The sequence below is a fragment of the Falco biarmicus genome, chromosome 8, assembly GCF_023638135.1.
Source record: "Falco biarmicus isolate bFalBia1 chromosome 8, bFalBia1.pri, whole genome shotgun sequence".
Classification (NCBI taxonomy): Eukaryota; Metazoa; Chordata; class Aves; order Falconiformes; family Falconidae; genus Falco; species Falco biarmicus.
In genome coordinates, this window is record NC_079295.1 from 65191737 (window position 1) to 65249614 (window position 57878).

General features: G+C 46.4%; 2 protein-coding genes across 7 annotated transcripts; both read right to left on the reverse strand.

Annotated features, from left to right (window-relative positions):
- Nucleotides 1-1465: 1465 nt before the first annotated feature.
- Nucleotides 1466-36346, reverse strand: TCERG1 (transcription elongation regulator 1). 6 transcript variants are annotated; one of them, XM_056348596.1, is made up of 22 exons: nt 36190-36302; nt 35555-35646; nt 34834-35059; nt 30884-31036; nt 30431-30680; nt 27514-27756; nt 23622-23684; nt 22062-22262; nt 20682-20797; nt 19451-19539; nt 18254-18414; nt 17348-17414; nt 16132-16267; nt 15072-15161; nt 14211-14329; nt 11997-12147; nt 7490-7654; nt 6522-6704; nt 5187-5366; nt 4177-4260; nt 3829-3929; nt 1466-2620 (listed from the first exon to the last, which is right to left on the reverse strand). In XM_056348596.1, the coding sequence occupies exons 3-22, from the start codon at nt 35056-35058 to the stop codon at nt 2419-2421; spliced, it is 2979 nt and encodes a 992-aa protein (XP_056204571.1). In that variant the 5' UTR covers nt 35059; nt 35555-35646; nt 36190-36302; the 3' UTR covers nt 1466-2418. The 6 variants fall into 6 exon arrangements, with proteins under 6 accessions (XP_056204571.1, XP_056204569.1, XP_056204567.1 ...); XM_056348594.1 differs by lacking the exon at nt 35555-35646 and having other exon boundaries at nt 19451-19536; nt 36190-36346; XM_056348592.1 differs by lacking the exon at nt 35555-35646 and having other exon boundaries at nt 36190-36346.
- Nucleotides 36347-52858: 16512 nt separating this feature from the next.
- On the reverse strand, nt 52859-54649 carry POU4F3 (POU class 4 homeobox 3). The gene is made up of 2 exons (XM_056349827.1): nt 54176-54649; nt 52859-53887 (listed from the first exon to the last, which is right to left on the reverse strand). The coding sequence occupies exons 1-2, from the start codon at nt 54293-54295 to the stop codon at nt 53003-53005; spliced, it is 1005 nt and encodes a 334-aa protein (XP_056205802.1). The 5' UTR covers nt 54296-54649; the 3' UTR covers nt 52859-53002.
- Nucleotides 54650-57878: the final 3229 nt, after the last annotated feature.

Consider the following 57878-nt stretch of genomic DNA (forward strand, 5'->3'; position numbering starts at 1 on the left):
TGCCAGAGAAGCACAGGAACCAACAGTGGCTTTTAAAACAAGTATGTTAAGAGCGCAAGATTAAGGAAAGGCAGCAAAAACAGCCAGGAAATTGAGAGTGACGACAATAGTGGTGACAAATTAACAGAGGCAGGGAAAATACAATATGGACTCCAAGCCAGCAGGGGATGATGGCCAGCGGCAGGTACTGGGCCAAGGCTGGGGCATGGCCAGGCAGCTCCATCAGCACCGGCCTGGCAAAGGGTCCTTGGGAGAAGCCGTGGCAGTTTGGCCTGAAAGGGGCAATGAGGGACCCCCGTGGCGGGGGGGTGGGCTGTGAAACCCCTCCCCACGCATGGCCCAGGACAGCCCAGTGAACCAATGATTTTTTATCCTGAATTGCTGTTACGCAGCAAACTGAGTTTTGTCCTTGGCTCACCTCGTACCATGTTCCCACACCAGTTCCTCGTGTCCCCCTCGTGCCCCTCATTCCTGTTCTTAGATGTGAACAAATACCTGTGAAACCTGTCTGCCTGAAGCAGGCAATCTGCTTAAGACATCCGACATTCAAATACAACATGAAGAATTTGGTAAAAATTAAAACCGCTGAGGGTCTAGACTTGCTAACCCAAGTTTATCAGCAGCAGCCACAGGATGGGATTTCTCGAGGTCTGACAGTGACTGCAGACCCGTGGGCAGCTCTGCCACCCCTGCACAGCAGAGGCAGGCAGGGTTCCCCTCAGCCCTGGCCAATCACCCCGCAGCCCCCCAGCTCCCACGGTGGGTGTACAGTAACTGTTGTTCTTTCCAGGCAGGAACTACACTTCCCGCAGGGTGTCACATTTTTGGCCTTAGGCAAGCTACAATCCTCCTTATCCCACTTAAGTACCCAGCAATGGCATTACCTGACACTGGTTTCCGACGGCTGGGGTACCGCCACGCTGATGGAGCGGGCAGGCATCGGGAGAAGACAAGGGATGCTTGCCCTGAACTTAGGGAGAAACGTTTCAAATGTCAGCAGCAAAAATCCCTCCCAAGCTGTCCAGATCTTTGTGAACAACCTTCTGTCTTGGTGCTCAGACTGCAAGTCCCAATGGCTGGCTACCAAAACAGCAATTGCTGGGAAACAATTTCTCATGGAAGAATCAATCTTTCCCCAGCCCCCAACTCAGAGGAAGAGATCCATGCCAAACACAGAAGAGAGAGAAGGAAATACTTTTGACACTGCCACTCCTACCATCTAATATTTAAGCAAAGGACTAAAGAATTAAACTAGAAAACCATTTTGCTTGGCACCCTATTGGATGTATGCCAACCTGAATGCTGCTGCTGAAGTTTAATGCAATATCGCGCAGTGCCACAGGTGCTGTTTTGCCAAACACAGCCAAGAATTTAGGCAGTATGACTTCAGTTGTTTGCTTTACTCATAAATTCACAAGTCCACCAAAATCCAACAAAAATTGGTATTAGGCCTGTACAATCCATATATAAAAAGGGTTGGTTTATTGTAGTTCAAATACATAAACTGAACAATCCCAACATTTCAAAATTAAACTTTAGAAACACAAGTTTAACATTCAAAACAGAAGTATAGTTTACAAGAATTGCCCAGAGGGGAAATCCACAGTCTAATCCAGAAGTATGTAAAGATCACTTTATCGTAAATAAAAATGTGTTTATACAACCGTCCTGTTCTGCTCCAGTAACCACTGTTATTTAGCAAGTGTTTCCAACTTCGAGTAAAAACTATCAGATAAATCTTCACTTGGGCAGAGCAACCTCATTTTGCTTCTAATTCATGGATAGGGTAAGGAACAAAGCAGACCTGTGAACAAATTTAATTTGGTCTCTTAGTTCTAATTCTCCTCTCTCAGTTCTAACTCTGGCTTTAATGGATTTAGTTCCATTCACAAGGGTGAAAGCAAGCAGAGGACTGGGACTTGTGTTTCCAGAACACTGTCTTCAGTAATCAATAATTTAAGCTATCGGACAGCATTTCACCTCCTCAGCCAGGGACCGCGGGTAACCATTAGGAAGCTGGTGGCACACACGTAGTACAAGTTCAAACCACAAGTGTGATCATCCTTCAGACTCACATGTATGACACTGCTGAGAAGAATGTCTCCAAATATCAGACATCCACACCTCATATACAGATACTGCATTGCTCTGAGATCTGAAGTTACCAAACACAGCCCACATGTTCGGATTTTTGTCAGTCATGTCCCAAAGAAATTCATAAATACCTTTAGCGTGGGTTTTTTTGTTGTTGGTTTTTCCCCCCCAGAGACCATTTTACGTTCACAAATGCTGCTTCTTCCTCTGCTCCTCAGATGGTTTTGCAATATATTCACGGTAATGTATATGTATAAACCTGACAGATGGCTCATGCAAGCTTTTTGATTTAACAGATACCCTTGGCTTAAGAGTATTTCATAACTATTTTGTTGTTCGTCTTGTAGGCTCTGAAGCTGTGGGTGGTGGGGGTGGGCCTCGACGGTCCAGGTCATCTACATAGGAGACTATGAGTTTGCGTCTCTCTTCTGGTACGCAGTCAAGTACCAGATACCGCTTGTCGTTTTGTAGTATCTTCTCTACGTCTTTCAGATGCTGATCTGACTCCTGGATCAACTTTTTGGATCTGAAAGCAAGCATAAGAATTACCACCCAACAGCTCTCCAGGACGCACAGAACACACCGGGAACTCACCCTGCTCCCAGCGGCGGCTGCTGTGACCTCAGAGGAGCTGCCCTCACCATAAGGAAACACCGGTGAGTCAACGGAAAGGCAAAGCAGGGAAAGGGTACAAAGAGCTGGGTATCTTCTTAGCTAGAAAGATGCTGCTTTAGGTCAGGACTAGGCACATCAACAGTACTCTATGCACAGGAAATAAAGGCTTGTTGCCTACATTTGTGCTACATTAATTAAGCACCACGAAAGACTTGTGTCTGGCTGTGGACATAGCCTAGTACAGCACTACACGAACTATACAAATGCTAAAACCTAGAGGGGACAAAAACCCAAAACCAGATCTGAAAGAAGCAAACACAGAATCTGGATGAAGAAGTCTCCATTACAGTTGAGCTTGACCGACTGTGCCCACAGCACCAGCTTAGAGCACTGCTACTCAGCTCGCTGGCAGCAGCCCCACCTGAACCCAGAAACCCAGCACACTACAGTGCTGACAGCAAAGGAACCATCTGGGTCGTTGGGTTCTGAAGACCTTAATTTCATTTTCTCTTTTTTAAGTGAACTCCCATTTCTGATAGGAAACATGTTTTGGTCCATACTCAAAGACTCTGTATCAGCCAACTGCTTTGTAAATCTATCCACCTGCAAGGCACACCCTTTCAATGAAATCCTCCCTCCCACAGAAACCAGGCAAATTATGATTTTTGTAAATAGAATTTCAATGGAGCAAATATTTCTTTCCTGTCTACTCCAAAGTCCTTAAACAGAGTCCTCATTCCAGTACTGATCCCTCCTGAGTGTAAACCAAGGACTAATACAAACATGAAAGATGGCTGTCGCCACAAAATAAATTTAATGCCTGACAGCTCAAAGTAGTATTCACAGAATACTATCGCAAAGCCAAAAAGAACCTCACACCTGTGCTAGTCTCATTTTCATTACTTGTTGGCCAGCAGCAGCAATGTCAAAACAAAGCAGAAAGAGGTCTCCAGCTGCTGCAGACTTTTCTTCTTTTTTTTGATAGGTTATGAAAGGTTATAAATGTGTAAAACTCAGACATCAACTTATGGTAGGAAAAACAAATACATCAGTTTGTTGCCATTAACATGGAAAAGCACAATAAAAAGAGGACTCCCTTGTTGACATTATGGTACACACCTGTATGTTATAAATTTGGTCTCTTTCAATAGTGTTCGGAAGTCAGCTTTGGCAGTAATGTATTTGTCTCTAATGTATTCCTCAAACTCCCTTTGTTTTTTCTGGAATAAAAAAGGTAAGCTTAAAACACTGAATGCAGATTAAGTATCTAACATACTGAACCTAAGCAACAATTACATGTTAATGACATTTTTCCTCATCTTTTACCTTTTTAATTTTAAAAAGATCTTATTCAAACAGTAATACCACTGTTCACATAAAGCGGAAACCATTTCAGCAGCTCCTACCTTCCCTTCTCTGTATCCTGCACTATACTCAAAGTTAGCCACAGTGATGCAAACCACTTACCCTGTCACTTGAAGAAAATTTAATGCACCTTGGATCTTCTTTAATGATTTTTTTCACTTCTTTCCATGTTGATGTTAAAGTTATCTTTCAAAAGAAGCAAAAATAGTTAAATTAAAAGAAAATTAGATTCTAAGAACACGGAATGTAAATATTACTACATCTGAAGCTTTTAACTATCTCCCAAGTCTGCTAACAAAGTTGTTGCTGTGTTTTTAAGTGTAGTATAGATAATCAAAACCCAACTATGTTTGTCTTTTTAATTAGTTGATTTTCTTTTCTTTATTATTTTGAGATGGCATTTTCAGATCAACATCCTCACAAATATAACTTACATCCCAAAGTCTTTTTCTGGTATCGTATATGAATATGTTGTTAAAAATTACCTGCAGAGAGCTTGCTTGAGAGTTACATGTCTGTCATCTTAGTCTAGCACACCGAAAGTCTGCCTAATATTCTGAGGACTTTTAACTAATGCATTAAAAAATGAGGTAAAATCTTTTGGGTTAAAAGAAAGCTGACTGAAATTGGCATGTAACTAAAAAAGAGCAAGACTCACTAAAACCCCACAATACACAAAGCAGATGATAGATTTCCAGAGTATTAAACAGAATACAAGTTCAGATTCAGTAGCACAAGATAAAGCAGAACATCAAAACAGATCAACTTGGTAAGATTATATACTGATATTCATTAAGACAAACACACTAGATATCTGAAAGAGCAAGATGCCATATTATAAAGAGCATCAAATAATTCAGTGTTGAAGAAAAGTAACATCCTGCAGGAGATAAAAAGATCACTGATTAGAAGTTTAAATGCAAATTAACTGTATGTTAAACTAAAATAACACTCAAGATAAACAGGTAAGGAAACTCAATGCACAAATTTTGTTATGAAGAAGAAAAGACAGCAGTGAAGCAAAGGGGCCCTGGAAATAAAAATAAACAAATCAGAATGTTTGATGGAAAACCAGAAAAAGACAAATCTCTTTGAATATATACAACTCTTACCGCTGAAGTTTCATCCAGAAGTTGCCTAAAGTGTTCCCTCTTCTTTTTGGTAAGTGCTTCAATGTGTTCATTAAAGAGCTTCTCCTTCTCTTCTCTTTCTAGCAAGGAGCCAGATTCCCATCGGTGATCTTTGCGTAGAGTCCTCCTGGTATCGGACCATGACACATCTGAAGAACGCACCTGAGCCAAAAGATGATTTTTTAAAATCATTTTTTCTACAGTTTACTGATACTTTTTATGTACTACTTAGTATTGGTTTTTTGGGTTTGGTTGTGGTTTATTTTGGTGAGGTTTTTTTAATAATTTTTCTTGTTTTAAGTTAAGGTTCAACTTGAAAAAAAAAACCAAAACAAACCACCAACCAAAACCCAAGCTGTTTTTAAGTTAAAAAGACTGTAGTAGCTTCCCCACAAATATTAAACAGGCAGTGGCAGAACGAATTACTTTGCATCAGTTCAAATGCAGATGGAGATACCCCACTGACTTGGTTGAGTACTTTCTCAAAAAGAAAAATCCAGTGCGCTCTTCTATGCATAACATACTATATTAACTGTGAGTGGTCTGGAAAGGCAGCCTCAGAGATAATTATTTCCAAAGAAACACTAGGAACTTTGCAGTGCTGTGCTTCTAGCCCAGAGAGCATCCTCAAGGAGCTGTGGCTTTCTTTACTAGCTATACCACCAGGCCAGAGTGATGAGCCATTTAAGTCCTGCCCTCTTATAAAGAATTCACTGCTGCAACGTGGAGCCGAGCACTAGTAACACATTTGTATTTCATATCTTACACCAGGGAGCAAGGGCATAGTACACACAGAAGTGAAAACTTATTTTGCTAATACTGTCCCCTTAATAGGACATTGGCCATACAGGAAACGCTCTCTCACCGATCAGCCTGACCAGCAGAACAAAGTAAACACACAACCTAAGCACAGAAACAGTAAGACAAAGTTGCTGCATTTGGAGCATGGAGAGACAACGCACAAATAAGGGGACTCTTCCTAATGCTCAACTTTATATAGTTTTCCAACAGATGTACCAAAATTTACAGTAGCATGACCGAAAATCTGCCATCGCCCATGAGACTCCAGAGACAGAGAGCAGGAATAATGCTATCCACTAACAACCTGGGCAAGACGCCTTAACATGAACCCCAAATGCAAAGCATTCTCTTCCCACCAATGCAGAACGCCCAGCAGCGAGGGGAGGGCAGTGGGGAGAAGACAACAGGATTCTATTGCTACATAAACTTAATCACATATGCCAAAAAGCTGTTACGTAGTACAACAATTGGAAGAAGAACGCACGGAGAAGCTGAGAAAGCCTGTCCATATCTCACCATGTCAGACAGAAGCGCTTTGAAGTTTTGTATAGCTTCTTCCCGTTTGTGCTGCTCACGTTCTCTATCAATTTCCTTGGTTTGCTCCGAACGAGCTTTCTGGACTTCCCTTTCCCGTTCACGCAAACTTGCCTCAATGCGAGCTTGTCTTTCCAGCTCCTTTTCTTTTTCAGAATCTAAGTTCTGAAATGTAAGAACAAATTTTTCTCAATAAAAACAATACAACACCTTTCATATTTTCATCAGACAGGTAAGTAAATTAAAGTGTTACCAAACTAAAGGCACCTTGGAACAGAATACTTCAAAAGTGATTTGAGATCTATGGATTAGAAAACAGGTTTTGCGTGGGGGAAAAGATGTTTGCTCACAACACTGATCACAGAACAACTATTCCTCACGAGCACATTGATTGTGTACACTGACAAACTCCAAATACAAGGGGGAGAGGGGGAGAGCAGTATCACTATTTGTTAGCCCAGTTTTACATTCTCAGATATTAATCACCTGGAAGAGAAAAGAATCCTGGATTAAGACAGAACCACCAGTGAAGGAACTATGTATAAGCCATCTATATCCCTGAAGGAAATTTTTATATCAGCTGAGCTTAACAGCAAAGGAAACTGCCCACCCTGGTAGGTAATCAATACGGCACCCATTTTCTGGACTTTTACAGCCATTTTTACAACCAACAGCTTCACAGGAGTCTCTGCCTTTCTTGCTCTGCTGGATAAATTCTCCCAAATACCATGTGTGTGTATGCACACGTATACCATGAACACCTGCAACAGCAGCACCACCAGAACTTGTAAGTTTCAAGCTGTCATTCTGGGGTACTTCTACAAATAACTACAGTATAGAATTCTCTTTAGTATTGAACTAAAGCATATATTCTAGTTAGTAACTTCACATGTTAACAGAATGTGACCAAAGAACATCCGAAGTTATACTTTTGCATGCACCGTGCATACCTTAGCTATTTTTTCTATGTACTGTTTGAAAAGATCTTCCCTCTGTGAAGAGCTATCCACTGCTTTGTAACGGGGGTCAGTCTCTACTTTGTCCTTCACTTTGCTCCAGCGAGACTGACTGTCCAGGTGGTGATTAGCCAGTAGTTCAAAGAAGTCCATTTTGATCTGTTTTACAGACAAAACCAGAAAGACAATACTTGAGAAAAATAGTCTGATACCCAACAGTTTGCTCTTACGAAAAAAGGAGTCAACTTACCTCCAACAGAGGGAAGCATATTAATATTACATACCATTACAATTTAGAGAAATCACTAAAACTCTGAATTTAGGCATAACCACATCTAAAATTCACTTCCCCTTGGGACAATTTTGCTAAAGCAGATAAATTAAGAACATCTGCTACATCTAAGACGAACTATATTATTTAGAAAATTATTCACCGATAGTTTTTATTAATTTACTCCAATTTAAGCTTATTTTTTGAGCTTTTATATATATATACATCAAAGTAACAAGTTACTGATTCTACATTATAGCATTTTGCATATCAATACTATAGAAGCTATGCAGTTTTAAACAAGGCTCTAGACAAATCAATGAATATTTATGGATTCATCCTGCAAGTGTACAATGAACAGAGGTAAATACTTGGATCTGCTGATAAAGAGCAATGTCTTAAGATGGATCTAACCAATAAAGAATTACCCATGTATGATAATTAAGTAAATTACGTTTAAGACTGATATGCACATTTATATAAAAGTTTAAGAAAATGTAGTCTACTTTGTCAATTGGAAATGACGTGTCAGCACTCTGTCCATAACAGCCATCACAAAGGGCTGGCAGAGGATCAATCATGTTAGTTTTTTTTATCTTGAGACAACTAGCAACATGCTTTCATCCAAACTCCCAGAACCAGCAGCTGCAAGAGCAACTACTATGCCTTTATCTTTTTTTTTTTTTTTTTTTTTCCTGGGGTAGACAATGTCCCTGTTCCTGCTGCACTTTAGGTCCTAGGTATTTCCTCCTTCATATTTCTACCACTTTACGCCTTAGAAGTCTGGTCTGGCATTTAAGCCTCCATTTCTCTGAAGCAGAGAGGCGAGGGCTGGTTCACCTCACTCGCCGAGTGCCAGGGAACGACCCCAGGGACTCCACAGGCAAGGCCAAGCATGCTGCCTTCGCAGCATCCCAAACCCTGCTGGTCTGCAAAACGAAAATCCCTCTTTATGGCACACTAATTCAAAACCCCCAAAACCTAGGAGAAGGGATGACCATTCATTTTTTGCTACTTCTCTCTCCTCTTCATCCCTTTAAAAAAAGAATACCACCAAAAGCAGTTTAGCTGCAAAACACGGAGGTTCATATGGGAAGCGAGCAGAGGGACAGGCGAACAAACTCTGGCTTGCCAGAGAACTGTCACACCCTGGTTCTCTGAAAATGTGGTTTGTTGCAGAATGCAAGAATGAAATGAAGATCAGAACCAACATTCTGCAGCCTTGCCCACCAATAATTTTAGTTCTTCACAATATTAACACATAAACATAAAATAGGCTTTTTTCTTTACTATCTCAGCGGAGATACTAATATAGCAAGCAAGCAGAGATTAGAAAACAACTGGTTAGTGCCAGTGGGAAGTTGCTCTAGATCTACAGCACTATCACTTTTTCTTAAAGTAGATGAATAAAATGCTAAGCAAACCGTTTATTCATTGTAATATTAAGAATGTTGTTTCAAAACATCTTAAAACATGCATGCAGTATCAAAAATATGAAGCTTTCTAAGCCATGGCATTAAAAATATTGGTTAAAAATTAAAAAATTCCCAGACATTACTACAGAAGTCTATAAAGTAAGGGTATTTCAAAATTTCTGCACAAATCATATATATTGTATGTATCTATTCCACAGGATGAAGCCTGCATACCCACAACACTGCTGGAAGCGCCGTGCTACCTGCTGCAACACCAAACCAGACCCAAGACCACCGCCACGATCTGCAGGAAGATGCTCCCGCCAGAGCCACCAGCAACACCCCGCCTGGTGCGCCTCCCTCCCCCTGGGCTCCTGCACTGCTGGAAGGAGGTGCCAGAGGGATCCACTGCTTCACCAGCAGCTGACCTAGCAGAAAACCAGGAGGGTACAGCCAATTCCCTCCTGAGAAAAACAAATGACATCTCCAAACCTTTAATGCTCTTAGAGCATGGGTTTAACTTCAGTCATCTGCAACACAAAGCACAAGTATTGCAATTTGGTTTTCAATTAAAAAAAAAAAATAAAAGGCAAAAAGGTCTCAAAAAATGGAGTCAAAAACATCTTACCAAGGAATAATGTTTTAAGACCGTAGCACTATGACACTGCAAGTTAGGTATAGCTATACGAAGTAACTAGCTCCACTGAGCAGACCATTAAGCAAGGAAACTGTTAAGAGGTCTTGATACAGGACAGATGAGACAGCCATCAGCACAGCGGGCTGCAGCATGTTTGCAGCTGAATATTTCATTAAGTCTATGTAAAACGGGACATCAGGCTCATCGGCTGGCATGGCTCATCTCAAGGACATGGAACAAGGTGGCGTCCTTGCAGCCTGGTCGACATTGCCAGCTCATAGTCCCTTCCCCGGTATCCTCAAACCCACGTGTACCTCCTCAGGTCTGTCATCTGAAGTATTAGCATTGTACTTACTAAGTAAAATTAGCCACGTGAATAAAAACAACCATCTGAGAAGCTGGCTACTCTTTCACCATCCGATAGGCCATAACTCAATGAAGCAAAATCAAAAACATTATATAATTTAACACCCTTACATTAAAGATTTCTGTAAAGTTGATCTTCCTTAAATAAAGATTTTTGGACTTTTAAAACAGACTGAGAAAGCTTCAGGTTAAATGCCTTAAATTTTCTTTTATGTTTTAAGCACTTTCAAAATCAAAGGAAAATAAGACTGAAAATATTTCAGGAGTATTTAGAAGTCTTTTTTTTTTTTTTTTTTTTTTTTTTTTTTTGGCAGTTAACACATTGCAGGTACAACTCTCATCACTTCACAAGGAAAAAAACTAAAAAAATGTAAAGTACCGGAACTGCGGGAGGCTAAAGTCACCACACAGAGATACCAATTCTTTCCTCACTAGGGAATCCCATAATATTTGCGTGTCAGTGATTGACAGCTGTCAGACTGAACTGATTGACAGGCCGCACAGCACATAACTGTAAAGTCTATCCACTTGTTATAAAACAGAATACATAAAATGGTTACAAAAGGCTTTTGGAGAAAAAACATTATTTCAAAAGCAAACAAACACAATCTCTCTTCTTCTAAATTTTCAACTTTAGATCATGCAACAACAAAGCAAATATTTACTTTTTTTAAAGTCTTTAACTACACTATTAAGCTGCAAGAATGCTTTAAAATTCCATATTCATAATCGAAATGCAGTATGTAAGTCTTAATTTTGAACTACATCAGTTCTTCTCTGAAATCACATTTATTGAAAATATCAGCAATAAGTCAACATTTGAAAAGAAATTGAATACAGAATCTAATTAGACCAGAGTACCTAGATTAAAAAAAATATGCAAAACTTTATTAATAACGAAATTGTCCTACATCCAACCTGTTATTCAGCATTTTTCTCTTCTTTATGCATTCTCAATAGGTGAAATTTGCAATAACTTAATACTACAAAATAAACATTGCAGACTTCAAAATGTCAAACATGATTAGGCTTTAGAGGTTATTTTCTCCATTCACACAACACACAGGGACATTTAAGTAAGTGGCTGCATATTTTGATGGCAATGTCTGACGCCACCTCCATAGCAGCCTGCTTCCCCAGCAGCGAAAGCCTGCTCCCTGCTATTGACAATACGGTCAAGTGACATTTGGAATTCATTAATCTTTAATAGCTGACCTTTAATTCTAATAAGCAGCAGTTTATACATAAGATGTATTTACTGAAAGATTAAAAAGTCACTAAAGTGCTAGCTTTTAGATGGAAAGAGAAGATAAGGAAGCTGTTTGAAATTTAAACCGAGTATCCTGCAGAGAATTTCAAATTCTTACTGCCTCCACTGGAGAACAGAGAGGTAGGTAGTAGCCAGATCTGGGGTTTCCAGCCAAACAGGACAAGAATCTTTTTCCTTTTAATGTTTCACGATAATATAACTTTAAAAGAAATATATAATAATCAGGCACTATTCCAGTTAAAAATATGTTACTTGCTTAGGTAAAGGAAAAAAATGTGTCATTATTTAAGTAAACTCAGCTTCACAAATACATTTAAAGTTCAATTCTACATACTCTAAAAGTCAGTGTACCTGCAAACTTAAAAACGATCAGTTCAGAAGGACCAAAGGGACACCTGTGAAGTGTCTGCAGTCTAAAACCTCTACGGAAAGAGAAGGACTGTGTCTCAGAGAAGGCTTGCTGGAAACCAAGCACTGGCTTTGTCCCACCTCACTCAGACTCGCACCATTCACACTGCTGGAACTAAAAAAAGTCACCTTACCTTCTCACCTCTGGTCTTCGAATCTTCTTTTTCCTTCTTTCTTGCCGCTGTGATAAACTCATTAAACAAGGCCTCTCGATCTTTCATCTTTTCAATTGCCTTGAATCTCGAGTCTTTAGCATGCTTGGCTGCAAATTCACTAAAAGTAGTTCTGCAACAAAATGGCAAGTGAACTCATTTGGCAGAGCTGTCTTTGCTGGGAAGCAGGTTCAGCAGAGAAATATTTCTTCTGCTAGAGTACATGCCAAAGCACAATTTAAAAAAAAGAAGACAACATCCTATGGTCTCGCTATAGAGATGCTTGATCAATGAACTATATAGAAAGGAGTCAGGTTTAGGCACACACGTGAAAGGTACTGTTAGAGATTACAGGGGTTGGTTGGTTGGTTTGTTTGAATACAGCTATCTGCAGAAAGTGCACGTGTAGGAAGAGAGCCTACAATGCAACCCAAGAAGAAATAAAAAAAACCCTCAGTTGTCTACAAAAATCTTCATGACTGGGTTAACAGTTCAGCCACCAGTCTGTCCAGGTTATTTCACAGCTGTGAAACTGAAGATTTTATGTGCATTCACTTGCAGCCAAACCATGCTAAGAGTTCACCAAGAAAATCACCTTTTGGTATGAGTCACAAAAGACACTGACTGAATCAATTTTTCCTTCTACAGTGAACACTGCATTGCCTCATCTTCAAACACAGAGCTGAAATATTTTAAGCACCATGGGCAGATGCAGCCACACTGGGCTTTCAAACCATTATCTCCATAGCATTTCCCTGACCGTTCTCTCACCTCCAGGGCCAGATTCCAATCTGTGCAGTAGATATAGTACTGCCACTTACCTCGAAAAAAACCACTACTGTGCTTTTTCCAAGCTCTGATGCAAATCTGGCCCCAAGAATACGTGAGACACTTATAATCATACGAATGTTTTCATCACAGCATGGAAATAATTAGACTTGGAAAATCCAGCCTACTGTTGCTGTAGGGTAAATTGAAACAAGAAGATAATTTGGTAGCTTATTCAAAAAGATTAGAAAGTGAATGTATGTACAGCTATATTGAAGAACAAGAGTTGTTTAAGTGAAGTGGAACACAAACTCTTGAGCATGTTGGACTGAGATGATAAAAAAAACAGTCTGGCACTCACAGAAGTACAGCAATATCTTTAGACAAACACTGAAACCAGAAGACAAAGGATAAGATTAAACAAGACAGTATTTCAGCTGGAACACTCTTTCCCACCCCAACCCATAATCAGACAAGAGTCAGTCCCAATATGTCACGCCAGAGATACCTTGGAAGCTGAGGACACCAAGGCTAACATAATAGTCCATGTTAGTCTCCAAATTGTATGTTAAAACTTATTACTGATGAACATTTTCTTAAAACATTTCCATGCCTCCATTCTTCCCAGCCTACTACTGTCGAAACTGTTACCCTTATAAAGTGAGCAGACAGGTGTTTTAAGTTATTAATCAGATTTGATGCAATTTAGAAGTTAACATAACACTGGCTTCCACCAGATTTCCAAAATGGGTCACTGAAAAAAAAATTAAGCTTAACAAATGAGTTGTTACTTCGCTGTAAAAGAATTAATGCCAGATAAGCCAAGAGATGCTGAAAGAGAATGATTTAGAGCTCATCTGGTGACATAAGCACGTTTCATGAACTCTGTGCGAGAAGCCTGTGAAACAAACAATTCTAGCAGTAGAGTCTGGAACGTTAGTACATTCGCTGTCCTCACCTCACTATTATCACTGCAGGTAGGTCTGACTGTGAGGGGTACATCATAATTTCTATATTACAGCAACCCAAACATTCTACCATATTACTATTAACATACTTTGTAACCAGAAAAACATCCTTTCAGCCCCTTCAAACCGAAGAAATCTCCCTAGTACCTCTCAGAGACTACTAATACTCTTGAGAAGAAACAGGGTTATTGAAGAAAACTTGCAGTGGATCATGAGGCTTTTCTCACAATCTGGACAGCATGCTGGAGACTTCTTCAAAATGCTTTAAAGTATGTAAATAGTTATAAATCACAAGCTCTATCATTTCATGGGTTAGGCGAATGCAAGCAGGCAAAAGAAGATTTCAACAATATCTGATGGTTCTTCTCTGCCCATTTTGAAAGAGGTTAATCTACCTAATACCACCCAACATAATTCATTCTAATACAGCTTATGATATGAACTAGAAAGAAGCTCCTACCTTGGATTAATCTTTGCTTCTTCCATCATTTTCTTGAAATCCTCCTTGGCTTGCATTATTTTGTTTTTCTTCTCCTTGCGCTCTTCTTCTGCTCGGGTTTTCACATACTGATCAAATACCTACAGAAACACCAGTCACCGACATAAAACACAAACCTGAAACCAATAAGCTCTAGGCAAGAGGGAGGAAAAATCCCATTTCTTTCCTTTTCTCCTATTTCCTTTCCTTTCCTTTCAGCAGAGAGCCAACACAAACAAGGCAGAAAGAAGGGTTAGGGACTCTTTGCATTTGAATATGCAAATTACTCCAACCTCTGAACGTATAGTGTACTGTATCATAACCTGAGACCTACGAAGAAGTTTCTTACACATTTGTGTTATGTTAAAATTTTTCTGGGTTGTATGCTTAGGACAGCAGACACCTCATGTAGTCTTCAAGTTTTCCATTTGCCTACATCCATCTGAAGAAAAGCTTCTGGAGGGAGAACTTGCTTAACAATAAATATGTGCTTTAGCCCACCCACCCCTTTTTTATTAAAAAATAGTTTATTCATTGTGCCAATATTTTGAAGAGATACTGATGATTATCATAGCTATGTTTAGGTTTTGTGAGCTAGGTAAGTAACAATTTCACTGTGTTAAAATATTAGATCTTCCAACCACAGGAAAAATAAAAACTAGAAACTCACTTCTTTTCTTGCTGGCTTCTTCCATTTCCGGACAAACCCTAATTATAACAAAAATCCCTTGCAACACTGATTAGTCTGGAAGGTCAGGAAGAACAAAAATAGCAGACTGAGGATTTAGATAAAGCCTGTAGTAGCTGTGTCTAGATGGGGAGTAAATCTGACTTCTCTTTTACCTGTTTCCTTTCTTTTGGGTTGAGAAGTAAGTAACGAGGATCAAAAACTATCTTGTGTAGCTCTTTCTCCCATGTTGAAAAAGCAGAGACCTTCAATTAAAAAAAAAAAAAGTCAGATTTTAACTAACAATTAAGTTTCCTCAAATATACAGAAGTTGTACAGTTTTGCTTGAAAACTACAGGACATCTGATGGAGAGGGGAACAAACTCATTCTGAAGCTTTCATCGCTAATAGATGATGGAGGCTGCCATAGCAAGTTTCAACACTAATTGGCTGTGAACATTAAATAGTAATACACATGTAATTATTACTATGTGTGACAATTAGGGTAAAAAAAAAAAGTACATCAGAAGAAAGCCTTGAGATTCTATGTTCTCATATCCCATGCCTGCTTTACACTTTTTCTAAGTGTTATGAGTGTAAACAGTTCTGCTACAAAAGAAACAGATTTAAACACATTTGAGCTCATCTTAAACAAGTTTAATTAAAACTACCCCATAAAATCCAGCTATTAAAACCAAATGAAAGCTGCACAGGCAGCTGGAACCACTTCCATTTTTTAAAGTTACTATATAAACTTACATTCTAATAGCCTAACTTATCCATCAAAACTGACTGGTATCAAGCAGAGTTCAAATTTTGTTAACTAAAAGCAAGAAGTCTCCCATTTAACGATAAGAGCATACAGGCTACAGTGGAATTTACTGCTTTTCTCATGTAGGAACATTTCCAAAAACATTAAGGATGTGTACAGTTTGTGTATCTTACTTATTTGCAATGGCAGCTTTCAATTAGGTAATTACTTAGAAAAAAGTAAAACCAAAAATCTGTCTTGATACTGTTTAATTTCAGTTACTTGGAAATCAAAATTTTGCTATAATTGTAATACTCTTTGAAATATGGAGTTGTGTGCCAAATGCATCCATTATTCAGAGGAAGGGTGAGATTGTTTTCCTTACATAAAGCACTGCAGGTTCTGAATTTGCTAAGAACTGAGGCCTCTGCCCAAAACCCTCCTTCCCTCCCCCTCCATCTCTCACACACACAGATTTCTCTGACCCCTCTTTCTAGAAGCATGTCCTTGAATTGCTTCATCCGAGCCTCCAGAGGGACAATGGCTCTCTCTCGAGCGGCTTTAATTTCAGCTTCCATAGCAGCCTCCTTCTCTGAATCAATGTCTTTGTTATCGTCTTTCCTGAAAAAATCAAACATACAGTATAACTTGAGAAGTAATGTGTTAACCCTGGAGGTTAGAAACTGAACTGCACCAGCACAAGATGGACATAACCCGTTACCTCAGAAGCGCAGGCTCAGAGGTCATGAAAGCCATTCTTTGAGGCTTGGCTATGAATGCTTTCATACTGAAAGAGCTCAAGAACCAAAATATTCTCAATAACTTCAGTGCCAAATGACTCCAGGAAGTTGGCACATTCTGATTGTATTTAGCAGTCTTGCCAGATGTGCAACAGATTTTCCGTTAACCGCACGAATCTTCTTATCTCCCACTCAAGACCATGAGGTCCGTGAGAAGGCTATGGCTAAGGGAGTTGTTCAAACTGAGCAACAGAAAGTGCCGTAAAGAGAGTGATACATTCATCCATCAAAGCATTTCTGGAAAAAAGTGTGCTGTTTGTTGATCTACGTTTACTAAGAGAGCAAAGACGCTTCATGCCAAACACACTCAAAGCTCTAACTGCTAACAACTTTATGATCATCCCTAAAAGTATGCAAAACCAAATAAAATGGTAAAACTACTTTTAGAACACTCTGTGTACATAACTTAATAGTGAAGTGACATGTATCGCTTCCAATAGGCAATACAGACCAAAAGATTTACGCAAAATTCTCAAACCTTTATAACAGAGTGAAAACAGTAATCACTATGAAAAGTATATATGGCTGCATTTTTTGCAACAAAATCTTGTGCACAGAAATCAACAAGCTAGATAAGCAAGCTACAGAAGCAAACTATTTAAGATAAACTGCACTCAAAATATTCCTTGGATTCACCAACTTACACCATTTATTTCCATTTCAAATGATTTCCAAAGGAGATGCTATTTCTGCTACACATGAATTTCAGCTACCTCAGAGAAATATCAAATACTTGAGCTACTAAAGTAAAATAGCAGAAAGCTGATGAGCGTGTTCAGCGATCCTATCAGTTACCGTTGGATACAGTAACTGTATTCTGCTGAATACGACAGGAATACACACTGCTCAGATGAAAAACTTTATCAACACAGACCACTTAGTATCAAAAACACAAACTTACTTGCGCTTTTTAATTTTAATAGGCTCATCTTCGTTTGCGTCCTCTGTAGATTCATGCTCTTCTCTAACTGTAACAGATTTCAATAATACTTCAGATTTTGTATTTATGCAAAGTGTCATTTACAAATGAAGCCTTGTGCAAAAACAGAGGACAACACATGCAGCAAGAATGTATTCTGACAAAGACAGACATACAGTTTTCAGTCACTTTCAGAATAACACTATCTGAATTTGGCAGCAGGACTAACAGACTTGTGGCCAACTTTGCATTTAAAATGGCAAACACTGACCTCTTATTCCCAGGGGAAATAAGGGAAAAAACCCTCAGGCTAAACAGTCTAATGAAGCACATTTGGACCTGCTGATTACGTACATGCACTTTGCTCTCCTCCAACTACCAAGCCATGTGTCATCCCAGGACTATTTACTAGAACTCATGCCAGAAACAAGTCTCATCTCAGCAGCTTCTTGAATGTTTCTCTGCTCTTGGCAGCTGTTTCCAAAACTGTATTCCAGTTGATGTTCTCTAAGTTAAATCCTCTTCTGTGAGAGCCCTTCATATATTATGATTAATTCTTTTCTGGCCCCTGAATTCCTCTTGCTTATAAAACAAACACAGTCCCTTTTTTTAAGTCAGTAAAAACGTGGAGTTTTTTCAGCCTGTTGGCATTTAGAGAAAAGTTAACCTTGTCAGTATCTACTTTCTTCAATGGACTATTTTCTCCCCAAAGGACTCTATAAACCTGCATTCCCACCAGCCTTCTTCAATTCCAAAGCTATATAAATTTTTCAGTATGTCCTTACATTTCTCTCATTTATTTCAAATATTGCTAGCTTTGGAAATCAACACAAAATAAGCAATAAATGATATACAGACTTCTCAAGAAGGCAGTACGATTGCTCTTACTAAGTTTTTTTCCTTCTTCCATTCCTTTTTTGTGAGGAGGTTCTTGAATAATTTTGTCCACATCAGCTCTTCCAATTAGGTCATCTGGTCGATCCCACATCGAAAGGCGAGTGGTAGGGTTATAGAAGAAAACACGCTCATCGCCGGTCCACACCACACACCTAGAAATCGAACAGTCAGACAGGGAGTCTCGTATGGCTGTTGGTTTCATTCATTCTGTTTCATTCAGTCTGTTACCACACTCAAAGACTGTTCACAAGCACAACGGTCACAGACAGACCCAGGTTACACTCACTGCACAACTACCAGACATTCCTACTGTCTGAACAGGACACTGAATTATTGCTGTTCTTTGCTAGCAGATCTGAAATGCAATTTTAGAAATGCTTTTTATCAGGAACTGCAGTATACTCAGTTCTCTAGAAAAATGTTTCAGACAGATGAATTTGATTTGGGGATAAAATGTACCTCATCGCTTCAATGCCCTGCAAAAGACGGCAAAAAGCAACCTAACGATCATGCCAGAATTGGATAAATGATGGGATGAAAGAATCACAGAGATAATTTGAAGGGAGGCAGTTTTAAACATCAAACATTAATAAAAAAGCATCAATGGCTGAATTGCAAAAATTAAGACAATATTCCTCCATCAGTAAGATTTCTACCTTGGTCATCCAAGCACACCAAGATGATTTACATACATTACAGCAAGAGTAACCTCATCATGACATTATACACACAGGCACCTGCTGAGTATCTATGCCAAGTGAAAAAAAAAAAAAAAAAAAAAAGGATTGTTTTGGCCAGCACCTATTAATTCCCCAAGGCAAAAGAAGTCCAAGACTATTTTTTTTTAAATTATTTTATTTTTTTGGCCAGTATTTCATACCAGATCAGAAGGAATCAGTGGCAGATGAAGGAAACTGGGATATGAAATCTATACTGGTAACGCACCTAACAGGACTGCAGTTAGTGTGTGGTACAAAGGCTACACACACACCACTGAACATCGTGAGCTGTGGGACAGCCTGAACAGTGTTGGCTGGAGAAATCCAACATTATTTGATCCAGAAGCATAGAAGAACAGCATCCTCACATACTATTACTGGTTTTAACTACCCAGTAACCTTCCTGGTGGCTTCAGGGACTGATGTTTCAGTCCCGCGGTAGCGGGCCATGGGGAAAACCATTACCTACCACGGGGTTCCTGGAATAGGAGTGGTTGCCACCGGCTTGGCCTTCTGAGCTGCTTTTTCTTCTTCAGTCATTTCTTCCTCTTTTGGCTCCTCAAGCGAGAAAACAAGTTACAGGATTCAGGCAATGACAGCTAGCTAATTATTTATTATGAACTAACTTACTTGTTTTAAACAAGCAAATATATTCTGAAACAATGCTAAGAAAGAGTTCGCAATTACACTTCATCCAAGCTTAAAACAGAAGCACTGGAATTTCAACAGTAACTGCTATTCAAAAATCTCAATTCAGAAAACCTCTTAAGTGTTTACTTAACTTTCGACTTCAACGCAACCTTATTTAAACACCTTCCGAGATCTGCATGAATCCTTGAGTCAAGGCCTGAATACAGGAACAAGGGTGTAGTTTCCCACAAAGAGATTTTGATTTATTCTTTAAAATTTACTTGAAAATGAGACACGTAGTACGGAACAGTCAAAAATCCACAATAACCTTTGTAGCAGAAATAAACAAAGTAGCAACTACCTCAAAAGCAAACGGGGTAGAGTGGTAATAAAAAACAGCAACTGAATTCTGGTTTTTTGCCTACTAAGCTATGTTGAAGTCCACAGAAATCAGTATAAAAGCTTTAATTTTTATTTAAACACCTTAGCACCTTCAAGAACTATGCTTTCTCAGCACGACAGAATGGCTTACAAGAAAAAAGTTAATTTTGTTTACTGCAATGTAAACACTACAGACGATTGCTAGGCCATGTGTTCCTACCAGACTAAACTGATCAGTTATAGCAGGTGGAGAATGTGTAACCTTTGTTTCAGAACTGTTCAAAATAAAGAAGTAAAGGAATAGAGAAAAAGCTATTCATTTAAAGATTTCAGACATTCAGGACAAGTTTCATTTTTCTGAACACCTTAAAATCAGCGAGAGAACATCATGTCTGCATAATTAGCCAACTTCTTTTCCGTGTTCTTAATTTCTTAACTCATAAAGTCTGTATTTTTCTTTTAAATGTCCTTTTTTCCTTATTGTAACAACAACAACAAAAAAAGACAATTACAAAAAAAAAAAAAGCTATGAGTCCAAAAGGAAGGCTTTCAAAGTCACCCCAGGAATTTAAGAACTCAAATTACTAACCATATCTCCTGTCAATATGCCTGGTCTACATATACATCCACACCTGTAGGATGTAGGATTCAAAATGGCAATACTGACTATTGGTTGCAAGGTCTTTTACCTCCTTTATAAGTTCTTTTATAGGTTCTTCTTTTGGCTCTTCTTCTTCTGTCTCCATTGGTAAAGGCTCCTCCGATGGTTCTTTAATTGGCTCTTTAATCTTCTCTTCCATTTTTTCTGAATAAAGTATTATTAAGAAACTGTTATAGAGCCACAACAAATTTTTATCAGTATTTTCCAAGCACAACCACCACCAATGTATTTTTAATGACCACCTTCTGTCCTTCTTGGGCTTTACATTGTCTGCTTATGACGACATCATTACCTTCTGTACCAAGATCCACTTGGGACTGGAAAACTAAATAGCATAAGGCAGCCCATCATTCTAAAAAGCTAACTAAAGTGTACCAACAGAAGCAGCTGAAACACCAATAAACATATCAACCAACAGCACAACACCAAAGAACACTTGCAGATTTGAAATCCTGTTGACAAAAAACCATGGAAATCAGAGAAAATTGATAAAGACTCATCTTAGGATTGCTCTGCACCCATTAAAAAAAATAAGTATCATCTTTACTCAGCAAAATTGGTATTTGCCGTCTTAGATGTTTTCACCTCAGTAAAAAGACCTACTATTTAAATGCAAATTATTAGAAAAATGGGTATTAAACTAGCTAACTGTGTAAGTGTTCTGAATGTACCTAAACAAAGATTTCTTGTAAATAAAGAGTTCAGCAGCCAATAAAACGAGGCTCTCACTGGATTTGTTTTCCTAAAACAAATTTATAAACTGCATAAAAGCCACAGGATTTTTGCCCCTTGCATCTTATTTATGATACAAGACTAATTTCCCTCCAATCACCCTTGAATATAATGTGAATTCAAATAAAGAGTCACGGAATATGACCAGAATAAAACCTAGGGATGTGGACAGGGGGAGGTAATTTATTTTTACTCATATTCCACATTTGTTTATATACTTGACTTTTAAAGATCTGAAATCTAGCATTTCAATGATGTTCATCCTTTCCTTGTTTATAGTTTTTAGAACAACTGAATTTTCCCCTCACTGTCCATCTTTCTGCAACTGGGACCTTCTCAAACATGTGAGTATGTAAAGTACATACGTTCTACTGGACTGATAACACACATTTACCCAAGCATGTCAGGATTCAGAAGCAACTCTAGAACCAAATACTCTCACAATACAAAGAAACTATAACTTTCAGACTTGAGACCAACTTGAAAGGATACTTATAATTAGGATTCCAAAATATTCTTAAAGGAGATAAGGGATTAGAAATATTCCCAAATGATTAGGGATTAAAAACATGCCCATTCACATTTTCAAACGCAATCATTAATGGTCTAAGCAGCATTGCGTAGTATACAGCTGTATTAAAAGAGAAGAAAAAAAAACCCAAAAAACCAAGAGTACCTTTTTCTTTCAGTTCCTGGGGTTTTTCCCATGTCGACTCCAAAGTCCTATTGTTATAATAGTAAGTCTTTCCATCTGCTGTTTTGTACTCTGTCCACTCAGAGACTGCTGTTGCTCCAGCCAATGTAGCAGGTGAAGCAGCAATAGCAACCTGAGGATGGATCATAGGTACAATGGGAGGGGCCATGCCTGGCAAGACACCTGCATAAAAAAGAAAAAAAGAAAAAAAAAAAAGAAAAAAAAAGAAAAAAGAAAGGAAGAAAGGAAAGAAAACAGTAAGTGACAATGAAGTACCCAAGAACCAATGCCTAGGGCTTTACTGACTTAGTTTACAAATAATCAACCTATATAAATAAATATAAAGATATTTTTCAAAATTAAATTGGAAAGCAACACCCTGTTACTATATTTCCTTCCCATGTTTTATAACCAATAATGCCCATATTAGCAGGCAGATTAGATAGCTTTTTGTTTTAATTAATGTGTAATTCTGCACAAATCAAGCACAAAGCTTGTTAGTTTTCAGACATTTGCTTTAATACTTTAAAATTAAGTGCTGTATTTATTAAAAAAGTATTTTAGATCTTTATAGAAAATAATTACTTTTTAAAAAAAAAAATCTGCTCCACTGTTTAATTATGCTGTCATTTTAAGACATATTCCTATTGCTCTTGAAAAAAAAAGACAACAGTGGCTTGAATTTGAGCCATGCAATATGGATTCTTGGCAAAGAATCTTAAGATTCTTGAGAAATCTTAAATCCTGACTTAATGGAAGTTAACATTAATTCACAGCCTTGGATAAAAACTGATGAGAATGAAGTAATTTGAGATTATGTGATGGTTTTGTTTAATACTGCAGACTGATTGGAAAAAAAAAAAACATTTTATTGACGTCCTAAAGCAAAATGGCAAGCAAATATCCAAAGATAAGAAAGCCAGAATGGTGTATTACTCTATTATTTCTCTACTTCCCAACAAAATGGATATACTGAACATATTTTGAATGACAAGTTCTAGAAAAACCAATTTAATAGGACCAGAACTAAAACATCGTAATTTTGAGCCTTTAACACTTCTGTGAAAAAGTCTATCTTATTCAAATAATGGAAAAGCACACATTATGCATTGCTGTAAAGTATTCTCAGTAAGTTAAATCCACAATGTGGAAAATGAAAATTTATACTAAGACGCACATACACGCACACCAACATGCGAGCACAATCATGTCACTATACATGTGGAAGTAGGAAAAACAAAAATCCACACACAAGAAACTAATAACTAAGAAGTATGGGCATGAAGAGATTCACAGTTATTACAGAACTCAATGATTACAGGAAACTGTACTGAATTTTTGTATAAAAGAAGCTAACACTAACAGTTATTTGGGAAAGTTATTTCCTGGCCAAATATGATATTTGCATTTATACTGTTTTGAAAATAAAGTATATATATTCATTCAATTGGGGAAGCAAATAAATAAATAAAAGATAAACAACAACATTCACTACCATGCCAACTTACAGACAAAACGAACTAAGATGGTTTTGAAAATTACCGGTCTTGGTGGTAGCGACTGTCTTTACATACGGGCAGCTGACTATTTGCATCATTGCTACACCTGTAAAATGGATAAGCAAGCATGTTGGAAAGCTGCCATTGTATGTCAGCTACCACTGGGAGTCTGGATGCTACAGATTTCCTGCTACAATTTAGAATGCCATTTCCAGCTGGCAAAGAGAAAGCCTCCCGGCAAGAAAATGTGAATTATTTTTCCTCCAACATTTTATGCCAGATCAAATATAAAACTAATTTTAAGCTGCAGCAACATTCTGCCTACATTAAACCAGCTGTTTAGCACATTAGTGGGATGTCATTAAAAAGAAAAAAGGTGTTTCAATGAAGACTCAGGGGTTTAAGTTCATTCAAGGGGGAACTGCTCTCCTTGTAGGGCAGTAACCACTGGAAAATACTGTTGATGGCGCTGTGTTCTACTGACAGCCTCTGCTCAGCCAGATCCATCGGGGAGCAGCAACAAAGTGAAACTAATGGTCCTTGCGATTTTCAGGCTGCTGCTGCATTTAGGAAGCAGCAGTAAGAGTTGAAGGACAGATTTAAACTAGTCAGACTAGCAAGGTGTGGCGGGGCAAAAGCCAAGTTCAACCCAGAGGGAAAGCTGAGGTTATGAGGGTCACTACAGAGAGGCTGGAGGTGGAAGAAGAGGGGGTGGAGGGGGAAGAAATAAAAGCAATGAAGCTGCAAACAGAGGTACACAAAGCTGCACTAGGGCAGTGGCAGCAAACATTTTCTTTATTTTTCATTATCAAGAAAGTCATGAGCTGAAAAATGCTCTAAAAGCAGCATGACTAGCTTTCAAAAAGGTAGCATCATGCACTGTTCTGCTCTCCAGCTCATTAAGAAATTATGTAGAAATGCCGCAGAGAAGAAAGCATCTCATCCTCTTCAATTAGATGCAAAATTCAGTAGGAAATTAGATAGGGGTATGGTGAAAATGTTTCCAAAAACTTTCATTTTAAGGTGTGGAAGGAAACTGTAGAAGTTCTTTCTACATTGGTCTGGTCTGGACACTCGGGAAACTGAAATACTTCAGACACTTCCTTAAATGGTTTCAATTCATCATCTGAAGTTGGAAATCCTCTGGCACAATGTGAAATTAAACCCCTGTGTTTATAACTGAAGTAATTTCTGGTTTTATTCATGAGGGATCTAGTATGGAAAGCATATAAAAATACTGCCAATTTATTTTAAAAATATTTGTGAGAACACAGAATTGTAATGTTTTTTAATGATAATTTCAATGAAAGAATCCAAAACTAGTTTTGTAAAAAAAAAAAGGTATGAATTGAGACACAAAAACATTGACTTGAACAGCATTGAACGAAGTGTTTGTCTAAATTTTTGGGGGTGGGAGGTTTACACTATGTACTTGAAAATTAATCCGAAAATTCGTTTTGTTAAGGAAGTTACAGCATGTCTTAAAACTGGGTCAGTATAAATAATGTCATCTGCGAGATCACTGAAATTAGAGATACTGCAGCGCAGATAAGACTTAGCAAATACCCAAGCCATTTCCTCTGTCAAGTTAATTCTCAAACACACAACCAACTTTTAACATATGAATTAAGAGAAAGCAGACTTACTTTTTAAGATCTGAGATTACAAGATACCACTAATCAACTCTTCCACTGTTCCGTCTTACTACAGTATAATACAGAGATTAACTTTGAAATCACACTTGACAATGGTATTGTTCAGCTCTCTCTCTAACTTGAAAGAAATCTGGCTGATACTATATCTAGTGCTGAAAGCCTCAAATATCTACACATTAAAACTTTGTAAGCCTTTTTTGACTTCACTTTATACTGCCATGAAGAAATTTTGACTTCTCTTTTGTTTCTTGTTACTACAAAAAATTTTAAAGTCTTCCCCTTCTTTTTTTTACAGTGTTTATAAACCACTACAACCAACTCAAGCCAGAACTGGCTGAAAGTAGTAGGCTGATTTTATTCTGTAATCAGGCAAAATGACAAGTCAGACTTGTTAGTGGAAGCACACACTTTACTGCTAGATATTCCTTCCTATGTATTATGGGTTCCACCCAAAAGGCTCATCTCACCATGGGAACAGAAGAGGCCAGATATAAGGCTTGCTAGCAGGAAAGTTCTAAAAAAAAATAATTTTCAAAAATAAGCTTAAGAAGATCGATGTTCTTGCTGTCTTTCCCTCTGTATTGCACTACTCACAAAACTTTTTGACTGAGAGCTTACAAAAAAAAACCAACCCAAGCACACACCCTAGTGTACCTGTTTTCACTGGCACTCTACTGCTTTGACCATTAACATTTACCTAACAGCTGACACTTGAGTAGAGGATTATACCCTTCAGAGGTACCTGGCAGTGTCAGAAATTGCAGCTAAGAACATTCAGCTGACCACCTTTAAGGCTTAACCCTTTCTATTGTTCTTTCAAACCTCACAAATATACAGACACCAGAATTCTCTCTCTACCCTTTACCCATATTTTTTCCAGTCTTGAATATTATGTTCAGAATAGTATCTGCTTCCTGTACTACACTGCAATTTCCTTTTCAAGCAAGTTAACAGATTAAAGTAGCTTCATCTCCTTATTTTAGAAGACTCTGCTAAAAGCATGAGGCAACTAAAAGTTGATCCTCTCTTCTAGTTAGCAGAACTAATAGTCATTTTAACTACTTTGATGGTTACACTCTGCATCAAAACTTCGAAAGGATTACTTTTTCATCCAATTTCTTCCTATTTGATGGAAGGTAAAGGCCTCCATATGTACTGGATCAATGCGTTAGAAGGACAGCAGGGAAGAAGACACCTCAGCTTGTACAGGAGTCAGAAACTCTTTGCTCAGAGCTGCCTCTTTGTAACTCTAAATCAGAAACTAACTTGTATCCAATACAACTGCAGTCTCAAACCTTCCTTTGCAACAGAGAATCATCAGCTCTTGGTATGTATTTATTGTTACTGCACAATGAAAAAACACTAATTACTTTTGTACTAGAACAGGAGTTCAGCCATACCCATGCGAACTGCAACATGGTATGTAAGCAAGGAGTAGCTTTAGCAACCTTTTAAGTGGAGCTATGCAGCAATTACAAACAGCAGTTGCGTCCAAAATTTTGTCAGCCTAAAATACTTCCTTAAGTAACTAAGTATTTTATAAAAACTTCAGAAAATATTATTTACCCAGGAAGCCCTGGGCTGCCATCTACTATTTCTTCTCAATGGCCTTTACATCTAAAGCCTACAAATACTACCCTAGCAGCCTGAATGCCTTCATTACAGTCCTCAGTTTAAACCTCAATATTTTGCATCACATTCAGCATCATACCTGATAGCTGCAAACCAAGAGAACTGGAAATACCTAACATCATTCAGGGTAAATGCATTCGAACGGTAATTTTTCCTGCTTATAAATATATTATTTTCTTATGTCTATAATCCACATCCTAACAAATATTTATGCACAAGACTAAAAAGCAAGTAGAAAAAATTTTTAGCAATACTGCAGTTTGCAAAATACAGTGCTACAATATTCTCATAGTCACAGATGGATTCTGTCTAAAAGTTCACTTTTTTTTAATAGGATTACAAGATAGACATGTGCCATGAGATTAAAAAGTGTTTACTGCAATTCTCATATTTTCCTGTTATCTAAAAGGAAAAGGTTTACATGTTTAAATGCAGCTGTTTTCTGATACATTATATCAAAGAACTAGAAGTCAAAAAATTTTATGTTCTTTGTTAATTAAAAAGTCTGTCTGCTAACCCTGAATTCTTTCAAAAATACTCTGAGTGGAGAGGATTCAGGCAAGTTCCGTACACAGTGGACACATGAGTGCAAACAAATTGACAACATGGACATGTAGCGGACAAGACAATTACAGTTTGCCAATTTACCTGGAAGTGGAATAGGCATGCCAGGAAGGGGGACACGAAATGGAGGTACCATTACTGGTGGAAAAGCAGGAATTGCTGCAGTTGGTTGAGGTACTGCATGAGGAACTGCAGGAGGCAATGTCTGTGGGACTGGCTGGGGTACAGTCTGCACAGGTGTAGCAGAAGGAGCAGAGGTTGAAACACTGACTGATGGTGTGGCAACTGAAACACCCGAACTCGGGGTCTGGTCTTGTGTGGTAGGTGCTGATAAAAAAAAACAAAGAACACCTTGTATCTTAGACACTACAATATATTTGCTGTAAACATACTGGCACTCTGTTTCCCAACAGACGTTATATAAGCAGATACGCTTAGATATAATCAGCAGGAAGACACTCTTGGACAAAAAAACCCTTTGCCTTCTCTGTAACATTAAATATTCACAAAGAAAGTCAATTTCATATGTTACTTTGTCCCATTCTTTAAGCCTAACAAGTCTCTATAGCAGTAGAAAGGGTGTATCAAAGGACAAATACAGCCCAAAATAAAATTCTACTCTGCATCCCTGTTCAGAGAAACAGAAAGGGAACATTACAGAGTTTCAAGTGGAAAAAGGCTGTTCTTACGGTAAATGAAACAGGTTCTGTTTTCTAACAATAATGCCAGCAGCACAACCATCTGTCTAAAACTACATTTACTAAGCTGTGATTCAAGAATAGAAAAATGTCAAATAAAAAAAATGTGTAAATAAGCAAGGTAAAGGAAAGTACTTGTTCAGAAGCTGCAAAAACTTTCTTGGTCTTCAGTGCCTCCCAGTGGGGAAATACACTACTAGCATTCAATTCCATAATCCTTGCAGCATGACAGAAATCAGCACTTAAGTGAAAATAGTGTTATATATTAAAGCACTAGCAAACAGAACTCGAGACACAACTGATTAAACTCATTGACCAGCCTTGCAAATTTACATTGTAAGATTTGGTGGAAAGGAGAAGGATCTGTTGTAAAAATGAGCTAATTAAAAAAACCCAAACAAACACCACACCAACTTATGACCATATTACATATGGGCATACTGTGCATTCAATATTTAGTGACTACCAGAAGCACTCCCAATAACATACCAGTATCAGTGTATCTAAATAAAGATTTTTGATCTGTTGTTAAGTGTTTCAGAAAGGGTAAAAGTTCTTACTGCTGCCTAAAATTTAGGGAAACAGAGCAGACAGTCAGCATGTAATTTGTTTTAAGACCTAAGTCAAATCAGTACCAGACAAAAATGAGACTCAGCCAGAAGTCCCAGGGGTTTTTTACAGGCCAAGTCTGAGAGTTACCAAATTGTTTTAAATGATAAAATTTTTATCACCGAGGCACAGACACCAACAGTAACAGTTCTTGAAAGCAAAGACAAAGTTTAGCAGGTAGAACAGGTAGAAGAGGAACAGATTCTCAGCATTTGATATTAGGATATTTAACTTCAGAGAAGATGCATAAAGTACTATTCCAAAAGTAGGATCAGTTCTTAAAAGGCCTGGCATTAGGCAAGAAGCTAACACTCACCTCCTACCTGATTCTTGTTACTCAGCAAAATGGTTAGAATAGACTATATTTCAACACAGCTGAACACAGTACTAGTTACCTTTCAAATTAAATAAAAGCCACAAAATGCTTTCAGCAATACAAATTATTTGCTACTCTAATGATCTGTCCTCCCTCTGGTGTTAACTGAAAGCATAATTTGAGGGTTACCTAAATCTGACTCCCTTTCATACACACATCTGAAGTTTGGGTTAAATGGTGAGTTAAGCTTGACTTGTCTCACCTGTTACAGGAAAAAGACGAAGTAATTCTAGAAGAAGCAACTACACACTACAGCTGGAGTTAGAACAGTGCAGCAATTCCTCATCTTCTGCACACTCTTTAGCCTGACTCAGCACACACATTTTTGCCAGCGCAGCTACAATGATCAAGACTGTCAAACAATAGGATTCCTGATCAGCATAAACGTTGTGCTTTCAGTAGCCCTGTGCGTAGACAGTAACTCTGACCAAACACTTCCTTAACGAGCACACCTTGCTGCCTTCATGCTAGCTGATCGTATTCATTGTTTGCTGCTGACACACTGATGTGCAAATAGGTCTACAGTGCATAACATACATCTCTATATAGATGCTCTGCACTGCAGGCACTTTATTAGCATATATATGGCAAAGTATGGTATAAATCATGCTATTTATATTATATGCAGATACTATGTTTAAACATGCATTATGTGCATGCTGCATAAATTCAGTCCCCTTTCCTCCTGAGGTTCCCTCAGTTGGAAAACCCTTAAAATCAAAGGCCCACCCACATCAATGGCAGTACTCTTCAGCCTACAATTCAAAGGTCACGAGTGAAAAATAATGGCTTCAAAGACTTCCTTTTTCCTCTTTTGTGCAACTCCAGCAAATGGGAACTTATAAGGCTTAGTCAGAATAACAACGCTCTATTAATACACCAGAAGAAGCTCTATTCTGCAATCAACCAATTCTCTGCAGCCCAGGAGTAGCACTCAAAAGATTGAGCCTCTTAGAGCAATAGATGCCATTTTGGAAACAAAGAGGAAATGGCTACAGCTGTGATTGCTACTCCAGATTAACTTTTCTTAAAAAATACTTTAAAAAACCATTTAGCTTTATCTATAGTCAAAAGGAAATGGATGCATAATAGCTTTGAGATGATGTGATAACAGCAGAAGAAAAATATACAAAGACCTTTCAGATTGGGGGGAAAAAAAATTGCATGCAAGGTTCTTCTGGATTAAATACTGCACTTTAAACTCATACTCCACTTTATGCTGAAACAGCTTCCTCCTGGATACCAAGTTTTTGCTGCAGTAATACCCCAATGCAGGAGCCCCACCACTGTAAAACTTGAGAAACCCTCAGTTACTCACTGGAAATTGTCTGTGAAACTGAAGTGGCTGTGGTTGTAGTAGAGGTTGTGGAGGACTGAGTACTTGAGGACGTGGAGGGAGATGCTGCAGATGCAGGACTACTGGTGGTTGGTGTGGAGGCACCTACTGCTTGGGCCTGGGCTTGGGCCTGTGCAGCCAGCATCGGTGTCAGCTCCGACTGCTGAATAACTTTGACCCCATCTGGCTTAGTCCACGCAGACTCACGTGTGCGCGCGTTATAGAAATAGACCTACAATTTAAGAATGTCAACATCAAACAACTGCATATCTGGAGGAGGAGCATTTATAAATGGTCCGGTTCCTCCTGTTTTAAAAAATAGGAAGAGAAGAGGCAAAAGCATAGGATTTTACCACACTGCCAGACTGGGTATGACAACATACTCATAACAGCAGTAAACACCCATTACTTTATTGTTTCTAGTAACCATCTTACCTTGCCATCTGGAGTTTTGTTTTCTACCCATATCTCTTCAGCTGGGGGCATTGCTGGTGTCCCAGGGGCAGTGACAGGCGGCATTCCTGGGGGGAACATCATACCAGGAGGCGGTGGCATGCTACCCATGGGAGGAGGCATAAATGGTGGTCTCTATAAAGGCATATAATAACGATGATGATGATTATAATAATGATAATTAATTTATAACAATTGTTATAAAAATTGTTATTAAAAATATTTTTAAATAACAATTTTCTATCAGAGTTTTCCTTTATTAGAGCACCAACAGGCAGTACAACTATAGTAAGATTAACTCTGTCTTGAGAGCTTTTTTAACAACCTAATGCTACCAGCTCAGAGAATGCGCTTCCTGACAAGCCACCACCTATGGCAGAACAGCTGCAGTAAGCATTTAGCTTCTGAGATGCTAACGTAAACACAAAGCGTCAAAAAAAGTGGCACAAAAGGAAGTGAGGTGAAAGAAAATTCCTCTCCTGAAAAGGAGAAAATTTCCCAGTGCAAGAAAGAATGGAAGACCCGTTCCTGAATAACTGCCACTCAGACAGGCCCAGCTGTGAATCAAATCTACTGCTAAACAGCTATACAGTGACCCTCCCAGTGAAGAAATATGAAAAAAAATTAAATTACAAGTAAGCTTCCGATTTGTTAGCATAGCAGAGCAGCAGATTTCACTACAATCCATTATACTTCTCAATTTCCCATTAACTCAAATTCTAAATAGTGCTAATTAAAAAAAATTATCAAATTAATTTTTGTTATCACATCATAAGAAATCCAGAACTGCCCTGCACATCACTGTAACCTGAAAGCCTGAATGCATGCTTTCTAATTCGAAATTCTTTTATTCTACATGTTTATCCAGTCTGCTCTGAAATTTCCTGTGCATAACAAGTACAGTGAATACTTCCCTGTAAAAAGAGTCAAGAAAACACACCAAGTTCTTTAACTTATTCTGCATACACCTACAGCTGACCTAATTATCTCCATCACTCCAGCTCTAACTGAACTTGTGATTCCAAAGATTTCCTCTTCACAAAGGCAATGCCAAGACAGCTCACTGGTAAAAGCCTTCAAGCTCTGTACTCATGACTGACAGGCCCGAGAGTGAAACGCACACATGCAGCCAGACCTGGGCTTTGCTGAAGCCAGGATGTGCACAGGAAATCCAGTGTCACAGCGACTGGGTGGCTTGGTATGACATGCCACAAACACAGACCCTGAGCTGCACCCCTGCACTGAGAACTGGAGCGCTACCCTTGGCAGTTTTCAGTGTGTGCCGTGTCCTTGGTTTCTGTCTGCTTTCGGCTTCTTTTAGAAGTTTCCCCAAGATCAGAATTTCTGATGTAAGAGTGGTATTTTAAACTGCTTTTAAAATTAATGTACCAACTCTGATTTTTGTTAAATACTATTATAAAGGAAGTCACGAGTATATGGACAGAATTCAAAACAAACAAAAAAGCCATTAAGGTAACTATAGCCTTTCTTTCCTTCCTTATTTCTTCTCCACAGCTCCTCCATCTGGCCACAAGGTGATCCTTCACTGCTCTACAACCTGTAAGAAGAATGCAGTATAGCTCACTTCCTGCCTGCTGTCTCTGCTTTCCCAAAAAAGAGGAGTTAGATGGTTCCAGGGCAGTCCTGGGAGCGAGGAGGGGATGCCAGCTGTACAGCCAGGGTAGCCAGATCGCCCTTCAGCTCCATTCCAAGCACACCCTCTCCCCTTGTTTCTACCACAGGATCTTTCAACATCCTATCTCCCCTTGCACCAGAAGCAGGGTGAGAAGCTAAAAACATTCGATGCAAAGCAGAGCACAGTGCTGATGTGGCATGAAAAATTCAGACATGCTTGGCACATGGATTCCATGTATGGCAACAAGTTGTACAAGACATGCTTGCTGCATGGCATGATAAAACAGGTATGATGTAAACAGCTGAGAGCTGAAGCCCATCCCACATATAAATAAAACACAAAAATCAAGGAGACAGCTAGGCTTGGGGCTTCAAATTAACTCAGGCTGATTCTTGAAACTACAGGAAGGAAGCAAGGTCCTGTTCTCCCCCCTCAGTCTGAGTTCTGCTGCACACCCCGACACTCTTCATTGCTTTCAAGGTAGTGCATGGGCACATGAACATTAACACCAAGAGGTAAAATGGGATCAAAAAGCACCAGAAGAAAGGTGCAGCAGGTGGAAATAGCCTTAAATAAACTTAAGCTGAGCATGAAAACATACCATAGAACAAGGCCCCTAGTACCGAATGACAGGAAGAGAAAAAGATGACATTCAGTGAGGTGAGTGGGGCTGTCCACATCCCTCAGATTTAGTTAGTCTTCAGTTCCACAGGACTGACGTTCAGCTGAGAACATTTCAATGAAATGAACAGCCACCTCACACCTCCCTGAACAGTTCAAGTTCTAACAACACACTTTATGTTTGAGAAGATAGAGAGAAAACTGGAAAAGATGCACCAGTTTCTTTTTGAACTCTTGTGCTCAGGACGACAATGGCCCACAAAATTAGGCTAGTTTGATGAAGTCAAATTTCAGATGAAACCCAGCCTAAGTTCTTCTTCCTGCTCTCACTGCTGCTTTGCTTCCTCTCCTGCCACTCTCTCCACTTCAAAGCTGTCTACAGAGCTATACAGTGAACCAATTTGCATTAAGAGCAACATGGAAAAAAGCTCCCATAGCCCTGCTGCCAAAAAACATATGCAAGGCAGGGCCTAAAATACCACAAAATAACCCGTGTCAACACATTCTCTTTCCACCTTGCCCACGTCCCTACATTTTAAAATAAATTTCACAGTACTGAAGTTTTCACTATTCTATTACGAATAGTGGATTTAAACCATTATTTATAAGCCACATAGTACTATTCATCTCCTTCCAGGCCTGCCTGCAGTCCCACATAGTAATCACACTGCCCTAATAGCACTGTACTCCTACAATGCTATTAAAGCAACACATTTCTTATTCACAAATGTATTGTACATTTCAAACCATCTGAGTCTCTGAAAAGAAGGCAAAAGAGCTTAAACATACCTCACCATGAAATGCAGACACAATTCTACCTTACTTGAGCCCATACTACCCCTGTAGGTGCTAGGAACATTCTAAGTCTTTAGAAAAACTAAAACATGACAATAATATACGTAAAGTGAAAAGCATTCTATCTCTTCCAAGAGTAAACTTATGTTAGGGCAAGGGTCACCTGCAGCTGCTCCAGTCAAACACTGAGCCTGCTCTTAAGTTTTTTTTCCAAACGTTAAATTTTTCTTTGTCTGTGTGTTGACAACTTCTGGTACATCACTAACACCACACCCTCCTGAACATAGCACTGAAACAAAACACACCTTGACACTGATTATATGCCTGCCTCTCAATATTGCTATCTGCCCACTAACCAATCCCTCAGTGATCCATAATAATAAACCACCACAGCAGTGGCAGGTGTGGCTCATGCTGGAATCCAGATGGAATTCAGCTGCACCTTCTCTCTCAGTCTCTGTGCACATCCACCGTTACCTCACTGAGTGAATACAGGCAGAATTAAGACAACCCTAGAAGGCTGATGTGTACTTCAAGTGCCTGTTCTGAAGCATTCCGAAATCTGAGCGCAGCAGAATACTGCATTCTGCACGGCCACAGGGCACCAACACGAGGTCAGGTTTTAGCAAAGACTCTGTTGGTAAGCGCATCCTAACCATGTAATTGATTAATTTAGCCCCAAGGAGCTAAACAGGAGTGCATTTACATGCCACAGGTATGCATTAGTCTTATAATACCACACACAAGCCTTCTGTTTTTGTTGTGCCCTGCTACTTTTTTCATTCATTTTAACGTTTTGTCTCATTTCCACATGTGAAATTAAACAAACCAAATCCCTAAATCCCAACTCCACAAACCAAGAGGATGCCCCATCCTTTACCTGTAAATGTGGAGGTCCCATTGGGGGAGGAATCCCTCCTGGAGGTGGCATTGGAGGCATGTTTGGATCAAATGGAGGACGTCCAAAAGGGGGGCGAGGTGGCGGAGGAGGACCTCGCATCATACCAAAAGGTGGAGGTGGTCGCATGAGAGGTGGTGGGCCTCTCATGACTGCGTTTGGTGGGGGAGCTGGGCCACGAAATCTCAGTGCTTGCTGCTGAGCCATTCTGTGGATAAGGCCAGAAGGAAACAAAGGTTATTTTCATTTGCTGCTTAGCTGCAGGAAAATCAATTCTTAAAATAAACAAGGAAAAATCAGAAGGGTGCAGAAAAAAATGCCAAGTTTGAATAAAGTTAAGCGTGCAACTACTTCAATAGTTTCTTCTTCACAATTCAAGTTTACTAGTCCTCAACTTTGAATTTTCACTCATGGAAACGAATAACCTAGAGCTGGGATCAGGGCAGGCAGGCACTGCAGAAGTGCATCCAGATCTACCAAAGCTCTTTCAAAATGACCTGCAACTCCCAACTCCTGACTGCACATACACCCTAGCCTTCTCAGTAACGGCTGTCAATCGTGCTTTAATTATTCTGTACCACAAGTGTCTGTCAGGGCTACCTACAGCAGGATGTGAACTCTGGCCGTCGTGCTAAACCCGCTGTGCCACCCAACCCTCTACTAGGGGAGCCCTGGAAACATATATATAGAAAAAAACGTTCACCTTTGGAACCAACAAACGCTCTTCTGCTGCTCTCAGGAAAACAATTTTGCCCACCATTTAGTGCCAGTGCAATACCAATGTTGGCATGATGACTCAAAATTGAAAAAAACAAAGGTTATGAGAAGGTGAACGGCGACACACCCGCAGCTCAACACCCGGGCGGCGGGGCAGCCCCGCTCCTGCTAACCTGCCCTGCATTAGGCGCGGGGGCTCTGGGGCAGGCGCTGCCCGCCGGCCGCGGGCAAGGCGGACTCCACCGGGCACCCCCGCCGCCGCCCCCCGGCGGCCTGGCCCCAGGCCCGAGTGCAGAGCTCTGTCAGGTGGTCCTGGCCCGGCGGGGAGAGCCCAGCCGCCCCCCGCGGGGCCCGGCCCGGCGCCGGCCGCACGCGGGGAGAGAAAATGGAGGCGGCGAGACCGGCTCCCGCCGGGCCGCCCGCCCCGGCCCGGCCCCGCCCACCGGCCGCGCCCAGGCCCGGGCCCCCAGCCCGCTCCCCCGCCGCCGCCGCCGCCGGCCGCGCGCCGGGCGCAGGCCGGGCCCGCGGGCGGCACCACCGGAAGGCCGCGGCGGGCGCAGGCCGGGCCAGGCCGCGGCCCACCCGCCAGAGTGCGCCCCCACACCCGCCGCCGCGCGGTACCTGAGCTCGCTGCCGTACCGCTCCGCCGCCGCCTCCCCCTCACCACCGCCGGCCCCCGCGCCACCGCCGCCGCCCCGCTCCGCCATCGCCGCCTCGCAGCGCCGCCGAGCCTAGCCGCTGCCGCCCCGGCCAGGCCCCGCCGCGTCCCATTGGCTGCCCCCCACGCCCGTCAGCGCGCGCGGGGGCGTGTGCGCCCTGCGATTGGTTGCCACGCCCGCCGACTTTGAATGGGGGACGCCAGGCGCGCCGGGATTGGCTGCGCGCGGGTGTCCCGCTTCGCTGGCGGCGCGGGTCACGTGAGGCGTGACCCGGGGAGAGGACCGGAACTGGCCTCACGCAAGGCGGAACAGGCCGTGGGGAAAGAAGGGACGGGATCTACATCCAATCAGCAGGCGGAACCCCGAGCACCAATCACATCCCGCAGGCGGCTGCGCGCTGCCAACCAGAACAGCCGGATCGGAAGAGTCCCGCCCCGCCCACATGGGCGGAGTTCGGGCAGCAGCCAATGGCGGGGCGCGAGGGTGGGGCAACCCTCGGGGACACAGTTACCGAGCGGCAGCCAATGAGCCGGCACGGAGCGGGTAGGCGGCGGCCAATGGGGAGCTGGCGCGAGCTCTGTCCCAGCGTCCCGCGGGCGGCGGGGTGTGCAATCGGCCTGGCGCGGCGGCCGGTCAGCGGACAGCTGTCGGTTTCAGCCCGCCTCCCCCTCCGCCTCCTCCTTGTCCTGCCCCCGCTTCAGCTGCGGCCCCAGCTCCGGCCTAGGTCCTGCCCCTGTCGTGGCCCTGCTCCGGCCTCAGATGCGGCCCAGGCCTTGGCCTTGCGGCTGGCGGGGCCCGGCGGGACGGGGGCGCCTGCCCGGCCGGCAGAACCGCGGAACAGAGGCGGTGTGACAGCTGCCCGCCCAGCGCCTGTCCCCGCAGCCCAGTGGTGCGGTCAGGGCCTGATGGTGCCTGGCTCTGCCCAGCCTGCTCCCCGCTGGCGGCGGTGCCGACGCCCCGCGCCAGAGGTGTCATCCATGCGGGCGAGCGGCTGGGCCACAAGGTGTTTGGGGAGCCACACGGGCTGGGCCCTGGCAGAGCGTGGCCCCTCTCACCTGCTGCCAGCACCTCAGGGGAGCTGGAGGGCTGCCCCCATGGCTGCATCGGTTTTAGAAAGGAATAAAAAGGAACAGAGAGTGTGCACCAGGTGCTGGAGGCAGAAGTGGCTCAGAACATGCTGTGGCAGCGGGAGAAGGCAGCATGAGGCAGCTGGTGGCCTGATGCAGGCTACAGGGCCCCACACCCACCTCCCCAGAGGCCAGAGGGGTGCTGAAGGCAGCTGTGTGCCTGCTCCCTGCACCAAGGGGACATCTCCTGTGCTGGAGGCTTCAGGGCTGGCCCCAGCTGGGACAGAGATGCAGAGTGTGGGTGGCTGTTGCTGCCTCCCTCTGCCCCCATTAGCACCACCTTGATAACGGGACACTGCAGCTGCATCCTGCTCTGCCTCGTGATCCCCGAGTCCCTAATTGAGATAACTGCTGGCAAAAATCCTAATGTAGACACGGCTGCACTGGCAGAAGCTCCTTGAAGATGCAATTTTGCCAGTAAAGCCTTGTTTTGATTGGGGTAGCTCATTTCTCCTGCTGTAGTTTGATTTACCGTAATGGCACATGGTTGCATTTGTAGTAAAAAAACCTGCCAGTGTGCCGGGCATGCGTGGAGCTGCTGCTGGGGCTCCCTGGCCAGGGCAGGCAGCCAAGTCTGCAGAAAGCTGCTAGATCTTGCCCAAGCCCTGCCCAGGCCCCAGAGTTCCCCTGGGAAACCAGCAGCTCTGCGGTGTGCTGCAGGGGCTTGGCTGGGGCAGTGAGACCCTTGTGTGGGAGCTGCTGGCCTGGGCCATCTCCTCCCTGAAGCCAGTGGAAGGGGCTTGGGTGCAGGCTGTGGCAAACAAAGCCACCGGTAGACATTGGGGTGACATGGCTCATGAGGGTGGAGGGCTGGGATGGAGCCGAGAGGCATGAAGTTCGTGGCTAGTCCCTGCTGCTGCACTGCCCCAAGGTGCCCCGTGGACTTGGAAATGAGGGCTCATGCTGTGCTGTGTTTACTGTGGGGCTCAAGGAGACATGAGCAGATCCCTGCTGCCCTGGGGAGATGGCGAGCCCCATCAGGGTGGGAGAGGACCCCTGGGGAGGTGCCAGCAGGGGGTCCAGGTCTGCAGCCGTTGCTGGCAGGCAGCATCAATGGGTTCCCCTGAGACATGGCCCTTGGGACATGTTACAGGTGGGTAACAAGCTGAGGACCCATTATATCCAAGTAACATACGTGAGAAGTTGTGCAGTCAGTGAAGGAAATGCACTTCCAGTTCAGACACCCAGTCCTGTGTTTCTTTTATGGCTCCTGTAATTGAAACACTTGACACACACGGGAAAATAGGTATTGCTGTGAAACACTTGCCAGCCCTGACTCATCAGGTGAGGGCTGAGAAAACTAAATTTACAGATAAAGCCTGCAATAGCCTGCTGCAGGAACTGGGAGCTCAGCTGTGGCGCTGATGTTGCATTTGAGCTGTAATGAGACATAAAATATTCTGTTGGAAGGCCTCATGCAGCTGAGTTACACGTTACAAAAGAAAAAGCCCTGAACAACAGGGAAGCAGATCTTTCCCCCCACAAGGCTGCATTTTGTGTGCCAAGGGACATTGCCACCTCTCCCGGCTGCGGGGAGGATGCCAGAAGCCCCCACTGAGCTATTTGGTCTTTCCATCTCTAACTGCTTTGATTTTGTGATCCCCCTTTTCCCATTCCTCTCTTTGTGTCAAAAAAGCTGTCAAATAATAAAAATAATCAGAATTACTGAGGGACCTTTTGGTGGTGCTGTGATAAAGAGACTTTCACATACTTTGATTTTGCTGCTTGGGTTTTTTATTCATTCTGTTTTGCTGGAAGTTGCTGCTGCTGTGAGGACTTTTTGACAGTTGAGCAGGCGGCTGGGGCTCCCCAGGCCTGTATGCCCCATTCCATGTTCCCAGCATGGCCTGGCCACGAGCCCAGGTGGCGGCAGCTCCAGAAGCCAGGGGTCCTCCCCATTGCCTTGGCCCCTCCAAGGAGCCATGGGAAGGAGCTGGGGGTGACCTTGGCTGGCTCTGCCCAACCGGCGAGATGTGGAGAGCCTGGCTCTGCTCTCTGTGTGCAGGGGAGATGGAGCCGGGAGTCCCCACCCTGCCTCCCCCTCGCCAGTGCCGCCAGTGATCAGAGCTTTCTGACAGCAGGAGATTAAAACAGGTTTTGGACATGATAGCTTAGATCCTCCCCAAACAGTGGAGCTGTCTGTCTTCCACTAGTGCCTTTCATCCCCCTTTTCATCTTCATGTTTCAGGATTGTCTCAATAATTTATTAATTACAGGCTGGCAGATAGAGGCATCTGCAAGGCCCTTTCCCATGTTCGGGGAGAGCTGTCCCCGTTCCACATCCCCCCTTACTGCTCAGCTTTATTTTCTCAAAACATTTCAGCCAGTAATTCTCAGACTGCAGCTTTTTCAGGAGCAATTAATTGTGAGCTGCAAAATGCAAGTAATTTTCAAAAATTTGATGGCAGCTACCTGTCCAGCAGGATGTGGCTTTTGGAAATAGTACAGTTTATTGCACTAATATGTACTTTCCCTTAGATTTCATTAAAAATCTGAACTCTAATAACACAGTTCGCTGTTTGTAGGGACACCCTCACTAATTAACCAGCAGATAAGTCTCCAGGAGTGCAGATACGAGGGGGGACTGATGAGCCACAGCCCCTGGATGCACTCAGGCAGCACCAAGGCTGCTGCAGACCAGGACCTTGCTGGTACTAGCTCATCTATCTGGGCAGAAAGTCTCGGCGCTGCTGCTGGGCTGGTGGCAGCACTGGCCGTGCTGCGTGGGGGAACGGGGCTGCAGCAGGCACTGGCTCGGGGTATAGATCCCTTCGGGGGAAAGCCCAAACATAAACCAACTGCAGCGCTTCTGCGGGCTGTGATGGTGCTGAGATCTGTTAGGCAAGCTGGGTTCTTTGGGAAAGCTGGTGGCCAGGGTGCCCGCAGCAGCCTGGGTTCCCCACTCCCTGGCTCGGAAGCTGCTGGCTCTGTCTGCCACAGAACAGCACAGCACGGCTGCCGCTGCCAAGAAAGAGCATTCTCCACGGAGAATTTGAATCTGCAAACCTTTCCAAATATTTAGATCTCTGTAATTTGAAAAGGACTGTTTCTTACATGGTCTGACTTCTCTGCCAGGCATAAGGAAAGGATGCTTGAAATTTCCAGTTTTGGATACTGCCGCTCAAATCTGCTCAGTTTCCCAAGCTTCCTAGGTTCAAAGCGAGCGGCCTTTTTCTTCCTCATTGCAGCTATGTGACACGAGATGATTTTCAGCACTTTGGTTTCCTCTGGCAGAGAGTGTCACAGCCCTCAAGCTGCGGTGGGCTCCCACGAGGGCTGGCACCCCACACTGCCACTGAGAAGTGCCTCCCATCTGTGGAGCCACAATCAACTGTTTGGTTGTGCAGGCTCGCAGCTGCTGACATCTTGTCATTCTTTTTTAATTTTTTTCAGATTTCAGGTTGAAGTGTGATGCCGAATTAAAAATTTTGCCCTGGGCTGTCTGCAGGGCCTCTTGGCTGCTGCAGTGCCGGCATCTGCCAGGGAGACCCCCAGGTCCCGTGTCAGAGGGCAGCAGCCCCGGGCGGCAGTGGGGGGATCCCACTAGTGCGGGTGAAGGCGGCACTTTCTTTCCCAGCTCCCTGCTCAGCCTGGCATGTCACCGCTGCCTGGGGCAGGTCCATGGGGAGGGAAGGTCCCTGTAGGGTCTGCTCGACTTCAGCCTGTCCCGGCTGCCAGCAGTCAGCGAGCAAAAGCACGGCACAGCTTTGGCAAAGGGGAATGCCGCACTGGCTCTGGGCATCCCTTGAAGATGCTTTTCCCCAGGAAGGGCAGATCTCCCAACGCCACAGGCAGCCACTGCAGCACCACCCTTGGCCAGCACCCTCAGCAACCCAGACACGTCCAGTATGGGGTGAACTGGTGGGGCTGGGAGGTGTGCAGGCTCACGGGGAGGGAGAAGGGAGCAGCCACCCACACACCACCTCCATCCGAGCCCTGGGGCCCCATCTTGCAGCCCTGTGGGGGCCAGTGGGGGCTCCCTGGGGGCTTGGCTATGGCTATGGCAGACCTTGCTGTGTAGGGTAAGATAAACAGAAAGGTCTTAGACTGTAGTTCTGATCGGGGTCTGGTCCTCACTGTTTCAGTAACATGTCCATTTTTTCTGCTGGTATATTTTTTTACATAGAATAGCGATGCTTAAAATGGTAATTGGCTTCACTCTGGCTAACTGCATTTCACAGCATACCTATCTGTAGAACAATCTTCATATTTTCTGACTGCTAGGCTATTAAACTAAGGGCAGAAAAAAGAATTTATGGTTGTGCTTTTCTGTGAGGTTTAAATAATTATTGGTTTTGGAAACCATACTTTGGAAATGCAGAGGAAGGAGTGGTCCTATGGAAGCCTGGGGAGCCAGCAATGGGGTGACTAGCCCCTCGATGCCCACACTGGTGGTACCTGCCACACTGCACTGTGCTGCACTGCATTGCACCGCACTGCATTGCACCGCACTGCATTGCACCGTGGCACACCACTTGCTGCCCACCCCTCTTGTTTCTGCAGCCCTGAAAGGAGATGGTGTTGTTGCAACCCTTCGGTAACCCTGTGATGGGGCTCCAGAGGGGGGTTTTGGGGCTGAAATGGTAGGGCTGGCCACCCACCTCCCCAGGTGCAGCATGTGCTCGAGGTGCCTGTGCACTGGCTGTGCCCCTGTGTGTGCTGGGCTGGGGCTGGCCCATGCCGGCGGCCGTGGGGAGGCACTGGCCAGGTGCTGTAGGGGAGCAGAGGGGTCTGGGTGTTGTCAACCCCATCTGTCACATCAGCTGCCAAATGGCATGATGCATTAGGCCCCAATCTGGGCTAATGCTTTTCCTGCATTTATATGAAAAAATCCTGTTTTTTCTGTATGAGGGAAGTCCATAGATTCTTCCCAACATGGCGAAGAGGGCTGTGGAGCTTAGCTGTGGCAAGGGCTACAGAGACAGGCAGGGGTCCATGGCAGTGCCCAGAGCCAGCCAGAGCAGAGGGTTTTGCTCAAACTCGAGCTTGTTTGGAGCTTGTAGATGGAGTATAGCTAACAAAGCCAAACCCAGCCTCTCCGCTTGCTGTTTGCAGCACGATCATCTCTTGCAGCTCCTTGGCCAGGAGGGACTGTGCCCAGACCGTGCCACCCCAGCATGCGAGGCCTTCTGAAAGCACTTGAGCCCCTGACTCTGTCAGCTGCCCACCACTGCGGACCCGGGAGCTGGGTCTGGCTGGGGACGGCACGCTCAGCCCCGTCCCGAAATTCTGGGGCACCCAGGGAAACGTCTCCTGCCTGAAACCAGCCACAGAGCTGACACTAATAGAAAAAGACCATTAAAAAGCTCTGTGATACTCTGTTCTCCTGCTTCTGGTCCCTCTTTCCCTTTGTTGCTGCTGGCATTTTATGAATTATTGATGTGCCTAGGTGCTGCTGCTCTCCCGTTTCCTCTGCTGCTGCTTCTGCTGCCGCAGCCGTACCGGACCCACACTGTCCCGGGGCCAGGCTGCCATCAGGCGATGCCCTGGGAGGTGGCAGGAGGGGCTCAGTCTCCAGCGTGTCCCCACCGCCGAGCAGCTCAGTCCCCGTGCTGGGCTGCAGACCTGGGCTCCTGGTTGGCACTGGTGGGGGCTTTACACAGATGTAGAGATGCCCTGTGTGCTTCTCTGCTCATATGAGGCTCTTCTCCAGCTCCTGACCATAACTTCTACTCGTCCCCAGGTCCCTTCTCCAGCCCACACCGTCAGGGGCTTCTACAGGCTGTCCCAGCTCTCTCCCTCAAAGCACAGGACCCGTGGTACAAGGCATACTGTGCAGGGCTCATGTTGCAGATGTGATTTGGCAGAGCCTGCTGACTGGGGGCTGCTCGACCCCAGATGTGCCCATACAAAGCCCCATACCAGTGTCACCCCAAGAGAGTGGGGTCGGGGTGGCTGTGGGGAATCACCACAGGGTCAGCTAAGGGGACAGCCCAGTGACGGCTCCATGTCCCTTCCTGGTGGGAAACGCAGGTGGGGGTGGCTGTGCGCCAGCCTTGTGTAAGTGCGCGTGACAGGGTATCAGGGAAAGGAGATCTTCCGTGGAGCATTGAAAATGTGCCTCTTTCCCTGAGAGACCAGAAACACTCCGTCTCTGGGGTTAATATTTAATGAGGTGGTTTTAGGATAGAAGCTGTTTGCTGAGGGACAGGGCAGACATGCTTTCCTGCTCATGTGGCAGTATGGAAGGGTGACAGCACTGCTGGGACAGTGTCCGTGGGGCTGCTCTTGGGGGAATGAGGCTGGCGGAGGCAGTGGGGTGGGAGTTGCAGCAGCCCAGGGGCTATGGCACCCGCAGCTGCCCACCACAACCCCTGCTCAGGGGCTCAAGTGCAAGGAGGTGGGGGGGCTGCAGCAGGGTGATGGGATCCATGCTGGTCGAGAAGGCTGCTCCCGATCTGGTGTTCATTTGGTTGCTCAGGACTGTGGTGAATTGGAGCAAACCTGCTCCTCAGGCTCTGCCTCAGCGCTGCTGTGCTGTTCCGGGGAACAGCATCGATGTTAAATCCCAGGACACTGCGTCTCATGGCCAATTTGCTCAGGTTTCCTTGGTGGGGGCTAATGTGTTTTCCATGTTAACGTGCCTGCACGTGGCATCCAACCCGACTGCAACATGGAGCCGTTAATGCTATATGACCGGCTCACGTGCCCCATTTGCAGGGGGACAGGGGCTGTGCACATTGCCGCTGCTCTGCTCCTCCAAAGCTTTGGCCTGGACCGACCCCAGATTTACAGTAGTTCAGTTTCCTCATTAAAGCAGGAAGCAAATGCCTCCTGCAACCCCAGTGCCTCTGACAATGAAAAAACTTGCTCTATACAAAATATTTCAGGTCTCTTCACTGTTCTCCCCCCCACCCCCAGAAAGCTACTGGGAAAAAGTACAAAAACTGTCTTTGGAAAGACCAGCATTTAAAGAAATATCAACATTTTTCCTAATTATTTCCTTCTGTCTTTAGAGTTATTTTTAGTGGTGAGGCATTTCAACCCTGATGGCAGCAGCAGTACTTGGTCAAAACATCCCCTTAGAGCTGGCCCCCAGCTCCCCCCCACCCCCATCCCACTGGCAGCTGCCTCTGAGGTTCCCCTCCCAGCAAAGGCATCCACCAGAGCCCATCCTTGTTGTCTACTCAGAATCACCATCCCTCAACCTCCTGTCCCATTGCTACCGCAAAGAGACCCCCACAGTCCTTCCTCTGCTCCTCAGGAACATGATGCTCCAGGAGGAGAGGCCAGCTGAGGAGGAAGGGGCAGGACAGAGCATGATGAGGGGTGGAGGGGTGGGAGCCAGCCAGCAGCAATGGCCATGCTGGGGATGGAAGGAGATCCTCCCTGCCAGCAGCGAGGCACAGCTGGAGCAGACTGGACACATACTGCAAAAAAAGCACCTGCGTGCTGCCTGTCCCTCGGTGAGTCCCCAGAGCCACGGCCATCGGCCGGCTGGGGAGCTGTAGATCACAAACCCAACCAAGCAACCAACAGAAGTTCAGATTTTTTTCAGATGCTTTTATATGTTCTCATTACATTACTTAAAGAAGGATCTCTGAGTTTTGCTTTTTCTTTTTTATTTAGGCAGAAAACTGCACTCAGGCCATAATATGATAACTGTTGTAGCCTAAGAAGTTTTGGCATTTGGGGAAAAACAGATGCACTCTGAAGTAACAGAGTTATTAAACTTTAACTACAATTCTGACTCACATCCTTGACATGTTTTGCTCCTGCTCACAGAGCTGCTGAGGGAACACATAAGTGCTGGGCTCCACCAGAGCAGCACAGGGGGCTGGTGAGCTCAGGGGCCAGCTCAGCCCCTCAGAGCGGAGCAGCACAGCTGGCACCCCACCAGCATGGGGGTTCAGTGGGAAACAAGCTGGCCGCCTCTGTGGCAGGCTGCGGCACACAGGGCCCTCCGGGCAGGTGCTGGCGGGTCTCACAGGAGCTGGTGCAGACCCCAATGCGGGGCTCGGGCTCCAGCCCAGGGGCACATTGGTGCAAGCTCCAGGCAGCTCTGGGGGAGCCCATCTGGCCACGCTGGCTTGCAGGGAGCTATAGGTAGCCAGGTGACTTGCAAAAATTAGTTTAGGCTCTGGCAAATGATGGGTGACCATGGGGTGCTCAGCTGAAGCTTCCTTAGCTAGGCATCCTGCTGAGGTCTTGAAAATTTAATCCTCCCAAAATAATTTCCTAATTTTTTAGTGGGTTTGTCTTCTAGGCCTAACATCCTTTTATGTATCTTTTGTTGTGTGAATTATATAATGTATTTGGGCACGCTCTGTGAAGCCCTGTCCCACAGGTAGCTCTGAAGGAGGATTTCAAACACAGGAGATGAAAGGGATGTTCTCTGCATGCCATAAATACCGCAGCTCCCGCATATGGCCCTGCTCTCAGCACGCCTGAAGAGCATGATGGGCTCCAATCCTTCCCGGTCTCTGCTCCCCACCACCGGTCACACAGGCAAGCCCAAACACATTGCAGCCTCCCCAATCCCCATCTCCCCCCCGACTGCGTGCTGCAGGGGAGCCCCAGGGAGCAGGTGTCCACTCGAGCTGGACCCTGGCCGCGTGCTCCCCCTGCCAGCCCTCTCCCACCTTTCCTCAGCCCAAAGAATGGCTTCAGCTGCTGTTCCTGTTCAGAAGCAACTTCCAGATGCAAACGGAGGCTGTAGGACCCTTTGCTGTGAGGCCGAGGCAAAGGAGCATCACCTCCAGCAGCACCAGACCCAGCTCCCTTGGACTGTCCCGTTGGTGCAGAGCATCGCAGGGCAGCATCCCTTGCCACCCCACAGGGACCAGTGCAGCAGAGCTGGGCACCGGCTCTGGCTGTGGGGCTTGTGCTCTCCTCTCACCCTGGGAAGTGCCTTATTTTACACACACACCGATCAGCAGAAGTCTGGTTGGGAGAGTGTTGCAGCACAAACTAGTAGGCTGCAACAAGGCTTTTACCATCAGTCAGATTCTACTGTCTGTGCTGTTTCTCCTTCCTCCAAAGGTCAGACCACACTACTCATCCATCCAACTCCCTCTCCCGCACTCCTCAGTGCCATTTAACTACTTAGCAGAACGAGCTACAGCTGCACATCATCCATGTCAATCAACCCACTGCCTTTGTGGCAAGGCCACAGCTGCATATTGTCAATGCTAATTAACCCACTGCCTTCATTCCTCTACAGGAGGGTGCTTAAGTCTCACTTGCATGAGCAAAGGTGGCTTGGAGGGTGCTGGTGATGGGGTCCTGCCGAAGTGGCCCCAGGTCTCACATCCACCTGGCTGGGGCTGTGGGGTGCTGGGGCAGCTCTCAGCTGAGCCAGGTGGCAGCAGCACTGGAAGCTGCTTCTCCCCCAGGCAGCCCAGGGCACTGCCTCTCAGATCCTGCTGAGGGGGGTACCGGGGGGGATCTGTCCCCTGCACCGTGATCCTCCCTCCAGCAACACCCCCAGTGCTCTCAGGCTCCAGCAGCAGGGCTTGCTCTCTGCAAACAAGGGCCCTGGTAAACTTGTGGAAGGCATGTGTTAGGCACACCAGCCTCAGGAAGAGGAAAATCAAAGGTATCCCTGCAAATCCATCTGCCCTACATCTCCTCTCCATTTTGATCTCCAAACTCATGCAAGTTTGAAAAGCAAGTAAATGCTGCCAGTGTGATTAACCTCCCCACCAGCTCCCTGCTTCTTTCTCCCCTGGAAAGAGAGGCTCAGCTCACCTGCCTGGTGGGAGCATCTCCTTCCAGTGTGAGGATACAGGGAGTCAAACCAAGATGGTTCCACTGAAAGTACAAAACATGACACTTCTAAATAGGCGCTGAATTATTTAGCGCCCTTGCACTACCCAAATGCTTTGCTCTTTTGGTGGATGATGTCTTGGTTCCCCCCCAGCTTTTCTGTTATGACAGTGAGTAAATGGAGAGATACCGTGCTCTTCAAACATTTATAAATAATAACCCATGTCAGGATCGGGCTGTGGCACTGTGAACCAGGCAGGGTGCGGGGTGCCAGGGGCAGCGCAGCACTGGTGCTGGCAAGCAGTGGCAGGGATGGCCCCCGCCGCGGGGTCCCCATGCAGCCGCCGGCCAGGGCTGGTAGGCATGGCTGGTGCAGGCAAGTGCCTCCCCACTCCCCTTGTGCACCCTGCGAGAATGGAAGCATGTAGCACTGTAAACCTCGAAGGCATGGACTGAAAGCACCAACGGAAGGAGTAACCCCAGTGTGGGGGTCAGAGCCTGGGGGTCCCAGCCACAGCCCCATCACTGCCCGGCGCAGGTCCAGACCCTTCAGCACTTGGCATCCAGCAGCTTGGCATTTCCTTCTATGCACAAGGCTTGTGGAGCCTGTCACATAGCCCCATTCTTTAGCTCTCTATTAATTCTATTGTCTCATACACATTAAATGTCAGGCTAGGGGAACCATACAACAGGGCACTGGGTAACTGTTACTTATTCCTGAGCTTCCCAGAATGTACCCAGAAACATTTAATTAATCCTCAGCACCCCCTGACAGAAAAGACACATCTGCAGAGGAGACAAAATGTTGTTTTCCATGCAGCTGGTTTAATTTTGGCAGTATGCTATGGCCAAGAGTCCCTGCTCTGACCCCGGTGCTGGCCTTCTGGATCCATGTACAGTGAAAAAAAAGTGTCAGACCCTGAGCTGGCCCTGAGCACCCACACACCCCGCTGCCTGAGAGGGGGATCTGGGCGTTCAGCAGTTTTGAGACCACCTCTACTTTACACTGCATTTAGGAGCTTCATTTTCACTGGGTAGTTTGAAGATGTTTACCATATGTCAGTACCATTTTACAATAGCTGATCTACATTTATGTAGTGTTATTGTACATTTTTAATTCTCTTTGGATTTAAAAAACAGTCAAAGCATTTCATTTTCCTCTGTGTATTGTTTTGCTCTTCCATATAAAATTCTATTGAGAATGTTGTGACATGTATAGTTCTAAATTGGCTTAAAGAAACAAAGTCTAAACCATGTCTTGATGATGCAATAAATTTGTTCCTAACATTTCCTGGCAAACTGCAAAGCACAACTAGTGTCATTACAGACAAATTTGCTTAATTGCTTTAAAACACTGTTCTGAAAATAACTAGTGAAGTGGTACTACTGGAAGGAGTTCCTTCTGCTTTGTGTTGGTGTAAGGTGGCACTTTCTCCTGAGTCAGTGAGTCTCCACGGACCTCCCGTCTCTTCGCTGTGAATGCCCACCTCAAGCCTACGGCCACAGGCTCTTAGCACCCCTAAGCTGGTCCAGTTGAACTGGCAGGTGATGGGGGATGCAGTCCCATCTCTGTGCGGGGCTGAGCACTGGGGCTGGTTTGGGCGATGACGAGCCAGCAGTAGTGTGGGCTGCTGGGGACTGCAGGGGACAGCTCCACTCTCAGGGTCCCCAGCTCACCCTGGAAACCCCGCTCGAAGGCAGGTGGCTGTCCTGGGGCTGTTCTGACCACTGCTCCCTCACCGAACTGGGTGTAGCTGGGCTGAACCAGGCTGGGCTGGGCTGCCCAGGGCGCCGGGACTCCAACCCTCTGGCCCCAGCGCGGTGGGGGTAGCCCCCCGGAGTCCCACACCTCTGGGGTGCAGGTGCTGATCCTCACTCCAGACATGTGGGGCACAGCCCTGAGCACAGGGGTCTGGAGCGGAGGCTGGGCGCTCGGCACAGATCCCTTCCAGCAGAAACTGCTTTTCTAAGGAACATTTTTCATTCCACACTGAATATGTTTCCCAGGGAGGGCGAACATCCCCCTTACAAACTCGGGAGAAGTGAAACCTTGGGGAGGGGAAGTGCTGAGAAGAAAGAGCCTGGACATTAGGACTTTTGCAGCTGAAAATCGTCAGTTCTCCAGGAAATAAACATGGCCCCAGCTCCAGCCTTGGTTCCCCGTGCCAGCAGCTGCCTCCTTTCACCTGCGCCTGGTGCTGCCCCGGTGCGTGAGCTGCTCTGTGTCCGTTCTCAGGAGTAGCTGGGAGCTGGGACCCTCAGCGGGGCCCTGCTGCTCCCACGGGACACAGGCATGCGGGACACGGGCACACACACCCCACATCCCCCCCATTCACATCTGCACTGTAGCAGCAGCTGCTGCCTTGCTCCCACACACCCCAAGACCCCTGCACCCCCACCGCTGCACCCCCCAGCCCCAAACCCCCCAGTGCTGGCTGTCCCTGTGTGCCCCGTCCCGAGGCCCTGGCCTCCCTCTCCCCCCTCTGACCCTCCCCTCCTGCACCTGCTTTGGTGCATCTGGGGGCTGCCCCCCCCCCCCCCCCAGCCCGCCAATCCCGTGATATCAGATGTGCTTCTATTGATTTCCTCCCTGCATTTGTTTTTGTTATTCATTATTAATGGGATCATTTTTCCATCCTTCGTGCATGAAGGCAAATTTTGTGTAAAAATCAATTGAGTGAGCACCGCCAATGGCTTGTTTGGTTTTCTGTGCTTTCATCTCTTGTGCGCAGTCCCCAGGAGACAGAAAGCAGGATATTAAGGAACAAGTGCGGAATGGGGAAAAAAATAATAAATCAATTGTTAGTGGTTCAGAAACCATAGACAGGGGTTTGCCTGCTGAACCTTTGTCTCATACACACACGGGCTTCACTGGGCATTTCCCTGCCCCCCTCCCAGTTCAGCAGGTTTCCCATTCCCCTTTCCCCAGGCTGTCACTGAAAGGGGATTCCATTTCTCAGCAGGTTTGGCCTACAGTTTTTATTTTACCTGTGGGAGGTGGGCTTGTGTGTGTGTGTTGGGGGGGTGTTGAGGAATTAAGTGTCCCAGGGTAGGTCTCACAGACCTGCTGACCAGGACAAGGATCCCCAGCCCTCCAAGAAAACTGAGGGTCCTGATCCCCGCACACCTGGAGGGAACAACAGGGCACGAGGGAGCTGGGGTTTGGGTTTTGGTGGCAGCTTCTCACAAAACTGGTGCCCTGTGAGGGTGATGCCAGCATAGCCTGACTGCAGCTGACAGAGCCAGGGCCAGCACTGGCCACCATCCAGGGTCACAGTTATGGCAGCAGCCCCTGGCCCCTAGGCAGCAATGGAAGCCCAGGTGTGTGGGGATGGAGGGAGGCCAGGCAGGACGAGGCCAGGCAGGCTGCTGGTGAGGGGCTGCACCTCCCTACCAGGCTTCTCCTGGTGACACTTCTCACCGGATTTATCTGGCTGCTTGGACAGAAGACGGAGCTTCACATGAAGCCTTTCAACAGCACAACAGATACCAAAATGTGAGCAGTGCCTCATGCGCGTAATGCATCTGCATGCATCCCAGGGCACTGAGTGCGGGATCAGAAATACAAACCTTTCCGTTTAAGAGCAGCAGCCAGTAAAACTCTTATTTGCAGTTCCCAGCTGCAGCCAAAACATGGGTGCCTTGGCTTCGCAGGGACGGGGTGGGGGACAGAGAAGCCAGAGGTGACTGTGCTTGTGGTAGCAGAGAGAAGGTGACTGGAGACTAGCGCTGCACACCCGGGCCTGATGCTGCCGCCAGCCAGGGATCCTGCCGAGCACGGACTCCTGCCTGCCTTCCACCACCCCGGGCACTGACTTCTGCCTTTAGGGTGCTATTTGTTATACCAAGAAGAAAACGTGGGCTTGCTTCTTTGTGCATTCTTGGCAATAAATACTGGTTCTGAACTATTCCCACTGAAATTGATTCCCCAGCTCCAGGAAGATTAGATGAGTTTCCTGTGTCACAGTGTATTTATCTGGCACCAGAGCTTTGGGAACCAAACCCAGGGAAAGACTAAGGCATCAATGACAATTGAAACAGCACATACCTGACCTCCAAAGTAAAAACCCAATTGAAGTTATCAGGTCCTGTGTGCGATAACTGGGCAGAGCAAGGCATAAACCTGCACATGCAGAGTGAAAATAAAGCTAGAATTTGCAAAGAGTAAAATCTGGGTGCAGATGCAGTGCTCTCTGCAGCTCTGCCTCCCTGCAGAGAGCAGCCGGGTATAAAGGAGGGTGAGCAAGAAGGGCCAGGTGCTTCAGATCTCCCCGGTCAGTGTATTTGAGGGGGAGAAGGAGCTGGGACAGTAACTGCAGGTTTGGGAAGGTCCGTTTAGGACTTGTTTTACACCTTTAAGCCCATCTCTGCACCTACGCAAAAGGGACAAATGCAGCATTGTCACAAAAACATAGCAAATCTGGGCAAACCCGGAACAGTCATAAAAGGTAAAACTGCGGTGGCATCTTTGCCACCGTGGGAACCAGCACGCTCCCGCTCCCCTTCCAGCGGCGAGCAGGCGGCCGCGGCCAGCACCCCGTGAGGTGCCCTGCAGCGGTGGGCAGGGGCCGGGGCCGGGTGAGGCTCACACCAGGGTCCCGCCGGGCAGGCAGGCTAGCGGTCCCGCTCGAGGGCAGGGTTAGGGACTTTACGTTATTTCTGCTGCGCGCTGGAAAACAAAAGGCTCTTGAAACGGCGAGGGCTTGCGGTGCCCTGCAGCAGTTGCAGGCTGAATGCCTCCCTCTCACCCGAAGGTGCTGTCCCGGTGGGTCCCGCCCGCTCGCCACCCCGGAAGTCGAACGAGCTGCCACGCCGGAGCCGAGCCCCGGAGCCGAGCCCCGCTCCTGCCCCGTCCAGCAGTGGCCCGGCCGTGCCCGCTAGCCCGGAGCCCCGGCGGCCGCGGAGCCGGTCCCCGGCATGAGCCGGGACGAGCGGGGAAGGCGGCCACGCACGGTGCCGAGGGAAGAGAGAAGAACGCCCCTTACCTGGGTTTGGGTGAAAAGCCCCCGGCCGAAGCCCCTGCGGGCGGCGGCCCCAGGAGCGGGGCGGCAGGGAGCGGCTGCCTGCTGGGCAGCGGGATGCCGTCTGAGCTGCCTCCTGCCCCTTTTATCCTGCGGTGGGCGATTAATATTGCATCACCCGTATTTTAAATTTTCAGAACCCGCAATATAATGTAATGGCATAAGGGCATTTATTATTAAAGAACATTTGATTGGGGAAAAATCATTGGGGCCGATTGGAAAAGCGCGGAGCGAGGGAGCGTTCTGGCTTCTCGGCGAGCTGCAATTAAAAGGCGAAATTTGTAAGGTCCTTCCCTGATGGGGGGGTGGCGGGGGAGACCCGGTTCTCGGGTTTGATGTTTGTCACTCATTGAAATGCTGAAGCGAGAGATTCAGAGGAGGCTCGCGCTTCGGGCATTAATTTTTAATCGTTAAGGTGCTTGTGGGAATCGTAAATAAAAGCCTTTTCCCCTTCTAAACAGCGTTAGACGTGAACCCGCCATAGGTTTGGTCGGGGGGAGGCTGCTTCACCCGACGGGCGGGAGGCGCGGCGCAGGTGGCTGCCGCCGGGTCACCCTCCACGGCGGCGGCGCGGGCGGCACCGGGGGGTCCTGCGGGGCCAAGCCCCGTTCCGTGCCGCCGGGGGGGCCGCCCCGCCGACGGGTGTTCGTTGGTTTTGCGCTTGCAGGCGTTCCGTCCGCTGCTGCCGGCGCGGGGCGGCGAGGAAAGACGCGTCCCTTCGGGTTGAAAAATAAAGCTTTATTCCGGGACGGGGCGGGGGTCCGGCGGGGGGGGAAAGCGCTCCTCCCGGAGCGGAAGGCGGCCCGCGGACCCCCACTGCCGCGCTGGGCTCCGCTGCCGGGGCGGGCTGGCCGGCGGCGGGGCGGGGGTTGGGGGGCGCGTCCCACCGCGGGGGCCGCGCCGTCGGGGCCGGGCGCCGTCAGTGCACTGCCGAGTACTTCATGCGCTTCTGCTTCTGGCGCTGGTTGCAGAACCAGACGCGCACCACGTTCTTCTTGAGGTCCAGCTTCTCGGCGATGGCGGCGATCTTCTCGGAGGAGGGCCGGGGCTGCAGGGCGAAGTAGGCCTCCAGAGAGCGCTTCTCGGGGGCGGCGATGGAGGTCCGCTTGCGCTTGCGCTCGGCGCCGGCCAGAAGCTCGGGGCCGGCGGCGCGGTCGCGGTGGGCGGCCTCGGCGCCCTCCAGCCAGGCCTGCAGCACCGGCCGCAGCGCCGTCATGTTGTTGTGCGACAGCGTCAGCGACTCGAAGCGGCAGATCGTGCTCTGGCTGAGCGAGCCCACCCCTGGCAGCTTCAGCGCCGCCAGCGCCGCCCCCACGTCGGCCTGGGTGACCCCCAGCCGCACCCGGCGCTGCTTGAAGCGCTCGGCGAAAGCCTCCAGCTCCCGCGGGTCCGAGTCCGCCTCGGGCGCGGCGGGCGGCGGCGCCGGGCCCCCCGGGGGGCCCACGCCCACGGCCAAGGGGCCCGCGGCGGCCAGCGGGTGCGGCGGCAGCGGGGCGGGCAGGGCGGGGGGCTCGGGCAGCCCGCCGACGGCCAGCGAGGGCGAGAGGTGCTCCAGCAGGTCGCCGCCGTCCAGCGCCGGGTGCGGGAGCGGGTGCGGGTGGGCGGCGAGGGCGGCGGGGTGCGGGAGGGCGGCGGCGGCGCAGGGGACGCCGCTCATGGCGTGGTAGGTGGCGTCCGGCTTGAAGGGGGGCGGGGGGTGGTGGTGGTGGTGGCCCTTGGCGTGGGGGACGATGTCGACGGCGGCCAGAGCCTCGGCGCGGGCCAGCAGGCTCTCATCAAAGCTCCCGAATATATTGCCCTGCAGCTGCGAGCAAGAACGCGCATGGTGGAGTCAGTGGGGAATACTGTCATCTCCGGATGAAAAACCTGCCCCGGCACCGCGATTCCTCCTCAGAGCTCAGGTCATAAAAATTAATATGAAGGCAGCAGCCCTGCTCGCGCAGACGTGTGGATCAGAGACAGGAGCGGGAGCGGGAGAGGGGGGGAGAGAGGTTCCGAGACGCGCGATTGTTCTGGCGACATGAAAAAAACATTAAGCCGGTGCCTGTCAGAAAATGTGCCTTAAAGCGGTAATTACGCTTCATCTACATACCTGCGGGGCCGGGAGGCAAACTCTGCGCATTGCCTCCGCGCTGGAGTGCAGGCTGGAGAACTTGGGCTCCTGGAGGGCGGCGTGCATGGCGAACGGCTGCTTGGCGTTCATGGCCATCATCTTGGCGCGCCTCGCAGGTAGGCAGCCCCTGACATCGGCTCGGGGTTGTCTCTCTGCCTCGCCACTGCCCAAGTGAGCGATTTTCGATGGCAGAGCTTCCCCTGCGCGCCCGCTCGCCCCCCCCCCCCCCCCGCTGCTTCTTCACTCATCTTACACGCTGCCTGCCAGGAACGGGCCCCGCGCAGGCGTGCTGCGCCGCGGGGGGACGAGGGCAGCGCGGGCACCGTGCGGGCAGTGGGACCTTTCGGCCCCCCGGCCCCGCCGCCGCCCCACCGCCATCCCCGCTCCGGGCGGCGGGACGCGCCGTCTGGGCCGGGGCCGGGCATCGCCGAGCCGAGCCCCCGGGCAGCCCCGGCCGAGCTGCCCCCCACCCCTGCCCGAATCCTGCCCTTCCCTCGGCCGGCGAGGAGCGTCGGGGACCGCGAGGGGAGGGGCGGGAGGAGGGGGCGTTTCTTCGCGGGCGAGGCCTCGCGGGCTGAAGTTGGGACCAGAGGGACCGTCCTTCCTCTGGACCTGCTGCCAGGGCTGCTTGCTCATCACTCAAAACAACCTCAAATCCCCCCCGCAGCCCGCGCAGGAGGGCTCCTCTGCCGCCCCCCAGCCCGGGGGTGATGCCGCTCGATAAACCAAGCGAGCCCCGGTGTGTCAAAGGCAAAACGCAGGGCTGACCGGAGCCCGGCAGCGCGGCCCCGGCGGAGCGGCAGGCACGGCTCCAGCTCCGCCCCAGCTCCGCACCCAGCCGGGTTCCCCGTCCAGCCCCGCACCCCTCTCTGGCAGCCGGCCCCCTCCGGCCCCCACACCGCCCCCCGGGGTTCATGCTGCCGAAGGCAGAGCGGCGGAGCCCGGCCCAGGGGCTGCAGTACCTTCATGGGGGGGTGCGCTGCCAACACCCCCCCCACTGCTGCGAGCCTTCATAAATCCCGTAAATACGTTCTCAAGGACAGGAGAATGCAGCCAACGGGGAAGCGCTCAGCGAGCTGTGCCACAGCGGTGTTACGGGCTGGAAACACCTGATCCTGACTTGGTGTGAGAAGGCAGGAACCCACCCGCCCCGAGAAAAATAGTCCTGAAGTTGGAATAACTCTACTACTGAGCAATTGTTTTATTCTTGCTCTCCTCATCTTCATGTATGTTCAGACACTACTACACTTTGATGGTCCAGGGATGAAAGTATTTTGCAAGTGTGAAATTTGAGGTTCTTAAACCAAAAGTAAAATCTACTCCTAGATTTAAAATTTCCAAAGAGTTTTACAAATCATAGAATCATCAAATGGTTTGGTTGGAAGGGACCTTAAAGATCATCCAGCCTAGTGCACTGCCACAGGCAGGGACACCGGCCACCAGCCCAGGTTGCCCCCAGCCCCGTCCAGCCTGACCTTGGGCACTGCCAGGGATGGGGCATCCACAGCTGCTCTGGGCAGCCCGTGCCAGGGCCTCGCCGCCCTCATGGGGAAGGATTTCCTCTAATATCTAATCTAAACCTACCTTCTTTCAGCCTAAAGCCATTCCCCCTTACCCTACCGCTAAATAGTCTTTAAATCGTTTTGAAACAACTTTTAATAAATAACAAAAATTATAAGTTTTTAAAAAAAGCAGACCGAGAGCCGAAGGAGCCGCTGTCTGGGTTTCCCGGCACATATGCTGCGGCGCGGTGGCGGTGCCGCTACGGTGAAGCGCGTTTCCTTAGGACACGCACAGCACAGGGGCTGGCAACGGCTGTGGCCCCTGCGGGCCGGGGTAGGGCTGCGTGGCCAGCAGCAGTGGCCCGGTGGCGACTCGCTCGCGGGGGAGGGTTCGCGGCCGCCACGCGCTGCCCCGAGGGCGCGGGTGGGGGGCCCTGAGCCGCGCGGGGCCGCTCCCGGCGTCAGCACCGCGGACAGCGCCCGCCGCGAGCCCGGCAGGGGGAACTGTCCGTGGTGCTGACCCGGGGGGGAACGGGCGGGGGGCGCAGGGCAGGGGGCGCAGTGAGGAGGCGCGGCCGCTCCGCTGCGCAGCGGTCTCGGCCCGCCCGCCCGGGGCGCGCAGCCGGGAAGGGGCGCCGGGGCCGGGCGCGGGGAGGCGCGGAGGAGCACGCTGGCAAAGCAGCTGCCTCCCACCGGGGGGAACCGGCGCGTCGTCGCCAAGCTCCGTGCCCTGATTTATGATAAAAAATTTAAAGGAAATCATTTATATTTCAGAGGGCCTAAATAGCTGCATGAAAGTTTTATCTAAAGTGCCACCATATTCATAGGCAGTGTAGCTGTGTTGGAAGTAATTAATAGAGGGATAAATTTCAGGCTTGTGCTTTGTTTTTAATCCTCCCTGTATTTAGTGCTGTCTGGTTAACGTAAATAAACAAGACGATGCAAACAGAAAGCTGGGGGTGAAGCCCGAGGTGGTGTCTGTTGGTCAGAGCATGTCTCCCCAGCTCCAAAAGCACGTGCATTGGGCTGTCATTTTTCTTCCATCTCTCTGCTGTTGCTTCCTTCCCTTTCCAGCAAGGAGGAGATGTCGGAGACCTCACACACCTCCTTCCCCTGCTCCCGTGTGACACATGCATGCGCCATTCAGTGGGCACCCTGCAGCCGAGCATCACGCATTTGGATACAGAGCTGGGTTCGGGGCTCATGTTGCAGCTCAGAGCACCCTTCCGTCACAGCCCACCCCAGGAATACCCTTCCTGCCCGCCGATTCTAAGCACAGTCCTTTCCTTCCCTCCTGAAGGCAGCTGCTTTGAAAGAAACCGGACTGGGTAATGTAGCCGCTGAGCTCCCTTTAATTAAAGCTGTAAAATATTGATGTTCCTGGCCCTGTCTACTGATGTTACACCTTACAAACAGAGGAGAGAAGTCCAAAGGATAAACAATAACAAGTTAAAAGAGCCCAGATAGTTTCTGATGGCAAACCATCTGCAGACTCAAAGGTGTCACTGCAATAGATTTCAGAGATCATTCACCTACTGGTAAATAATTAATGGCATTCTGGAAGAAAAAAGAACACAACCAAACCCACCAAACCCATACCCTGATAAAACATCACTAGTGACTCATTGAAAATCTGAAGGTAAGAGTCAGATTAAAAGTGTGTGCTATTTTTATTCTTTGTCATAATTCAAAAATTGCTATCTGTTTTCCTGATATTCTGGAAAACGGAAAGCATTTTTTGCTACCCATCTACCCATTCACCAAAAGATTCTGTTCTTATTTAGAATTTAACTCAAAGGCCATCACCATCAGAGTGTTGTTGACAGGTTCTTGGTTTCATTAATTCAATTTAGTTTAAAAGTTACATAGTAAGTGCTTTACACAGGACTGATGGGGAGTCTGAAATAGAAACATTTTATTTAACACAGGATTCATGCTGACACTCTCTCTACCATGGATTGTAAGCAGCACTACTGCAGTCACAAAGCCAGCATAACGTGCCTCATTTTCTTCAGTGGCTATTTGGAACAACCACAGTGCTTCCTGCAAATCTGGCCCTCTGGAGCAGATCACTACAGTACTTACCTCGTGAGATTTGTAAGCTAAAGCATGTGCAGCTAACACAGAGATGCTTCCCTTTGCCTCACTGGGGAACACAGCTGTGTGCACCCACTTTCTGT

Coding starts and splice junctions, on each gene's coding strand:
- TCERG1 (XM_056348592.1), bottom strand. CDS start 36,275: ATGGCGGAGCGGGGCGGCGGCGGTGGCGCGGGGGCCGGCGGTGGTGAG. Junction 7,655..11,996: donor CGAAGACCAGAGGTGAGAAG/GTAAGGTGACTT, acceptor TCTGTAAAACAG/ATCAAAATGGACTTCTTTGA. Junction 5,367..6,521: donor AAGCGCTTCTGTCTGACATG/GTGAGATATGGA, acceptor CTTTTGGCTCAG/GTGCGTTCTTCAGATGTGTC.
- POU4F3 (XM_056349827.1), bottom strand. CDS start 54,295: ATGATGGCCATGAACGCCAAGCAGCCGTTCGCCATGCACGCCGCCCTC. Junction 53,888..54,175: donor TTTGCCTCCCGGCCCCGCAG/GTATGTAGATGA, acceptor TCTTGCTCGCAG/CTGCAGGGCAATATATTCGG.